The 72089-nt window shown below is 34.9% G+C and overlaps 3 protein-coding genes and 2 non-coding genes across 5 annotated transcripts in view; 2 read left to right on the top strand and 3 right to left on the bottom strand.

The window, feature by feature from the left end:
* Pink1 (PTEN-induced putative kinase 1) overlaps positions 1–1543 on the bottom strand; it is a 4987-nt gene extending 3444 nt beyond the window's left edge. Inside the window, exons 1-4 of the mRNA XM_073972500.1 lie at positions 1336–1543; positions 879–1068; positions 528–797; positions 1–352 (exon numbers count right to left, since the gene is read on the bottom strand). The exon at positions 1–352 is cut by the window's left edge and continues 452 nt beyond it. Coding sequence (XP_073828601.1) covers positions 1–352; positions 528–683 — 508 coding nt within the window. The 5' untranslated portion in view covers positions 684–797; positions 879–1068; positions 1336–1543. The remainder of the gene's footprint in view (positions 353–527; positions 798–878; positions 1069–1335) is intronic.
* Positions 1544–7877: 6334 nt separating this feature from the next.
* On the top strand, positions 7878–9353 carry Vha36-1 (V-type proton ATPase subunit Vha36-1). Its single transcript, XM_073978652.1, has 4 exons — positions 7878–8109; positions 8199–8316; positions 8414–8777; positions 8840–9353. Exons 1-4 carry the CDS (start codon positions 8069–8071, stop codon positions 9055–9057), a joined length of 741 nt encoding a protein of 246 aa, XP_073834753.1. The 5' UTR covers positions 7878–8068; the 3' UTR covers positions 9058–9353.
* A 760-nt stretch (positions 9354–10113) lies between these two features.
* On the top strand, positions 10114–10186 carry TRNAF-GAA (transfer RNA phenylalanine (anticodon GAA)). Its single transcript has one exon. It is a non-coding gene; the product is annotated as a tRNA-Phe (tRNA).
* A 6963-nt stretch (positions 10187–17149) lies between these two features.
* Positions 17150–17222, bottom strand: TRNAF-GAA (transfer RNA phenylalanine (anticodon GAA)). Its single transcript has one exon. It is a non-coding gene; the product is annotated as a tRNA-Phe (tRNA).
* Positions 17223–24209: 6987 nt separating this feature from the next.
* On the bottom strand, positions 24210–68231 carry cyr (cypher). The gene is made up of 6 exons (XM_073973002.1): positions 67576–68231; positions 67145–67508; positions 26472–26648; positions 24951–25092; positions 24411–24654; positions 24210–24319 (listed from the first exon to the last, which is right to left on the bottom strand). The coding sequence occupies exons 1-6, from the start codon at positions 68229–68231 to the stop codon at positions 24232–24234; spliced, it is 1671 nt and encodes a 556-aa protein (XP_073829103.1). The 3' UTR covers positions 24210–24231.
* Between the last annotated feature and the right edge of the window lie 3858 nt (positions 68232–72089).

Genomic DNA, 72089 nt, shown 5'->3' with positions numbered 1-72089 from the left:
AATTCCAGGAAGATTGTAAACGATTTGCTGCTTCACGTATTTCCCAGCAAACACCTTCCAATTCATCTTCTTTTGTCAATACGCCGGCACCTGAAGCGAGACTTACACCAATTAGAGCAAAGAATGGGGCAGAATCCCCGTAAAATAACTTCTTTGTGGCCTGGGTACGTAACTCAGCCGAATAGGTAGTGGTGACACGATTTAAGATGTTATCAATAAACAGTTTGCGTGCCTGTTGCCCGAACCGGAAAATGCCAGCGGAATGGGGTACACTGGCAGCCAACTGGCCGGTGGCTGCCCCCGCCTTTGAGCTACCAGCTACGGCATTTATAGCACCTCTGGCAGCAGATTTCTAAAAGCAAGGAAAATGAAATTAGTATAAACTCGAAACTTAGCAGAATAACTACCGCATAGGCAAAACTGGCTCTTGGACAGATTAGGTTTTCAAAGCTAAAAATATTATGTCACCGTTTCTTAAAAAATCCAAGAGTTTGCCCAAACGAGTTTTTTGACCATCTAGAACTTACCCTAACCACCGATGATGCTACCGGTGGAATACGTTGTTGACGTGTTCGTTGTTGATTTTGTTCCAAAATGTTGGTGTGTATATCTCTTTTCCAATAGCTTTGGAGCAAAAAACGACCATGTTTAAAAAGTCGTGTGGTGAATAAACGTACAGACATGCTGAACTAAAGCACTACTCTACTAGAAGCTCTCCAAAGCAGCTAATAACAAAACTCCTTTAGTAGGAATCCTCTTCCGCTTGCTTGTAGCTCTTCTTTCAAGCAAAAACGGCTCTGAAAATAGAAATTGCGTTGCATTTTAAATATTTTTCAGTTTTGGATTTGTTCACATCATTCAAATTCCTCATTACTTACCTTCCTTACTTTTTCTTTCCCTATCACTGCTTGACGTTATTTTCTGCTTCCTCTGTGTGATTTATCTTGTTTAGTTGTTTGTTTATTTTCCAATAATATTCACACCGATTGACGATGCGTTTTCCACAAGTTCAAACATAACAAGTCTATGTGCAATGTTATGAGTGACGACGACAGACAAGCTGGCCAGCTAAAAATACAAGACAGAAGACAGACAATAAAAAATGTGTGATGTTATTGTTTTGTTTGTTGTTTTCTTTTTTTTTGTATCTTTGTTTTGCTTGTTTTGTTTCTGTTCCTTCCTTTCTACGCTTCTTTTTATGTAATCAAATAAAAAATCACATCGTTTCGTTTCAGTCTAGAAATTTTCACTTTCGTCAGGGTTGAATGATTTTAATTATACATAATTTAATAATTATTCCATTTACGATAAATAATTAAGACAATTAGCACATACCTTCGTGAATTGTTCGTGATTTATCGGCTTAAAAAAGTTTAAAATTTAAAAAAACGACAATTTGTTTAGACTGATGCGAATGCGAGATATACCAAAAAATTTTACGACAAAAGAACAACAGCTGAGAGAAACAATGACAAATGAACGGCAATCCAACAGGCATTGATGGCATAATGTTGGCCAGAGTGAAATGATAACGTCCTACGCTAGAGTAATTTCATGAAAGAAATTTCATTGAAATATGAAAAACATTTGAAAATGAAACAAGTAAAAAACTGGAACAACTTTACTTTACGCCATGGCAGAACTACCAGGTAGTGGTATCACACCAGCTGATCGAATATGAAAAGTCAAATCCCTTTATAAAAAATTATTTTTGTTGTAATTTCAAAATTTTACGATGCCACTACCTGGGTAATTGTGCCATGCTTTACGCTGAAACCTCGGATTTTTTTGAAAAACAATTCATTCGAAAGGTATTGTCTTCCTGATTACGGGAATATATAGTTTTTGGCTGGGTTATTTGATCCGTAAGTTTGAATAATAAACCCACCGTAGAACCGGTTAGTATCTCTAAAGTCCCGGTCCACACTAGAGTGATTTCATTGAAAAAATTGCATGAAATTATGCGTCTCTAGATCGACTTCCATAGTAGAGAAAAATCATAAAATTGCTGTAGTGGGGAATTCGATTTAAGAACGCCCAATTTCATGAAATTTTTTAATGAAATTCACGCTAGTATGGACCGGAACAAAGCTACACGCTGAAACTTTCATACGAAACTTTCCTATTATTTTGGCGTTTACAGATCGAGTTCCATATTCAATGGTCAGACTAGCAAGGTTTCTTGAAACCTATTCCCAGCAAAAAAGGTTGGAAGTAGTGCAATGCAGAGTTATGATTTCAATACATCTTTCGATGCAGTCCACACGGAGTTATGAAAAATGCACTCCGCTCGATACATTTTAGAAGCACTCGCTTATAGATCCCTAGCCAAGCAAGCCAATTTGTTATCCCTACAGTCGCAGTCTTTTTTTCTGAACACAAGAAAGAGTGAGTAAAATTATAAGAATTTGTTAAAAAAGTCCCGGTCCACACTAGAGTAAATTTCATTAAAAAATTTAATGAAATTATGTGTTCTTAGGCCGAATTCCCCATTACAGCAATTTCATGATTTTACTCTACTATGGAACTCGATCTAGAGACGCATAATTTCATGTTACAATTTCAGTGAAATTACTCTAGTGTGGCCCGGGACAAAAAAAAATAAAGAAATACAAACTAAAGATACGAACATTGCTGTAATTCACGAGACGCAAATTATTTTTGAAGTGGATTTAGAGTTTTTTTGGAAATCTGAACTGGAGTTGGAGGAAAAATGAAAAACCATTTGGATGATGAAGCAATATCAGTTGCGATGTCACAAAAAGCAGAGCAGAGGAAGTAAACTCAGTTATGATCAAATTTAATGGAGAGTTTTTATAATTTGTATTAGTGTAATAAAGTTAATATTCTTGTTTTCACGCATAAGCAATGTATTTTATTTATATTGGGATATTTGCAATGGTTTGCATTTTATAGCATCTTTAGACTGCATCTAAATTCAATCCAAAACACTACATCAAAGGCTGTGATTTGGATCGAAAATGGAGTGCATCCTAGCTGTGTGCCGTGGAAGCAAAATGGAGTGCATCCTAGCTGCGCGCTCTCTTGTAAAATTCATAGGTGATTTCATAGGAAAAGATGTACTTAAATCCAATTGTTCTAGTGATTTAACTGCATCCGCGGATGCAAACTTTTTGCTGGGAATATAGATATTTCCTAATAGTTCGTTTACATATAACCGAATTTAAGAAATCCAATGGTTTTCAAATGTCAATTCCATTGCTTATATTTCAAATAAATCGTCATAAAGACGGTTAACCCTGCAAAAGGCTATAACATAAACATGGCCTAATACCCCGATTGCACTTAACCGGATTAAGCCAGTGGGTTTGGGTTTCAAATGTCAATTCCATAGCGTTAACATTCTTTATGAGGATTTATTTGACGTTTAAATAAATCCTCATAAAGAAGGTTAATACGGCAAAAAGCTCTAGTGCAAACGCCATTTTAATTCCATAATCTTATAGCCCATTTATATTATAGCTTTCTGCCGTGTTAATCTTCATTGTAAGGATTTACTTGACATAAACTCAATGGAATTGACATTTAAAACACAGTGTTTTTTAAAACCGGTTATATGTAAATGTACTATTATGCCACACATTGAAAATTTCAAAAAAAAAAAAAAATTAATTTTCTTTTTAACTAACCGGCAAAAACATTCTTGCAAAAGTTTCGATTATTTTTTTACATTTCACATTTGGGAGAGAGCAGAGATAAAAAAGCTCCTTCATCGTGAAGGAATGTAAAAATAGTAGGGTGGCAGCAATGTCAAAAAAGCATGTAGTAATCGTACATTTACGTCTACGAAATCGGGTGGATTTCAACTGTCAATTCCTTTGTATATACGTCAAATGAAATCTCATCTTAAATCCATTGGATTTCATTTGACATTTTACGCTGCGTTTACACATGACAGGTCAGCTGAGTTCATGTATTGATTGTCAAAAACCCAAAACTTGCCTGTGTGACGTAGGCGTCCCGACAACTGCAAAAACAGTTGTTCGATAACTTCGCAAGTAAAAAATATTTGCAATTACTTGCAGCTGATTCTCTTTTATGAACAAGTGTGTTATCGAACAAGATTTTGTAAAAGTTTGTACAAATTTGTACAAACTTTTGTGTTGTCGAACAGACTTATTATTGCTCTGTTCCTTTATGCCTTGTTCAGACTGACGGTAATTCGCTCTCTATTCGTTGTTCGACCCCAAATTACGATATAATTACTTAATTTCCCATACAAAATTTTGAGAACGAACAACGATTTTTGTACTTTGTTCAATTTAAATTACTCTCAGAACGACTATAAAATATGTCCCATCTCTAACAAATGAGAGAAATTATCGAAATAAATTAATTATGACAGAAAAAATATAAAATTTAAAAATTTATTAAAAACCCAAATATTTTTAGAAAAACTGCAAAACGTGAATGAGAAGTTAACGGTTTAACGACTAGTATACATTCAAATCATAGCAAATTTTCTCTTCTCTTTTACTACAGCTGCATTTCTTGTCCATCGTTTTAAATACGCGTACAAATTTAGAAACAAAAATCAAATGCCTGCCAGAAATTCTGTATACCAAAAAGTTATTTTGGCAGGTCTCTCTCTCTCTCTCTCTCTCTCTCTCTCTCGATAATTTTGAAAATAGAAAAATTAAAAAATGTGCTGAAACACCAAAATTGTGAGGAAAAATAGAAAAGATGAATGTTAATAATATTATTTAATATTAAATAGATATCTGAAAGGACAAATATTTTTTCAGTTCATATCAATTAATTTTACTCGCCTTTTGCGCGGAACTTTCTTTAAAATCAGTAAATAAAAAGTATGAAAATATGAATCATGTTGCTATGAATTGTGTACCATGTCGTATGAACGGGTTAATTCGTGTACATAATTATGAGAGCGAACAACGTGATTCAAATGCTGGTATGAACATGGCATTACCTGCCTGAGCTTACCATTTTTAACCTGTAAAGTGTTCCCTTACTTTTAATAGCATAGAGTTTACATGAGAGCAGTTTACCACTTTTACCATTTTCTGCCACTGTTACCATTTTTAAAAGTAAAGGAACAGACCATATAAAGGAAAATCATCGTTTACTCTAAAGCTACACGCTGAAACTTCCATACGAAACTTTCCCATTATTTTGGCGTTTATAGATCGAGTTCCATACTAAAGTGATTTTATGAAATTACTGTATTGGAGAACTCGACCTAAGAACGCCAAAATAATGGGAAAGTTTCGTATGAAAGTTTCAGCGTGTGGCTTTAGAGTAATTTTTGTTTTCCGTTCAAATATTTATTTATATAAAATTTTGTTTTTTCCTTTGACAGCTTTTTCCTTTATAAAAGTTTTCATTTCACATTTTCATAGAAACAGAATTGAGCATGGTATAAGTAAAGAGGTAGATTTAAATGAAAAAAATCTATAGAACCCTTGTTTTTCTTGAATTCCTAAAACTTCAAAATAAAAGCAACAAGTGGGTTTGTTTACAATCCATTTTTTGAGCATTTTATAAAAAACGCGAAAAATGAATGAAGAGTTAAGTTTTCTCCACATAATCGAGTTGTGAATATGATAAACTGATTGTTTCAATGCAAATCTCACCAATTTCTTCCATACAAATGGTCTAAAAACAATTTTAAAAATCATTGAATTCGAATGTTTTTAAAATTTTTTGGCATATTATTCAAACACCACACACACATACACAGTTTGTTTATATTGTTTTGAAGTTTTAGGCATACTCGAATGAAAAAATTTAAATTGACATAAAGCTTTGGCTAACCTTTCTTATTAAACCATGGAATTGAGTCCCTGGGAGACAAACGTTAGTAAATCAGAGTTGTATTTTAAGACAAATTGTCTGGTGTAAACGCCTAGTTAATTTAAAAGAAACACAAAGTTCCTTTTAATTTATCAGAAACTTATTTTTAAAGCAAACTTTTGAAAATAAAAAACCGGTTATTTGTCGGATAGCGACCAAAATTTATCTATCGAAAGCTTGTAATCAAGCCAAATTGAACAAGGTAGTGGTATCGACAAACAATTTGAATATGTCATGTCAAAATGTTCTTTATGTTGTTGGGGTAATTACAACAAAAATAATTTTGTTACAAAGGGATTTGACACTTCATATTCGAACAGCTGGCGTGACACCAATACCTGGTTAATATGCCTTGGTTGTAATAACGGGCCTTCCTCTGATTATATTGCTATTTTCTTTGTTTTTTTTTTTTCGTGCTTATAAGTGGCCTTGTACCTTTCGGCTTCTTGGTCGCGGCGGTATTTCCACAACAATTCGTTAAAAGTTATATTCACCTTGTTGATTCCAATTTATTTTTAAGGTGATTAAAAGTTTTTTTAGGTTATTATTTTAAAGCCCGTGGGCGTAGTATCTTATGCTTAGTTTACATTTGGCGTCGTTTCGTCATTTCGAAGGCGTTTCGTGATTTCGTGCGGAATCAAGCAAAATTTATAATGATTTCGCATACAAAAATGAAATCATCTCATTTCGTGATTTCAGCGAAATCAATATCGAAATCACAGTACACATGATATACAACCTTGCTTTTGCCTAAAAAAGTACTAAAAGTTGCAACACTTTTCACGTATGACAATAAACAAGGTAGATGTGCGAATTGCTGTAACAAAAAATGTTAGTATGTTAATATGTAAACAATAGGTCTGTACGATAACTCAAAAGTTTGTACAAACTTTTACAAAATGCTGTTCGATAACAAACTTGTTCAGTGAAAGAAAACTGGGAGGTGTTGCAAGAACTTGCAAATACTTTTTACTTGCGAAGTTATCGAACAGGCCTAATGTGAAAAAATATTAAATTACTTTGTTACAATGCTATTTTTCATTGTGTTCCCGTACTTTTTTAATGGTAATTTTAGAAAATAGAGCGAATTGTCAAAATTTGCTTCCCCATACAAATTTCCTAAAAAATACGGGAACGGAAAAATGACGGAAATTGCGAAAACTCCAGCAGAAATGTCAAAATCAACGTATCAGTTATAATATTAGATACCAATGAACATATGAACATGCTTGCTGCTGGTTTCTACTAGGCCAAAATTTTATGGCAGAAAACAGGAGAAGAGGGTATTATTCGTCGCTATTTTTGTTTAAAGAGAATTGCAAGTCTTGCTAGATTTCGGTGTACGGGAACGCATTTTTAGCACTAAACGGGAAAACTACTGCAAGTACTAATATTTTGCAGGTTCTGGGCACAACTTTTATCTATCAGAATTTATTATTATGATGTCTCAACGATAAAATAATTATTTTTTTTTTTTATTTTTTGGTACTATACAGAATTAATACGATATATAGATAATTTTACGATAATTTTCGAAATAAAGTTGTAAAGTTCTATATTGTCGTATATTTTTGATGTTTAATTCAATTTACAACAGCTTGTTTTGAAAATTCATGTTCGCTCAGCTGCGCATATGCATCTACCTTGATCATTGCGATATGTTTGAAATCAAGAAAAAATAAGTGTAAACACCGGGGTGTATTTCAGGATTTCGTGAAATCCAGTGGATTTTGGAGCGCAAGTGTAAACTTGGCATTATTTGCGTCTATGCATCTTTTCTCTGAACCTTCCGAAGACGAATGCTAAGTTTACATTTACGAAATCCACTCGATTTCAACTGTCAATTCCATAGCTCAAACGTCAAATCAAATCTCATCTGAAATCCATTGGATTTCATTTGACGTTTAACCTATGGATTTGACAGTTGAAATCAAGTGGATTTCGTAAATGTAAACGTAGTAGAACTGTGTTTCCTTATTTTCATGTATTAGTCTAAAGAACCTTTAATGTTTACAATATTCTCTCTGCTGACTACTTCTGTCATACAACTCTGTGCCACTACCAAATAATGCATGATTGTGGGAGTTTGACAGTTGTCACAAGACCCAATAATCACATATGACTTTATTGTAGATTTTCTTCGTTCGTCCCCATTGAATTTTTGTTACGGAGAAAATTTTTTGGATTTTTTCAGCAATAATCTAATTTTTGGGCAAAAATAAAATAAACAAATATGTCTGGAAAGGAAAGGTTACCAATTTTCCCTTCTCGTGGGTAAGTTTTAAGAGGAAAAAAGCAGTGCAAAGTGTTTGGTGACATGAACAATTTTGATGATTTGCTTCTTTTCATGTTTTTTCTTGCAGTGCCCAAATGTTGATGAAGGCACGTTTGGCTGGTGCACAAAAGGGTCATGGTTTGCTGAAAAAGAAGGCTGATGCCTTGCAAATGCGTTTCCGTATGATTTTGGGTAAAATCATTGAGGTAAGTGGGAGTCTGGTTGGGGTCTTTGTATGTATTTTGCAAATTGTGTTATGTATGTTTGTGTGGTTTTCTTTTTTTTTTTTTTTGCTTCTTGTAGACAAAAACTTTAATGGGGGAAGTTATGAAGGAGGCAGCCTTCTCTTTGGCAGAGGCCAAATTCACAACCGGTGACTTCAACCAAGTGGTCTTGCAAAATGTCACCAAGGCCCAAATTAAGATACGCACAAAGAAAGACAATGTTGCTGGTGTTACATTGCCTGTCTTCGAATCCTATCAAGATGGTTCTGATACCTATGAATTGGCCGGTTTGGCCCGTGGTGGTCAACAGTTGGCCAAATTGAAGAAGAACTATCAAAGTGCCGTCAAGCTATTGGTTGAATTGGCTTCATTGCAGACTTCCTTTGTGACCTTGGATGAAGTTATTAAGATTACCAACAGAAGAGTTAATGCCATTGAACATGGTAAGTTTAGATACCTATTTAAGATTTTGAAATGATAATTTTAACAACGATTTTTGTTGCAGTTATCATTCCCCGTATTGATCGTACCTTGGCTTATATTATCTCCGAATTGGATGAATTGGAACGTGAAGAATTCTACCGTTTGAAAAAAATCCAAGACAAGAAACGTGAAGCCCGTTCCAAACAAGAAGCCCACAAGGCTGAACTCTTGAAGAAGGGCATTGATGTACGTGAGGTGGCCAATATTTTGGATGAGGGTGATGATGATGTTCTTTTCTAAGTCCACCTTCCTCCTTTGTAAATTATTATAGAGGATAATACAAACAACTCTTAGACAACAACAACAACAAAAGAAAGCAAAGAAAAACAATAATAATGATACTAACTACATAAAACGTGATGTTTTATGAAATAAGTCAAATAGAAAATTATTGTTGTTACTAGTTTTATTGCTGTTTTTTTGTATCATTTTATTTCAATGTGTTTAGTTCTGTTTAAATTTTTCTTTTTATTTTTTGGTTGTTCTTTTGGTTTTCATTTTGTCTTCGAAACGAATAAAAGACACTCTATACAGTATTCTTTTGCCAGGCCAATATTGTTTGTCTCTGAAGGCAAAGAATATGTTTCAAATTTAGAAAAAAATACATCAGTTTTAAAAACACTAAATTCCATTTAAAAATTATACATAATCTACTGCTGTATTATATTTAAACAAAAGAAATTCTTCAACTAAATACAAATACTTGTTATAATTTATAAGATCGCCTGTATCATGGTATTCAAATAAAAATATACATAAATGTTAATGAAAATTAAAAAAAAAAAAATCAATAATTTTACTCAAAGGTTTTGGTCATTTCAAATCTCTGCAAGAGGGCCAAGCAAGCAAGTGTTAAGGAAAAGCGTACAAATAGTTTGGTCAAATGATAGAGGTATGTTCTGAGGCACACTTCACGCCTCAAGCATTTTGTTCACCCCGTTTTCGCTTATTTTTCGAGTATATACTAAAAATAAAAATATAAAATATATTTTATGGAAGGACATGGTGTACTCCTCTTTTAAATACCCTAATGAATCTTAGCCCCAATAAAATTCGCAAAAAAAATGGAGTGAATGGGGTGAGCAAAATGCTTGTGGAGTGAGAGGTGAAGTGTGTCTCAGAACATACCCGATAGATATATGTACTGTGTCTATAAAGAGGGTGACCAAATGTTGTTGTTGGTCTATGTAGAGGGGTATATGGTGGCAGAAGGGGTTGTGATTCTTTACTTTGCTTTTTATCCGCTGCATGGTTACCTGTGACATTTGTTAGCTATTTGACACAGAATCATCATGTGCCGAAATAGCTCAGTTGGGAGAGCGTTAGACTGAAGATCTAAAGGTCCCCGGTTCAATCCCGGGTTTCGGCAAAAACTTTTTTCTTATTTTTTATTTAAAATCGTGGGAATTGTTTTAAATTAAATTAAAAAAATGTTCGCAAGATTTTCTATTTTTCAGTAGAGACACAAAACTGTTAATGCATAAGTAGTTACTCTGAAGACATTAAGAGCGAAATAGAGGAATATTTTGATGAGAGTAAAAAAAAAATTATGTGGGATGGAGTTGATAATTATGTATCATTTTTTTTAATAAAAACTGAAAATCTTATAATTTTGACTAACTACTCTATTGTCGAACAGGTGCGATATAAAAAATGTGAAAAATTTAAACTGTTGAGATAGCGTTTAAAGATATAAGAGAAGTTCAATCAGCTGACACCCAATCAGGAGATCACAAGCAGTATGGGTCTTGGTAATTTAAGAAAAACTTTGGAAAATATCCCCAGTTCAGTAAAAGTTTAGAAGACTTTAGGAAGTTTCAATATACTCCAAAGCGAGGTCTAAAAAGCTGAGAGAAGAAAAAATCTATTTTGAGGGATGTTATTTCAAAGAACCCCACAACTTTTTGATGCAATTGACTACTTGTGGAATAAATCTGTCCTAGAAACGTTGGATCAACCGTCGATCACTCGTTTTTTTATCATGAGATAGAAATCGAAGAGGAACATTCAATGAAATGACCCTCGTCAAAAATTAACTAGCAACTCCACATTCCCGTGGTGTGAATCCTTCATAGGTGTAAATCACTCTGTTCATGATCTAGAACGAGAAGTCCAACGTTACAAGCGAGAACCCCTATACCAACAAGTCTATCAAGCAGGTTTAAATAGAATTCACACGGATACAGTCGTAGATGCCATAAAAACTATCGTGTGAATGCGGTCCTCGGAGAACATCCCCGACCCAACGCATCTAAGGAGCTGCCACAACAAACCAGAGTTTGTTTGTTAACTACGCTCGGGGTGGTGCAGCCGTCTGAATTCCTATAGGGCAAGGATCGATGACACCGTGCAAAAATCTGCCTGCCAACATGCGGCAAAGGACCACACAATACACGGCACCTTTTCAACTGCCCTGCAAACCTACTCAAATAATCGCAGCAGCCACATTCGTAGAACTGGAGATAGACTCAGTGCCAGATTAAACAGAGATGCGAACATACAAACATATCAAATACTGTCACAACAACAACGGTTGTTATGTATTGTCTTATAAATGTATCTAATAGTATTATTATGGCAACTCTATACTTTGTTTTGTGTTTTTGACATTCATAATATATGGCAACCATATATGTACAATCTTTTCTACTTTTGAATTAAACTGCCTTTTTAGTCTTAAGTTAACTTCTTGAAAATAAACATTAAACAACTGAATTGAAGTAAAAGCAGTCTCATTCTTTGGATTTAACATTTGGTGTCAGGAGTGGGATAATGCCGTTGGACAACGAGGATTATAAGCAGCTTGCAAAGTTGATTGCTGAAGCTCTGCAACAATCTGTTGGTTCAACACCGACACAGCCAACCAGTGGCGATGGATCAAGAACAGCAAATGCGGCTGTATCCATCTCGCCGTACAAAAGTTCAGAAGGAACATTGGTGAAAGATTATTTCGAAAGATGTGAATGGGCACTGCAGTTGGGGCGTGTGCCAACGAGTGAATACAAGAAGTTTTTGTTAGTTCACATGGGACCAGAACTTAATAACGCTCTCAGGACGTTGGTAAGTCCTAAGTCACCGACTGAAGTCGAATATGATGAAATGAAGCGGAAGCTGTGTGACCATTTTGATGGCAAGAAAAACAAATATGCAGAAAGCATCAAATTTCGAAACATCATACAATCAAAGGAGGAAACAATATCGGCCTACACATTACGTCTACGGCAGGGAGCAGCACATTGTGAGTATGGTGAATTTTTAGACAGGATGTTGACGGAACAATTTCTTTGTGGCCTTGAGGCACGGAATATATGTGATGAAATAATTGCAAAAGAGCCTACCACATTTAATGATGCATATGATATTGCTGTAAGGTTAGAAGCTTCACACAAATCGGCGAATGAAATGAAAGCAAACAACCACCATGATGCCGGAGAAGAAGCAACGCTTAAGGTAGGATTCAGCAACGTCAAGTTCAAGCGGAGCGAAAAGACATCGAGTCCAATGACAGATAAGAAATGCCAGGGTTGTGGTGGACCGCACCAAAGAGAAAATTGTAAATTCCGGAATGCAGTGTGTTTTGCCTGTAGAAAGAAAGGCCATATCTCAAAAGTGTGCAAATCCAAGACATATCAGGTGGATGCTGAAGACAAATCCGACGATTCGGATGCTGTGCAGAGTTTAAATCACATGCTTCATAAGAATGGTAAGGTAAAGAAGCACGTTTTAAATGTACGGATAGAAGATGTGATTATCCCAATGGAGTTGGACACAGGGTCTCCGTGTGGAATTGTGAGCGAAGACACCCTGTCAAAAATAAAGAAGAATGCCAAACTAATCAAGACGGAAAGGCAATTCACAAGTTATAGTGGTCACAAGGTGCAATGTCTTGGCCGTATAGTAGTCAATGCACAAATTGGTTCCAAAGCAAAACAATTGAACTTATATGTCGTCAAAGGCAAATGTGATTCGTTGCTGGGAAGAGAGTGGATCACACATTTTGTTGATGAAATTGACTTCAAAGCGGTATTTGGGTCTACGGATGGTGTCAATTCAATTAAAACGACAAATAAAGAATTAAGTGGAAAAGAGAATGACGCTTTACGGCATGTACTAGGTCAATACGAGGATGTCTTCGGTGATGTTGCAGGAAAGTTAGATATGCCACCTGTTAAAGCACACTTTCTACCTGGAGCCAAGCCAGTATTCACACGTGCCCGTGAAGTACCAATAGCCTTGAGAGATAAATATGCGGCAGAAATAGACAAGAAATTGGAAGCGGGACTTTACAAGAGAGTCGAATTTTCCGAATGGGCGTCGACAACCCATGTAGTAGTTAAAAAGAACGCCAAGATAAGAATCACAGGCAACTATAAACCTACGGTAAACCCAAGAATTATCATAGATGAACATCCAATTCCGAAACCGGAATTCCTATTTAATAAGATGAAAGGGGCCAAATTGTTTTGTCTGTTGGACATTACTGATGCGTACTCGCACATACAAATTGATGACGAACTGGCCCATGCATTAACACTGAACACTCCCACCCACGGGTTAATTCGGCCAATGAGAGCAGTATACGGAGCTGCAAATATCCCTGCAGTTTGGCAACGAGCTATGGAAGCTGTTCTTCACGGCGTTCCCAATGTGTGCAATTTCTTCGACGATATACTCGTATATGCAGAAACGTTTGAAAAACTTATGATTGCGCTCAAAGCGACATTGGAGCGTCTGCGGCAGAAGGGGCTACGTCTTAATCGGTCGAAGTGTGTATTTGCAGCGTCATCAGTCGAATTTCTGGGTCATCGAATTGACGGAGAAGGTATACACAAGTCGGACATGCACATTCAAGCTATTAGGGATGCGCCAAAACCCAAAACATATGATGAGCTGCAACTTTTCCTGGGGAAGGCCACATATTACGGGTCGTTTATTCCAAATTTGTCGTCTAGAGCTAGACCATTAAGAGAAGTGCTCTCTAAGAAACCATTTCATTGGACTGCCGAAGCTGAAATGGCATATAAGGATTTGAAGAGTACCTTGATTTCAGACCAAGTGCTGATACCATATGATCCTCAGTTGCCTCTGGTACTGGCAACCGATGCAAGTAAGACAGGCCTCGGCGCGGTGCTGTCGCATATAATGGAGGATGGAAAAGAGAGGCCGATAGCATATGCTAGTCGGACATTGTCGGCCACTGAACAGAAATACCCGCAGATTGATAAGGAGGCTTTGGCCATTGTGTGGGCGACACAGAAATTTTTCCTGTATTTGTATGCAAGACATTTCACGTTGATAACAGACCATAAACCATTGACCCAGATCTTGCACCCTGAAAAGAGTCTCCCTACGTTATGTATTAGCCGAATGGCGAATTATGCGGACTACTTGTCGAATTTTGATTTTGAGGTCATTTTCAGAGATACTAAGGCGAATGTTAACGCAGATTTCTGTTCAAGGGCAATTGATACAAATATGATTGGCAAAATCGAAGATGAATATGACGATTTTGATGGTTTTGTTATAGGACAAATAGAGCAACTACCGACAACAGCAGAGCGAATTGCAGCGGAAACGCGGAAAGATGACGAGTTGGGTAAGATTGTGAGACTCTTAGAAGCGGGGAAATGTCTAAAATCGCACGGTTACAAATCACCACTTGTAAATTACAAACTGTCCGGTAACTGCTTAGTATTTGAACATCGTGTTGTAATTCCGCAGAAACTCAGACACAAGGTACTTAAGGACCTTCATGCTGCTCACCTGGGCATGGTGAAAATGAAAGGTGTTGCCAGATCTTTTGTATACTGGCCAGGGCTAGACAAGGATATAGAAGATGTGGCGAAGGCTTGTGAGGAATGTGGACAGTTCGCAAACGAACCAGCGAAATTTGGAGGACACCATTGGCAATACCCAAATGGGCCATGGGAGCGTATCCACATTGATTACGCCGGTCCCTTTGTGGGAAGAATGTTGCTGGTTGTTACTGATGCTTACAGTAAATGGATTGAAGTTAAGATTACATCATCAACTTCGTCAGCAGTTACGATTAATGCCTTGGATGAGCTTTTTGCGAGTTATGGAATTCCGATAACAGTTGTATCAGACAATGGTACGGGATTTGCATCTGAAGAATTCAAAGATTATCTGACAAAAATTGGAGTCAAATACCACAAATTCTCTGCCCCCTATCACCCGGCTACGAACGGGCAAGCCGAAAGATCAGTGCAAACCATTAAAGCGGCCATGAAAACATTGGGTGCGAACAAGGAAAACCTACAACTGCGGTTAAATCAGTATTTAAGACATTACAGAATTGCCCCTCATGCGACCACTGGCAAATCTCCCGATTCATTATTTCTTGGAAGAAAACTGAGGACACGACTCGATCTGTTGAAACCCGATGAACTACAATTTAGCATGTCTGAAAAGCAGTATATCAAGTTCACCCCGTCATATCGCGTATTTGAGCCAATGCAAGATGTATACTTTCTATCAAACAACAAGAGGTTGGATAAATGGCTTAAAGGTATAATAATACGGCGAACAGGCGACTTGCATTATGAAATTTTGCATGAAGGGAAGGAAGTCAGACGACATGTTGACCAGATCAGAAACAGAGTCCAGGATAATGCAAACGGAAACCGAGCACCTGCCGAGTCAAGGAATGTCATCCGATGCCCAACATCTCCTCGGTTAGGTTCAACGCCACAACGGTCAAGTTCTAATTCGGATGGCGGGAACATCGCGGTAAATTATGGTCCTCTAGCAGAGAGTGAATCGGAAGAGCCGAACAACAATGACGGATTCCCTACACCGCAGTCCGATTTTCATGGATTCGCATCTGTTGACATGGAACCTACTTCGAATACGTCTGAAGGAGAACCTGTTGCTTTACCACGGAGATCGTTAAGGCCAAGACGACAAAGAATCCTATTCTCTCCATAATAAACATACACAAGGGGGAGGAAATGTTATGTATTGTCTTATAAATGTATCTAATAGTATTATTATGGCAACTCTATACTTTGTTTTGTGTTTTTGACATTCATAATATATGGCAACCATATATGTACAATCTTTTCTACTTTTGAATTAAACTGCCTTTTTAGTCTTAAGTTAACTTCTTGAAAATAAACATTAAACAACTGAATTGAAGTAAAAGCAGTCTCATTCCTTGGATTTAACAACGGTAAACTATTTTAAACTTTCTAATGTATGTACCAGAGTATGTTTTTGATAAAGAAGACCTTCTTTTCAGAATGTAAATTCGGGTTCTTAGAGTCATTGCCTGTTGTAATAGCTCTCTTAGATTTTCCATCACTACACTTTTTTCAGATGTAATTCGAAACATTTTAGTTGTAATTCGTAACGTTTCATTTGTAATTCGAATTATTGCATTTGTAATTCGAATTAATTCATTTGTAATTCGAATTATTCCATTTGTAATTCGAATTATTCCATTTGTAATTCAAATTATTTTATTTGAAATTCGAAACAAACAAATTTCAAAAAAAATTTTGTATTGATTTTATACCTGGTTTTTTTCGAATTACAACTAAAATGATTGGAAATGTCCTTCGGGGATTTATCTGCTCTCCTGGGATAATCCCTCTCAATTATTTGAGGAATTCCCTACTTTGTGTCTCTAAACTATCCTCAATAGTCTTTACGGGACTTGTCTATGTCGTCCTCGCCTATAATTTCCATCCTGTTTGTACCAATCTTGACACTATGGATTGCCCCTACCTCAACAATTCTATCGCTAACATGAAATCTTTGATAATCCGTACATAGATCTCATTAAAAGTCATTGTTAAGAATGTCCTCCTTGAAATTTCATGAGCCCTTTAAGCCATATTTACAATAGAGCTTCTTGTCGCCTTAACCTCCATCATGGGGAGTAAATGCAATGGAATCGACAACGACATTGTTTAATAATTCCAGTGCAATGTAATAGCACGGTTACATTAGAGTTTTTTGCCGGGTTAACCCACTTCATGAGGATTTATTTGACATTTACACTATGGAATTGACATTTGAAACCCAGTGGGTTTATGAAATCCTGTTAAGTGTAACCGGGGTATTATAGTATGTTTATATATAACCGGATTTAACAACCCCACTGGGTTTCAAATGTTAATTCCTTTACGTATACGTCAAATAAATCCTCATTATATATTTTGAAAACAGAAACTGAGTTATTTACGTCATTTTGTACGGCATTCTTTTTTTATGTTAAGTAAACACGCTAAATACAATAACTACTTTTCATTCATACAAATCTAATCATCATACAAATTTAATCAAAAATGAAAAAAAAATAATTCTCTGCCGAAACCCGGGATTGAACCGGGGACCTTTAGATCTTCAGTCTAACGCTCTCCCAACTGAGCTATTTCGGCACATGTGTGGCTTGTGGCTAGTTTGTAATTTTGTTAATTGTTTATTTCACAAATTGGTCAGTGTAATTAGTAAACGCCTAAAAGTATGCCAACGTTTTTGTCATTGTTTACAATGAATATGCTAAAAAACGACCAAACGACGAATATGCTAAAAAACGACCAAGCACGAATTGCTTGCACGAGATGTGCGGCCGGGTACACTCGTGAAGGAAGAATGTTACGAAGGCAACACCAAATGTCCATTTTACAAGCTGCATCGTCGGCGGAAGAGCTCTTGTATGGGACCAGGAATAGATGACTCCTTGTAATTTTACCAAATATACATTTTTTATTCATGTAAACTTAAAACGCGCCTTTCTCGAAATGTCATTTTTGAAGTCGTATATTTTGGTGAGCTTATTAAATACATAAAAGCCTTGTCTTTAAGCGAGACAGTTTTTTAACACTTTTTGGCCCATTTTTGGCAAAAAAAATGTTCCATTTTTTTCGTTAAAATCGAAATTTTGACATTTACAGGTCATTATTTTTGTTAAAATAGATTTTTGAAAATCCTGTCTCGCTTAAAGACAAGATTATTAGGTTCTTAAAACGCGCACCAAAAGCGGCCCATTCGTTTTCGAGCAAGCGTTGGCACCGCAAAACGCTTTTACAAAAAAATCTAAAAATGATGGAATGTTTTTGTTCTTTCAAAGGAAGAAAAAGGGAATTTCTTAAAAGGGATTCGCTATGTTTTTATCTTTGGATTAAATTTTTGGACGTTTAACAAAAAGTATTCTTTAAAAAAGCCAAGCCTATGGCTCCTGAAAGAGTTAAAAGCAATTTTAAGCGAAATCGCGAGAGAGTGAAAACTAATATTGTTTCTTCTTTCTGTTTCTTTCTTAATACATATTATCAAAATATTTTAAATATAAACATCGTCTAAAATCATTAATAATCCAAAGGAATAAATTCAATTAATAAAAAATTGCATAAACGTTCATTTGTTGATGGTTAAAAAAACAAAGAGAAATTGACACCAACTTTAAAGTCGCCTAATTGCCATGACTGGCTTAAACAAACGTTTATTGTTCGAATAAAAGTTTTTTTTTCGTCGGCTGTAGTAAGTTTAATCACGTCATTACTTGCCTCTTCTTAATATAACTTTTCGAAGTGTTTAAAAAAAACACACACAAAATGTTTGTAAAAAAACTTAATTTATTTGTTGAAAAAAATACACACTTTTTGTAAAAAAAAAAAACTTAATATTATAAGCTAATAAATAAATTTTGCGCTTAAAAACTAAAACACCAACACCAATACTTCTTGTTTTGTTTCGCTTATCACTTCTACAGGGGGATTTTTTTGAGCTTTAAGCTCTGTTTTTTTTTTCTTAAGTTAGGTTAAGGTTGAACTTATAAAAAATACTTCTTAAATCATAGAGACCTTAAAGGCTGGTTTTTTGCTCTTAAGAGAGACTTTTGCTCTTAAGTGAGAATATTGTTTCTATAAAATAAGCTATAAATAAGTTTTTTTTTCGTATTCATTGTGGGATGGGAGATCTGAAAGAATATCAAAAATAACATTTCATGCTTTCTTTTTAACGAAATGCTTTTCAAAATTCTTTCAAAGGGTTGAGGTAGGGAGTAGGATAGGGTAGTTTAGAAATGTAGTTAAATATAAAATATAAAAAAATCAGTCTTAAAAACACATAAGTAAAGGAGAGTAGGAAGAAAGGGTTGAGCGGATTGGAGTTTTCTACACAGGGGGACACATAAAGTGATTGATTTTCACGCATAAGTTATCGGCATGCTTGAAAATTCAAAGAACATTCTTTTACATGTGCATTATGTGTCTCAGCATTAGGATTTTGAGTTTGCAGACGCTACACAAGCTCTGTCATGACCAACTATTCTATCAATACGTTATACATTTTGCCTGATGTAAATGTAGCCTTAGTTTAGTTCCAACGTTTTAGAACCAATTTAATCGCATTCGAGTGCAACTGTTATAGCTATATTACATTACGTGTATTTCATGTGTATGTTTTGAATTTTTTGTCCTCGAGTAATTCATTGTGTGTGCGAAAAATGACATTTTACATATGTGGTCTGTTCCTTTACTTTTAAAAATGGTAAAACCGGCAAAAGTAGTAAAAGTTGTAAACTGCTCCCATATGAATTGTATGGTGTCTGAAGTAAAGGAACGCTTTTCGAGTAAAAAGTGGTAAAACTTGAAGATTCTTGCACGTAAAGGAACAGAGCTAAAATTTATAATTTTTGCTATTACACCAGTATATGTTTTTTGTGTGACATAACCTATAAATGTAAACAAATCCTTTATCAAATCGATTTATTTAAGTTTCTTTTAGAAATTATTTCTTTCCGCAAATTTTGCAAATTTCTGCTTTCATCAAAACAAACAAATCAGCTGTTTTCTATTTATTGTACATGCAAAAATAGGAAGGGCTCTAAAACGAAAAAGTTACACATGGGTTCACACATCATTTTGATAGATGAAATTTTTTATATGGATCACACTATGTGTACAACATGTAGATGTAAAAAAATGCAAAACATACACATGAAATACACGTAATGTAATATAAGGTGTGTTCGTTTACTCAACAATTTGTACAAATTTGTAAAAGTTCAGTAACTTCTTGAAATCGGCTAAGGTCTTTTGCATTGTACTGTAGAGTAAACGAACAACATCCAGTAACAATTTGTACAAATTTTGAGTAAACGAACACACATATAGCTATTAAGGCCTCGGCACTAGAGTTGTATAGTTCATGAACCAACTAGTTCAATTGAACGATCCATCGAAAAGAGCGTATGAACTAGATCAGTCAATATAAGCTCTGTTCCAGAACTAAAAAGTTTTTACAATTTTTACCACTTTTACACATTTTGCGTTCCCGTACACAAAATTTATATGAAAATCGTTTACGACTTTTACAACTTTTACGACTTTTACCACTTTATAAAGTACGGGAACAAGCCATAGTTCATTATAGTTCACTGAGCTCCTACCGAAAGATCCACGAAGAACGATCAACGAACGAACGATTCACAATCTATTTCAACATGTCGTTCACAAATTCATAAAGCGACGCTGTCGTCTGTGTTATGTGATGCCCTCGTAATGTGATGTGTTTGTTTATGTTTTGGATCAAGGTAGTGGATCCGAATGATTGAACTGGATATTGAACTATGAGCTAGATTACTGAACTAGTTCAGTTATAAGAGCTGAACTATTGAACTAGATCTTTTAAATGAACTAAATTGTACAACTCTAATAGGCACAATGGCTCCGTTGAGCACAGTGGTACTACAACAACTTGAAAAAAGTGTAAGTGATGCCAAGTTTTCGTTTGAAGTTATCATGTGGTTTAGAGTTGTACAATCTAGTTCATTTGAAAGATCTAGTTCAATAGCTCAGCTCTTTAAACTGAACTAGGTCAGTAATCTAGTTCATAGTTCACTGGCCAGTTCAATCATTCGGATAAAAATCGTTCACCGGCTCTTAATCGGTCGTTTGATGAAAACGCATACATACACCAAATACAAACAAAAGACTATTATAATTTAACTACTCCATAACAAAAATATTAAATTTACATAGTTTTATTGCATTCTTAAAGAAAGATTAATTAATTTTAGAAAAAAACATCCTTCATTTAGGTGGCTGGCAAAAAATCTTATGTTGTGTGTGTAGAAATTGTCATTGCGAAAAAGCTTTGTGCGTGTGTGTTTCTGTTTATGTTTTCCCTTTTTTTCTATCCAAAAAGGCAGATTCATTAGGTAATCGATTCGACATATTGTAATATGTTATGTCCCTATGTTTTTGTAGAAATCTTCATTTTCGGACAGCTATTCCATGTACCTTGATCCAAAACAGAAACAAACTGATCACATTACGAAGGCATCCCTTAACATAGACGACGCCGTCACTTCATGTATTTGTGAACGACATGTTGAACTAGATTGTGAATCGTTCGTTAATCGTACGGTCACCGACTGATTATAGTTCAGTGAACTATTGAACTATAATGAACTATATCGACTGATCTAGTTCATACGCTCTTTTCAATGAATCGTTCAATTGAACTAGTTCGTTCATGAACTATACAACTCTAATGTGGTTGTTGTTTTAAACGCATGACTCGACTCACAACATGAAAAAAAGTAAGTGATGGAAAGTTTTTGGACAGAAACAATCTGGCAGGCGCGTTAAAGTTGAACATAAACGGCGTTTGTATTGGAGTCTTTGGTCGGGTTTTATGAGGATTTATTTCACGTTTGCGGTATGAAATCGACATTTGAGACCCAGTGAATTTATTAAATCCGGTTAAATGCAAACGCACTAATAATTTAACTATTACGTATCAACTCGTGACATGAAATGTCACTCAATGGTGCCATTGTGCCAAGGCTTTATGTCTGATTCAGTTTTGTGACTTAAGCTGGGTACACATTGTCAGTTTTTAATGACGATTTTTTGCAATTATCGATAACTGTCCAACCGTCCAGCAACCATAAAATATTTTGTGGTTGCATGATGAATGACAAAAATGAACGGCCACACTAGCAAGCAACAACAAAGCTGTCATTCAAAACTGACAATGTGTACCCAGCTTTAAGTGGACTACACAGCATCTAACTTAAAGGTCCTCTTTCCACAAATATCCGTCACGTTTCAGTGTGACAGCTTTCACATTTGTCAACCTTAAGGAATATATTTGACAGAAAGCGATAAAAAGAAAACTTTTCATTCAAATTTGACGGCGGGTAGCCCACTTTAACCATCAACTTTAAATATGCTAAAAGCAACTTCTTGACTCCCAATCCGCTGTCCCTTTTTACACAAGAGCATACATATAACTATTACTAGGCCATATAATTATGTTAATAAATATGTATTAGGCATTAGCATTTTCTGGAATAGGCTTGATAAAAATAATAAATACTGAGGCCAAGTTTGCTTAAAACTAAATTTAACAGGGTGGAGGGCCACAATCCATGTCTATATTCTACTTTTAAAGAAATCTTTGCCAACTTTGTTTGAAAGTCTGAAATGAATCGGCAAAGAAATTTTTCCAATTTAATACTATGTTTACATTTACGAAATCCACTCAATTTCAACTGTTAATATACTCTATTTCAACTGTCAATTCCATTGTTTAAACGTCAAATGAAATCCAATGGATTTCATATGAGATTTCATTTGACGTATACGCAAAGGAATTGACAGTAGAAATCCACTCGATTTCGTAAATGTAAAAGTACTACTCGGGTAAATCATTGCCACCTTGAAGCTGAAAATTTTCGCCAATGAGAAAACAGTCAATTTTATAAAATCATATCAAAACACAATGAACTCTTCACTACTAAAGCCACACTCAAAGCGCAGATATGAAATTTCTTTTAAAAAAGGATCTTATCTCATTATTCTCTTAAATCTCAAATTAATAAGCATTGTAAGACAACTTATCACAAACATTATGCAAAAACACAATGATCAATTGCTAGAGTAGATATTCTCAATGAAAAATAATTTTTAAAGGTAATATTCGAAGGCAGACAGTGGCAATGAATATTTTTAGAAATTATTCAAAATCAGGCCAAAAATCAATGAATTATTAGCCACAGATACCAAGCTTCAAGCTAAAACTGAAGTTCACCGTATGATAAATTCCTTCCGTGGCCAAACATGAGTGTCTATGCCGCCCAAAATTTTACTGCATCATTGTAAATGTAGTTAATTTGCGTAAGTAAGTGGGTTATGAGGACGCTGACAAAACCAATCAAATGCCAAAGTAAGTCTAGCTCAAAACGGCATCTGAAGCTGTTGCTTTTCTCATTAAATTTTATCCCTGAAGATGGTTGACGATGTCAACCGAAATATTGGAATAAAAATTTGAAAACAAAAATAAACAACGTTTTTTACTGACCTTAAGCCGAAAAAACATCAAACAAAAAGTAAGGCATTTATCACAAAAATAAAATATGTCTGAACGCCGACAAATTTTTAGCACTCCAATTGCTAAAGTAAATTAGCTTCTCCAAAAATAATATTTGAAACAAACGGAAGGAATATTTTTTGAATTTTTCGAAATCTGTACCAAAACGCAATGAATTTGTAGCCAAAGTACCAAGCTTTAAGGTAAAATGAAGCTTAGTTAATGGCAAACTCACTTCGTGAGCAAAAATGTATCGTCCTTCCACATTTACTTTTCTACTAATGTATAAATGCATTTAATTTACAGTAGTAGGTGGATAATGAGGACGCAGGCAATACCATTCAATTACCAAATTATGCATAAACACAACGAAGTCTTCACAACTTCAATTGCTAAAGCAAAATATCTACTAAAAATTATCTCAAAATAATTAAAAAAAATGTTTTCAAACAAGTTTAGGAATTTTGTAAAATTAGTAGTGCGATTCAGTAACTTATTTTTTGGGTTACCGACAATTGTCGGTAAAATTTAAACGTAAAATTATGAATGAATGGTCTGTTCCAGAACCTGCAAGAAGCTACTATTTTTTACTACGATAACATTTTTTCCTTTATGTTATCGGAAAAAATAGTAGAAATTAGTAGATACTTGCAGTACTGGAACAGACCAGAAAATTTCAAATAAAAGTTGACAATACTCTTGCTATCGGTAGAACTTTACGACTGCTTTTTACCGAAAGGCATCGATAATGACCGAAATTATAAGCATTTTAATTTTACCGATAATTATCGATAACTCAAAAAATGAGTTGGAGAATCGAACTATTGGCGCCAAACACAATGATTTCCTCGCAAAGATACCACGATTCTAGCTTAAAATAAAGCATACGTTTTCGACAAACACTTTTTCTATCTAATAAATTTCGGCCCTCCGCCCTTTTTCACATAGACTACATTATAAATGCAGTTAAACTACATTAGTAGGTGGAATATGAAGACATCTGCCCACTCGTTTAGGAGCTCCATATACCACGTACTTTCTTAACGGCTACGGCTACTATAGTACATATTAATATACTCTGCCATAGGGCAGTGTATTCGGATAATACGGCATAAAGAATTTTGTACCAAATCTTGCAGATTGGGCCGATTCACTGCTGCAAAAATAAATTAAAAGAAAGACAAACGGAAATATTAATGGAAAACGTTATCATAGAGTGAAAAAGAGAGATGTCCCCAAAATCTTACCTTGAACTAAACATTGATGTACAAACTTCAGCACGATGTAGCCGACTGCTATTATTTGATAAGCTGCCACAATTGTGTATGGCCGAAGTTCTTCTGCGTGATCGTATCAATGAGCTAATCGCTACAACAACAGCTATCAGGAATATTAAACCCAAGACACAAAATGACATGGCCAATTTGGAGACAGACAGACACAAGGTGCCATCGTTTATAAGGGGACGTACATAGGGTGGATATTCTTCTGCTAAAAAAGAGAAGAAAATTTAACTTTTACTAGGCGTTTACAAACAGACAGTATTGGCAAAACAATAGCAAAGTTACAAACCATTTTCACCAATCATTCATAATTTTCTCTATACATATTTAAAAGTTTATAAAGGTATTTGTGAAAAAGGTTTGTATTTTTGCTATTGTCTTGCCGTCTGTAAACGCCGGGTTAGGAGTTTTTTGCCATGTCGCTTTCAAAGTGAATTTAGCAGGGCACCTAAAACCACTATTGACATTTCTTTATACCGAAATTATGAATGATTTTCTACGTACCACTCATATTGTGTCGCCGATCGTAACGCAAACGATCCACTTCAATTTGTGGTGCTGTCACTGCCAGGGAATTGAAGACTTCAATGCGTGCCAAATGTTTATCGGGGCTTAGTATCAGCTTTTCGTTGGTACGACAATTTACCTGGAAAGAAATTTGAAAATAAATGAAGGAAATGAATCAGGAAGCAAATGAACGGGGGAATAAGTAATACAATGTAGCTTTGGCTAATACTATGTTTACATTTACGAAATACACTAGATTTCATCTGTCAATTCCTTTGTGTATACGTCAAATGAAAACTCATCTGAAATCGATTGGATTTCATTTGACGTTTGAGCAATGGAATTGACAGTTGAAATCGAGTGGATTTCGTAAATGTAAACATAGTATAAGTTTAGTCTAGGTTTACGCCTCTAAACCTGAATAGGCAATCTTCATGGATCTTGTTGAAATTTTTAACCTGCCTAGTTTTTGTGGTCCTCATATGACAGGACGTATTGGCTTTCTCAAATTAAAGTGCATTGACGTTATAGGGTGAAGCTTGTCTCCAGACTTCTTCACATTTTTTTACAAAAATCACATCTCTTCCCAATGTTGTCCTCAGTCCATTAACTCCACAGCTTAATAAGCAATCATCTTAACTTAATTTCAAAATCCCATTCATGTAATTAACGCTTTAATGATTGCGTTCAAATCGCAAACTTGCATTTTCATTTTTCTTTTCTTTTTATTAGTTACAAAATCGCATTGGAATCCATTTCATGCCATTTTCATTTCTTTGTTATTGGTTGTTGTATAATTTTGTTTTTGGTACATCTTGCAAGCGTTTCGTATAGTTATTAGACCGCGTGATCTGTAACACGCACCAAGTTTGCCGCACCATACATACAATAGGTGTGTACGATAACTTTCCCAGCAATAATTACTCAGTCAGTTCCAGCAACCTCTCTTTCAGTGAATTTTACTCTCTCAGGCAAGAAAAATTACAGAAAACTTGCAAGAAAGTCAGCTGTTTCCGAAAATGTATGAAATTTTAAACCAAACGGAACCAAAACATAAATTTTAAAATTGCAGTTTACTTATTTAATGCTTTAAACCTATCCACAACGCTTTAGAATCTAAAAAAATGTGCAATTGTGAAATTTTCTTTGTCAAAAATGTTAACATTTCGAGTTGTTTACATTCAACAGGTGATTAAAAGTCAGCTGATCAGACTTGCAAATTTTTTTGGGACGAATTTTCCCAGCGAAAATTTGCAAGTTCTCAGTTACAAAACTCTCCAAACTCGCTCTCTTTTGCTGAACCTAACATTTCGAGTTGTTTACATTAAACAGGCGATTAAAAGTCAGCTGATCAGACTTGCAAATTTTTGGGGGACAAATTTGCAAGTTCTCAGTCACAAAACTCTCCAAACTCGCTCTCTTTAGCTGGATAATTTTGTTATCGAACAGCATTCAGTAAAAATTTGTACAAATTTTTGGGTTATCGTACAGACCTAATGTACATATGTATATACTTACATTGGGACAACGTCCTTTACACAGCTGTACACCACAGCTGACATGAAGACGTTCTCTGTCGGGAAATTTAAATGCAGGAAATGTTGCCGTATAGGTTTTCTCTACCAAATCTTCTTCGTCGAGTTTGGACCAGCCTTCTTCGGCGGGCTTGATGGTTGTATGTAGGGCTGGCATGACCTGGAAGAATATTTAATAGAAAAAATTAATAGAAGGTGAGTGGTGAGAAATTAAAACTTTAAAAGATAAGTTGTGGGGAATTCGATGGAAAAGGGATGTTACATAGAAATTTGAAATCATAGAAAAGTAACAAAAAATAAATAATATTATATTTCTAAAGGAACAAGGACAATATAGAATTTCATATCGTTGAATTTCATCTCGAAAATTGCTACTATAACGTGTTCAATAGGTCTATCCACCATAAGTCGAGATCAGTCAAACAATATCATAACTTCTATTCAATAGAAGACCTCTTCGGATGATTTTTATTCCATAGAAGAGGCCTCTGGTTTCATAGAAGACCCATACAGAGGTGTTCTATAAAGTTGGACAATCTAGTTCTTGGAGCGGATCGATCTTTCTAGTTCTTTTTGCCAAAAGGAACTAGTTCCTTATTATAGTTCCAAATAGTTCCGAAAGCGAATGAATCTTTCTCTTTCATCGTTCTTTCTATTTCCTTCGTTCCAAATAGTTCCGAGACCGATATAGTTCAATGAATCTTTCTCTTTCGTCGTTCTTTTTATTTCCTTCGTTTCAAATAGTTCCGAGAGTGATGTAATTTAACGAACGGATCAATTGACATAAAAGTAAATAAATTGCCGCGATGTAACGAGGATGTGATTTACGTTTATTGACGGAAAGTTCGAAGTGCGTGTGCAATTAAATAAAGAAAATGAATTATCCAAATGAATGGAATTATATGCACGGCTGGAACTATATGAAATAAAGGAACTATACAAATGAAAGAGCCGGATATAGTTCCAATAGGTCCTTGTCCGGAATAGCTCCTTACAACTAGTTCGTTCTGGAACTACACAACTCTAGTGTTCTATTTTATAGAAAAATCCTTTGGGGGCCTTATATTGCACAGAAGACCCCTTTGGAAGCCTTCTATTCCATCCAGAGGCCTTCTATCCTATAGGATATCCCTTCTGAGGCCTTTTATTATAACGAAGACATCATCAGAGGCCTCATTTTGTATACTTAAATTGTATAGAAGACCCCTTCGGAGGCCCTACAAAGGTGTTCCATTTTATAGAATAAAGCTTCGGAGGCCGTATATTCCATATACGACCCTTCGTAGGTGCACTATTTTGCAAAAGACTCATTCGGAGGCTTTCTATAATATAGAAGACTCTTACAGAGGTGTTTAGGTTTGTAGAAAACCCCTTCGATGTCCTTATATTCAATAAAATACCCTTCCGGAAGCGTTATATTCTAGAGAATACCCATTCGGAGGCCTTCTATTCAATAGGATACACCTTCATATGGCTTCTATTTTACATAAGGCCCCTTTGGAGTTTTTCTATTCTAAAAAAACTCTCCGGAGTCCTTCTATTCTGTAGAGGTATTCGGAGGCATTCTATTCTAAAGAAAATCCCTTCGGAGGCTTTATAGTTTATAGAATAACCCTTCGGACGCCTTCTATTATATAGAAGACCCGTTCCGATGCCTTATATTTTAAAGAAAACCCGTTCGGAGGCCTTCTGTTTTACTAAAAACTCTACATAGGTCTTCTATTCCAATGAAGAGCCCGCCACCGAAGGGGTCTTCTATAGAACAAAAGGCCCCCGAGGGGTCTTCTATGGAATAAAAGTCCTCCGAGGGGGTCTTCTATAGAAAGGAGGGCCCCCGAAGGGGTCTTCTATCGAATAATAATGCCACCGAAGGGGTCTTTTATAGAATATAATGCCTCCGAACGGGTATTATATAGAATAGAATGCCTTCGAAGGGGTCTTCTATATAATAGAAGGCCTCCGAAGGGGTCTTCTATATAATAGAAGGCCTCCGAAGGGGTCTTCTATATAATAGAAGGCCTCCGAAGGGGTCTTCTATATAGTAGAAGGTGTCTCTTATATAATATAAGGCCTCCGAAGGTGTCTCCGTTTGAATAGAATGCCTCCGAAGGCGTCTTCTGTAGAATAAAATGCTTTCAAAGGGGTCTTCTATAGAATAGAAGGCCTCCGAGGGGGTCTTCTATAGAGTAAAAGGTTTCCGAAGGGGTTCTCTATAAGATGAGAGGGCTCCAAAGTTGTCTCTTATAAAATATAAGGCCTCCGAAGGTGTCTCCGTTTGAATAGAATGCCTCCGAAGGTGTCTTCTGTAGTATAGAATACTTTCAAAGGGTTCTTCTATAGAATATAATGCTCTTTCAAAGGGCACGGTGCTCTTGAAGCAACTTTAAATGGAAGGTGCTTACAGCTGGGAAGTTTTGGCGGATTCTGAAACTACAATGTTCATAGATGAGAAAATCAAAAAAAAAAAAAAAAAAAAAAAAAAAAATCGACGGAGCGCTTTTTAATTAAATCGCGATTCAAGTTGACATTTTTATGGCTTATTAGGTTTTTACGAGTTTGCTTGGAAACCGTAAGTCCTACCGAAATGGGACTAAAGAAAATGTTGTAGCTATGAAAATTCTCTACATGATTGACATTCATGATACTTACGTAGGTTTTACCGTTATTGGGATATAGAAGTTCAAATTGGGACGATGCACTGACTGTATCGCCTCCTTATAAAACAATGTCATGTCTGCAATTTCCCAAATTAAACTTATACATCTCGAAAATGGTACAAACCTAGAAAAAAAAATAGCGAAGCCAATCTTGTAGAGAATTTTCACAGCTAAAAGATTCTATCTAGTCCCATTTCGATAAGACTTACCGTTTTCAAGCAAATCGTTAAAACCTAACAAAAAAGCTTAAAATGTGACCTGAACATTTATATATCTCAAAAATGGTAAAACCTATGAACAAATCATAATGGTCAATCCTCTAGAGAATTTTCACAACTACAACATTTTCTTTAGCACCATTTCGATAGGACATGCGGTTTCCAAGCAAAATCGCGAAAACCTATAATAAACCTAACCTAAAATGAAAAAATAAATTTTGACCGCGATTTATTTAAAAATCCCTCCATCAATTTTTTGAACATGAACATTGTAGTTTCAAAATCCGCAAAAACTTCCCAGGAGTAAGCGGTTTTCACTAAAAGTTAGTTAAGGCGCACCATGTATGACATAGTTTTATAAGGTAGCGATACAGTCAATGCATTGTCCCAATTTGAAATTCTATATCTCAAAAATGGTAAAACCTACGAAAATATCATACAGGTCAATCTTGTAGGGAATTTTCACAGCTATAATATTTTCTCTAATCCCATATCCATAGCACTTGCGGTTTCCAAGCAAAATCGTGAAAACCTAAAAACCCCTAAAAATGTGAACTTGAATCGCGATTTAATTAAAAAGCGCTCCGGCGATTTTTTGTTTTTTGATTTTTTTTCCATCTATGAACATTGTAGTTTCAGAATCCGCAAAAACTTCCCAGCTGTAAGCACCTTCCATTTAAAGTTGCTTCAAGAGCACCGTGAGGGGTCTTCTATAGAATAGAAGGCCTTCGAAAGGTCTTCTAAAGGGTAGAATGCCTCCGAAGGGGTCTTCTGAAGAATAGAAGGCTGCGAAGGGGTCTTATATGGAACAGAATACCTCCTAAGGGGTCTTCTATAGAATAGAAGACATCGGAAGGGGTCTTCTATAGAAGAGAAGATATTTGAAGGGGTCATCTATAGAATGGGCGACATCTGAAGACCTCCGGAGGGGTCTTCTGCAGAATAGAAGGCTTTCAACGGGGTCGACTATAGAATATGAAGCCTCAGAGGGCCTCCCAAGGGGGTGTTCTATAGAAGAGAAGTCATCGTAAGGGTTCTTTTATAGCATGGGATACCTCTGAAGGCCTCGGGGGGGGGGGGGAGGAGTATTAGGCCTCCTCAGGGGTCTTCTATAGAATATAAGGTATCGGAAGGGGTCTTCTATAGAATAGAAGACATCCGAAGGGGTCTTTTAATGAATGGGAGACGTCTGAATGCCTCCGGAAGGGTCTTCTGTAGAATAGAAGATTTCCAAAAGGGTATTTTATAAAACAGAATGCATCTTCTATACAATAGAATGCATTTGAAGAGGTTTTTGATAGAATAGATGGCCTCCGAAGGGTTCTTCTATAGAATAGAAGGCCTCCGAAGGGCTCTTCTATAGAATGGGAGGCCTCCAAAAGTGTCTCCTGTAGATTATAAGGCCTCCAAAGGTGTCTCCTATAGAATATAAGGCCTCCGAAAGTGTCTTCCATAGAATATAAGGCCTCCGAAGGGGTCTTCTATAGAAAAGAAGTCTTCCGAACGGGTCTTCTATAGAATAGACCATCTACTATGCAGTAGATATACATTGGTGCCATCTACTATGCAGTAGATTCCCAATGTAGCTTGGCTTAGGTTTGAGAGTTTCCAGAGCTTTACCAACATCAACATTTTTCGATTTATAAAAATTCCTCTGCATTTGGGTATCAAACTGCATTTTTTGTGAAATAATTTTTATTTAATTTGACCTTGTCTTTTTTTCATTTTTATAACAGTTTTAATTTCGAAAACATTTACATTTACGTTTTTGACTTATACGAAAGTTCAGTTTAACTTTCGCTTTCGGTTTTATTGCATAAATTTTGTTCATACCTTTTTGTTAAATACAAAACGGACATGCACTCACTTTTTGCAAAAGTGTTGCAAAATACTTACATACAAATGTACATAAGTATGTATGCTTGCATGAACATGAAACAAAAATGTTAAATACATTTCTGTCTGGGCAGTATCTTATTTGCCAAAACAATGCAATTTTGTTAATATTTGCCGGGGTAAAATATATACCAAGCGTAAATTGAAATAGTAAACAGAGAAACAACAACAACAAATAGTGTAAACTACTTGAATCTGAAAAAAACCTCAACTGCATAGACGGAACGGAAAAGGGTAAATGAACTTTTAAAGAAGTCTTTCATCGTCGTCGCTCAAAAGTCGCTAGACGTATTACACAAAAGTGTGTAAACACACACTCCGGCTTAAATATTAGATTACATCATTGTTGGTTCGGTCGTTTGGTAGGCCGGCTTGCTTGCCACATTAGCTTTTCAGTCACCCAAAATGTGAGAGGGGTAATGTGAGCCCCCGATGCACATAGAAATAAAATAAAAAGAAATAATACCATTTTTTAATTATTTGATACACTTAATTTTTATGCTCATTCACACTCGCATACGTATGTACATACATACATATATGTATGGGTGTATGTATGTAGAGTTTGGTGTAACTTTAACCGCCTTGTAGTCTTTTTCTTCTTCTTCAAATTCATCACTCATATCTTAACAACGGCAAATGTGTAGCATATGAATGCACTATGAAGCCTTTGGAGGGGCTCTGTCTGCAATGATTCAACAACTCTGGATGTCAAGTTCAATGTTTCTTTCCTATTCTTTGAATTGGCCATGTGAAATTTGTCACAATGGGTGGCAATTTTGTACGCGCACAATGGGCTATGAAGTGGGGGGAATTTAAAATGATATTTTTAATTATATATATTTTAAATATATAATAGTCAGTAGAACCATGTATTATAGAGGTGGCGCCCAATTGCGTCATCTACTCTAAAGTTGGTGGTCAATAGGAATATCTACTATAAGTATATGCCTAATGGAGCCATCTATGGGAAATGCTCTTATGCTGTAGATAGCCAATGGGGGCATCTACTACTATGCTGCTCTATGGGGCTATCTACCATACAGTAGATGGACGAAGTATAAAGGCCTCGACACATAAGAAGCATGGAATTCTTGCTGAACTCATATCTGATAAAAGACTAAAGACCAAGTTCGACCTAATTCAAATGTGATCGTGAAATATTTTTATTAGGTCGAACTGGGTCTTTAGTCTTTTATCAGATATGACTTCAGCAAGAATGCCATGCTACTTATGTGTCGAGGCCTTAAGTCTTCTGGAGGCGTCTTCCATATAATAGAAGAGATATGGAGCCGTCACCTGTGGAATAAAAGATCTCTGGTGTGCTCTTCAATAGAAGAAAAAACCTCTGTAGGGGTCTTCTATAGAACAGAAGTCTTCAGGAGTGATTTTCCATGGAATAAAATACCATTATAGGAATCTTCCTTAGACATTATCGATATATAATACCTTAATTTTTCCACCACCAACCCATTGTGCTCTTTACGGCTCATTGGCGTTAAAACGCTTCATTTGAAGAAAGCGCGTGTTAATTGTTACCACACATACCCTGTTCCACACATTAGGGCCAACTTGTGTGCTTTTATCCACAGCAATTGTCAGCCATGTTTCTGCCTTTTGTTTTCATTCTTTTTTTATTGTATTATTTAATAATAAAGGGGACTACAAAGGGAACAACAAAGTACTTTTGGTTATGGTTGTTTAAAAAAACGTGAGTACAACATGCGTTTTGCTTTTTTTGGCCCAGACCACAGCTACCGCTTGTTTGTCATCATTTAATCAAAAAAGGTTTACCGGGGAGTTTCCCACCGCAATACTTGGGTTATTTATAGTGGAGGTTTTCTAGTTTCTGTTGTTGTTATTGTCTTGTGGGATAAATTCACAGCAATTTGTTTGGCTTTTCATTAATGTTTTTGTTGTTGTTTATTTTTTGCGAAAAGTGATAATCAAAATAAAATATTTCAAGTCAAAATTTTACTTCCGTAAGGTGAGGGTTGAAAACGAGATAAATCAAACGAAAAACGGAAGTAAAACACAAGACATATGAAGTATGAAAATCATAAAGGTTTTCCGAAAAAAAAATTAGAAATCTAATATTATGAGGGGGCGATGACACGGAATTTCATGTGTAACAGAAGACCTTCAGCGGTCTTCTATTCTATAGAAGAGCCCTACAGGGAACTTCTACTTCAAAGAAGAACCCTACAGGGGACTTTTATTCTATAGAAGACTCTCACATAGAAGAGCCCTAAGGGTGACTTCTATTCCATAGAAGACCCCTACAGGGGACTTCCATTCTATAGAACAGCCCAACGGGGGCTTCCACTCCATAGAAGGCACCTACATTGGGCTACTATTTCACAGATGGGCCCTACAGGGGACTTCCATTCTATTCCATAGAAAACCCCTATATGGGACTTCCATTCTATAGAACTGCCCTACAGGGGGCTTCTATAGGAAAGAAGTCCCCTGTGGGGGTCTTCTATAGCATAGAATTCCCCTGTAGGGGTCTTCTATAGCATAGAATTCCCCTGTAGGGGTCTTCTATAGAATAGAATTCCCCTGTAGGGGTCTTCTATAGAATAGAAGTCCCCTGTATGGGTCTTCTATAGAACAGAAGTCCCCTGTAGGGGTTTTCTATAGAATAGAAGTCCCCTGTAGGGGTTTTCTATAGAATAGAAGTCCCCTGTAGGGGTTTTCTATAGAATAGAAGTCCCCTGTAGGGGTCTTCTATAGAATAGAAGTCCCCAGTAGGGGTCTTCTATAGAATAGAAGTCCCCTGTAGGGGTCTTCTATATAATAGAAGTCCCCTGCAGGTGTCTTTTATAGAATAGAAGTCCCCTGTAGGGGTCTTCTATAGAATAGAAGTCCCCTGTAGAGGTCTTCTATAGAATAGAAGTCCCCTGTAGAGGTCTTCTATATAATAGAAGTCCCCTGTAGAGGTCTTCTATAGAATAGAAGTCCCCTGTAGAGGTCTTCTATAGAATAGAAGTCCCCTGTAGGGGTCTTCTATAGAATAGAAGTCCCCTGTAGAGGTCTTCTATAGAATAGAAGTCCACTGTAGGGGTCTTCTGTAGGATAGAAGTCCCCTGTAGAGGTCTTCTATAGAATAGAAGTCCCCTGCAGAGGTCTTCTATAGAATAGATGTCCCCTGTAGAGGTCTTCTATAGAATAGAAGTCCCCTGTAGGGGTCTTCTATAGGATAGAAGTCCCCTGTAGGGGTCTTCTATAGGATAGAAGTCCCCTGTAGGTGTTTTCTATAGAATAGAAGTCCCCTGTAGGTGTTTTCTATAGAATAGAAGTCCCCTGTAGAGGTCTTCTATAGAATAGAAGTCCCCTGTAGAGTAAACACCTGCATGGATACAACTGCATATATCATATCGACATTTTTCAACATTGAGTGAGTATGGATATGTAGAATGTAGTTTCAGTTACAAGTTGATACTGATACTTTTTCAAACAGGTATGATATGAGTTGGTATAGACAGAAAAAAAGGAACATATTTGTTTATATCTGGTTTGTACAAACTGATATAAATGGATATTGGTGTGATACAATAAGTACTTATTGTGTGTAGACCAAACAAAATAGGAATTGAAATAGAAAAATTCCTACAGAGCTGAATTTTGGTGGAGATATAGGATTTGTCATTACAAATGAGGTCCTAAAAATCTCTGTTGATCCCATGCGTACAAAGAAACTTATTCATGGTCATAGGTAATATTTTTGGGTTTTTATATATCTCAAAAACTGTGAGCCTTACCAAAAAGTGACTAAAGCAAAAGACAACGACCGTAAAATTCTCTATAAGTCACATAATAATGATGTGCACATATAAAGCACCTATAACTTATTTGACCCGAAAGTCAGGATACAAAATCTGGTTAGACATGGTGCTACTGGACCGAGTACTACAAACCAAATCAAAAATGTGAATTTCGAATTTCTTCAGAATCATTCCATGGACCAATAACAAATTCTGCATTATGAAAACCATTAGGAGTAACAGAATCGTTTAATTTGTTATGGGGGTTATATTATGTTTGTCATTCTGTTTGTAACTTCTCGAAATAATAATTTAAGATCATCTTCTTCTTTATTTGCCAATCCGTGTTCGGATGTTAGCGATCATACAATTATAATGCAGTGTTACATAAATTAGCTTAACTAATTGTTAATATTATAGTACAATTAAATATGTTCTATTCAATTATCGAAAGGCTTCGGTTTCTGGCGGCATTTAAAAGAATTCGTTCGTTTTGCACACCCGTCCATTCTTTAATGTTACTTATCCATATTGTTTCTTGTCTTCCTCTGGGTCTTTTTCCTTCGATATTGGTCCGTATAATGGCTTGGAGCAGCTTATATTTTTCATTCCTCATTAAATGGCCCAAATAGGCAGTTTTTCTGGTTTTTATCATACGTGTAATTTGAAGTTCGGTATTCATGCGTCTAAGCACTTCTTCATTTGAGATACGTTCAGTCCAACGAATTTTTAAAATACGGTGATATATCCACATTTCAAACGAATTTAATCTTTTCTGATCTGTTACTTTTACCGTCCAGGTTTCGGCTGAATATAATAGTACTGGCCATATGTAACATTTAACAAAGCGCATTTTTGTTGTTAGGCTTATGTCATGACTTGTAAGCGTTTTTTTATATTTAAAAAATTAATCTGGACTCCCAGGTATTTAAACGTTTTAACTCTTTCTATTTCTATATTACTTATTAACATAGGTGCAGTTGTTTCCACAGACTTTCTGCTCACAATCATATATTTGGTCTTTTTTTATGTTAATACGTAATCCATATATTTCGCTTGTTTTCACAAGTACATCTACAGTGCCCGAAATAAACATAGGTTCACATGTAAATTTGTAATTTTTTCATAATTCAGATGACTTTTATAGGATTTTATAATTTTGTATTTTGGAGTTGGGCATTCCCCATGATGTCAATATATGAGTTATTTGATTTTGCGACAAAATAAAAAATTAAAAATTTTTTTCCTTATTTTAGGTGCGAAATAATGATAGGTTCAGGGCAATTTTTGCGGATTTACACGTATAAATTTGAGGAAAACTTTTTACAAATCGTTGTTTTTTTAGATCGCCGATGTCCAACGAGTAATTTAGTTTAGAAATTGTCTCCGAATTATTTTCAAAATGCTGATTTAAAGCAGTTTTCAAGAAACAAATTTTTAACGTGGGAGAGGAGGCGAATCTGTAGTTGTCAGAGGCAAGGATCATTTCAAATTGCATGAAAAGAGTAACAAACAAACAACTAAATCCAATTTTTTAAAAAGTTTCATAAATTGGGCGCAAAATTTGAACGTCAAAAAAGTCTGGAGGGTTGTCCAACACCACTTTGACGGCAAGAATCGCTTATTTTTCCCATTTATTGGAGTTAAAATAATTTTGAATCTCAAAACAACAGTCAACGTGATCTTCCGGTATCGAAAATGTGATGTAAACAAACGTTAGTAAGCTCGAATCGACCTAGGAAGAATACAAAAATTGCTAAGGAAAACAGCAATCGAGCCTGAAAAAGAACAGACGTAGGTTCAGGTAAAAATGCTTATGAAAAATGGATGGTAAATTGTTTGAGTAATAGAAAAAATCCATCCTAGCCATTTTGCATGAGAGTTCACAGAATTTTTAGTCGAAATCTGGCGGTTTTCTTTTTTGGGCTCGGTTGCAGTTTTACTTGGCAATTTTTGTATTCTTCCTTGGTGGATTCGAGCTTCCTAACGTTTGTTTACATCGCATTTTCGATACCGGAAGATCACGTTGACTGTTGTTTTGAGATTCAAAATTATTTTAACTCCAATAAATGGGAAAAATAAGCGATTCTTGCCGTCAAAGTGGTGTTGGAGAACCCTCCAGACTTTTTTGACGTTCAAATTTTGCGCCCAATTTATGAAACTTTTTAAAAAATTGGATTTAGTTGTTTGTTTGTTACTCTTTTCATGCAATTTGAAATGATCCTTGCCTCTGACAACTACAGATTCGCCTCTTCTCCCACGTTAAAAATTTGTTTCTTAAAAACTGCTTTAAAGTGTTGAACAAATCTGAATTTTGAAAATAATTCGCCGACAACATCTAAACTAAATTACTCGTTGGACATCGGCGATCTAAAAAAACAACGATTTGTAAAAAGTTTTCCTTAAATTTATACCTGTAAATCCCCAATAATTACCCTGAACCTATCATTATTTCGCACCAAAAATAAGGGAAAAAATCTTAAAATTTTACAAATTTTTATTTTGTCGCAAGATCAAATAATTGTTATATTGATATCATAAGGAGTGTCCAACTCCATAATACAAAATTATAAAATCCTATAAAAGTCATCGGAATTACGAAAAAAAAAATAGAAATTTACATGTGAACCTATGTTTATTTCGGGCACTGTAATAATCTTTGTAGCCCCGCAAAACTGCTTGCTAGTAACGTAGTATCGGCGGCGTAACGGATGTTATTAATTAGCGTATTGTTTATAGCAATACCAATGTTCTTTCTAGCAATGGATTCTACGAATATTTGTACTGAATATATGTTGAATAGAAGGGGAGACAAAACACATCCTTGTCTTACACCCTTTGAAATTTGAACATTGTCTGTTAATTCACCATCTACATTAATATTTGCTACTTGATTCCAGTATACATTTTTAATGCATCTTATATCCCATTTGTCTATCCCAATAGAAGTCAAGATATTCATCAGTTTATCATGTTTCACCGTATCAAATGCTTTCTCATAATCCACGAAGCAAATATATACGTCTTTTTGAACTTCTCGACATTTTTGTATTAATACGTTAAGTCCAAGTAGTGCTTCTCGCGTTCCCATACCTTCATTGAATCCAAATTGCGTCTGCCCCATGTGTGCCTCACATAGTGGGTATATTCTTCTGTGTATTATTTTTAGAAATATTTTCAGGGCATGGCTCATTAAACTAATTAACCTGAAGTCACCACACGTATTCGCATTATTTTTCTTGGGTATAGGTATAAATGTTGATTGGAGCCAATCTTGCGGATATTCCCCGGTAATATAAATTTGGTTAAACAACCCCAATAATAGTTATTTATTGTTTCCTTCTATTAATTTGAGTACTTCGACAGGTATATCATCTGGCCCCGGTGCCTTTTTGTCTTTCATAGATTTTATTGCCGATTCCAATTCTTCCTCATTGATTAGTCTTCCTGGAATACCGATTTGGTGTGTATTGGTTAGGAACTGGGTTCGACTCTCGTCAGTAAATAAATTTCTGATATATCTCTCCCATAGTTTACTCTTATCCTCACGTTCGTAGTGAGTTACATTATTATCGTCGCAAATAAACGCGGACGTTCTTTTTGCATATATACCGGATGCCTCTTTCATTTTTTTGTGGAGATTGAAATCGTCATGGAGAAGTTGTAATCTTTCAATTTCCTGGCATTCTCTGTTTATTTGTGCATTTTTCGCGGCACGAATTGCGGTTTTAATTTCTTGATTCAATTCCCAATATTTTTCATAGTTATTATTTCTGTATTTGCTCCGTATGTATGTATTTGCACGTATTTCTTCTGTTATCCAGTTGTTCTTCTTCCGTCTAGTTGTAGTTGTACCTAATACATCTTTCGACACTTTGTTGATGGATTCTTTTAAACTGTTCCATTGCTGTTCATTGTTGTCCCCAACGAAGGATAGTTTGGCGTTTATTTGATCTTTCATTGTTTGTTTCATAAAGGTGTCGCTAAGCTTTACCTGTAACATCAGTTGTTTCTTCCTTTCCAACTTTCGCATTAAAATCCCCCTGTATAATTGTGATATCATGGGGTTTCGACATTATCAACACTTTTTCCACATCACTGTAAAATTGTTCTACCTCTAGATTGTCGCCATAACATGTGGGTGCATACACTTGTATTACGTTCAAGTTAACCGGTTTTCCGGATATTTTGATCATCATCACCCTATCCGAAATTGGGAAGCATCCTGTCACACTGGGTGCAATGTTACTTTTAACTAAGATAGCAACGCCCTTTCTGTGGATTCCGTCAACATTGCCTGAGTGATAAACCTTTGTATTTTCAGAGAAGAACTCTGAGCTTTCGGTCCACCATGTCTCACTTATACCCAATATATCTATTTGCAGCCGCTTCATCTCGCTTATGGTGTTATCCAATTTTCCAAGCTCATAAAGACTTCGAACATTCCATGTTCCGATGTTAAGTTTTGTTTTACCTCCGGGGATTCTTAGCACCCTCGTTTGGCCGGAGACTGAGGGCCGATTGTTATTTTGTGTTTTCATTTTCATTGTATGATTTTCATGGGATATTACTTTAGTGGTTTCCCGTTGCCTTTAAGATCATATAAAGTTTATATGTTCTTTATCATCCTGCGTCTACACCGATATAGCCCAATGACTGTACTTCTGTGGAAATGACTTTAATGTTCGAAGTAAGTAGGTGGATAATACTTCGGTAAATGTACTGTAGGTCTATTCACCTTGGAACAACCCCTACCTTACAAAGTGACGCGTCGTTTTAAGGGCTTTTGAAGGTATTATTCTCTTAAGGTCAATCCCCGACCAGAACAACAACATTTTCGGCGGTGGTGGCCTGAGTATTTCAGCCATGAAAACTTATTTACAAGTTGTGTCGTAAGATACTCCGTTCAGGCTCGGACTTGATATGGAAGAAGTATTCCTTTTCCCTTCCATGAAAACTTATTTACAAGTTGTGTCGTAAGATAATCCGTTCGGACTCGGCGATAAAAGTAGGTCCCATATCATTGGGCCAATATGAATCGCTGTGCACTCATTGATATGGAAGAAGTATGCCTTCTCCCTTCCGGGATCTTGTAGGAACATATAATATGTAAGTATTTGTTTAAACTATCCATAGGAAAGCAAATATGTTACTCTCTCTATCTCCCTCTCTTTATAATCAGTACCACACCAATTTAAAAATGTAACAAGCTAACACTTGCCTGCGGGAAATAAATTGGTTTGAAGGTATTTTAAACCTAGTTTTGAAATAACCACAAAAAACGCCTCAATATAACAAAACTATTTGCAATAAATATTTGGAATATAATAAAACTATTTTTGATAAATATTCGCGTTTTCATTATTAGGTCGGAAACTTTTTTAGTAGCCCTCGTACATTCCACTCACTGAACCTAGACATTCGAATTGATGCGTTCAGTTATAACAGTTCATGTCTTCAATATTTATTTATCCCCTAAATAATAAAAATGTTCAAAAATGTTATTTTTATGAAATTTTCCTTAGAAGTTATTCACACAAGCCTATAGTATCTGTTGGTATCTGTAGTATTTGAAAAATATCTGTTATACAACAGATACTTGAGAACGAAAAAACAAATAAAGTTCTCACTCGTTCATATACAACACAGAACTGTTTCTAACAGTTATGTTATTGTGAGTATACACAACCCAAACAATATCATAACTGTTACACTCATTTCCACATTTATATCATACTAGCGGACCCGGCGAACTTCGTCTCGCTATTAAGGAATAAAATTTCATACAAAAACTCAATTTTCGATTTTTGCAATTTTCCGACTTTTCCAGAGAGATTTTCCAAAATTTTCTTCCGTAAAGACCTTCTCCTCGAAAATACGAATAACTGACAAAAAATTTTACAGAAATCGGCCTAGCCGTTCTCATTTTATGAATTACTATACATTTTTTACACCATTTTTATATATATTGATTATATCTGTTATGTATATGATATATCTGTTTTGTTGATATAAACAGTTATACTATTGCACGTGTTTACTGTAGAGGTCTTCTATAGAATAGAAGTCCCCTGTAGGGGTCTTCTACAGAATAGAAGTCCCCTGTAGGGGTCTTCTATAGAATAGAAGTCCCCTGTAGAGGTCTTCTATAGAATAGAAGTCCCCTGTAGAGGTCTTCTATAGAATAGAAGTCCCCTGTAGGGGTCTTCTACAGAATAGAAGTCCCCTGTAGGGGTCTTCTATAGAATAGAAGTCCCCTGTAGAGGTCTTCTATAGAATAGAAGTCCCCTGTAGAGGTCTTCTATAGAATAGAAGTCCCCTGTAGGGGTCTTCTACAGAATAGAAGTCCCCTGTAGGGGTCTTCTATAGAATAGAAGTCCCCTGTAGAGGTCTTCTATAGAATAGAAGTCCCCTGTAGAGGTCTTCTATAGAATAGAAGTCCCCTGTAGGGGTCTTCTATAGAATAGAAGTCCCCTGTAGAGGTCTTCTATAGAATAGAAGTCCCCTGTAGGGGTCTTCTATAGAATAGAAGTCCCCTGTAGAGGTCTTCTATAGAATAGAAGTCCCCTGTAGAGGTCTTCTATAGAATAGAAGTCCCCTGTAGGGGTCTTCTACAGAATAGAAGTCCCCTGTAGAGGTCTTCTATAGAATAGAAGTCCCCTGTAGGGATCTTCTATAGAATAGAAGTCCCCTGTAGTGGTCTTCTATAGAATAGAAGTCCCCTGTAGGGGTCTTCTATATAATAGAAGTCCCCTGTAGAGGTCTTCTATAGAATAGAAGTCCCCTGTAGGGGTCTTCTATAGAATAGAAGTCCCCTGTAGAGGTCTTCTATAGAATAGAAGTCCCCTGTAGGGGTCTTCTATAGAATAGAAGTCCCCTGCAGGTGTCTTCTATAAATAGAAGTCCCCTGTAGAGGTCTTCTGTAGAATAGAAGTCCCCTGTAGGGGTCTTCTATAGAATAGAAGTCCCCTGTAGGGGTCTTCTATAGAATAGAAGTCCCCTGTAGGGGTCTTCTATAGAATAGAAGTCCCCTGTAGGGGTCTTTTATAGAATAGAAGTCCCCTGTAGGGGTCTTTTATAGAATAGAAATGCCCTGTAGGGGTCTTCTATAGAATAGAAGTCCCCTTTAGAATAGAAGTCCCCTTTAGGGGTCTTCTATAGAATAGAAGTCCCCTTTAGGGGTCTTCTATAGAATAGAAGTCCCCTTTAGGGGTCTTCTATAGAATAGAATGCCCTGTAGAAGTCTTCTATAGAAAAGAAGTCACCTGTAGGGGTCTTCAATAGAATAAAATTCCCCTGTAGGGGTCTTCTATAGAATAGAAGTCCCCTGTAGGGGTCTTCTATAGAATAGAAGTCCCCTGTAGGGGTCTTCTATAGAATAGAAGTCCCCTGTAGGGGTCTTCTATAGAATAGAAGTCCCCTGTAGGGGTCTTCTATAGAATAGAAGTCCCCTGTAGGGGTCTTCTATAGAATAGAAATGCCCTGTATGGGTATTCTATATAATAGAAGTCCCCTTTAGAATAGAAGTCCCCTGTAGGGGTCTTCTATAGAATAGAAGTCCCCTGTAGGGGTCTTCTATAGAATAGAAGTCCCCTGTAGGGGTCTTCTATAGAATAGAAGTCCCCTGTAGGGGTCTTCTATAGAATAGAAGTCCCCTGTAGGAGTCTTCTATAGAATAGAAGTCCCCTGTAGGGGTCTTCTATAGAATAGAAGTCCCCTGTAGGGGTCTTCTATAGAATAGAAGTCCCCTGTAGGGGTCTTCCTCCTTCGGAGGCTTTCTGTCCATAATACGCCCTCGGAGGCCTTCTATTATAAAGAATACTCTTCCAGAGGTCTTTTATTCTATAGAAGATCCTTTCCTCGGAGGTCTTCTATTATAAAGAAGCCCCTTTCAGAGTTATTCTATTGTATAGAATACTCCTCTAGAAGTGTTATATTCTATAAAATACTCTGCACACAGTTTCATATTCCAGGGGAAGTTTCTGACCTATCCAGAGACATTTAAATCTACAGGAGAATATTCCAAAGGCATTCAAATCGATAGAAGACAAGAGGTCATCTATTTCGTAGAAAACATTTCCCCCAGAAGATTTCTTTTTTGTAGAATAAATGTACCTCCAGGCTACTTCTGTTCTATGGCCCCTCCAGAAGCCTTCTTCTCACAAAACGTGGATTTTTTTTAAAAAGTATTTTTTCAGGTGCCATTTTACCAGAACACCTGAATTATTAAAGGAATATTTATTGCAAAAAGTGGATTTTTAAAGGAACAAAAAGTGGATTTTTAAAGATTTTTTCCCAATCCAAATAATTCTCCAGAGAGTAAGAGAGAGTATTTGTTTTATTTTGTAGTTCAAAGAGAGTGAAAGTGACCTCATTTTCCCATAAACCCCTAAATGTATTGAATTATGGAAATAATTGTCCATATTTAGAAAATAATCTCTTCATAATAGAACAAAGCTTTCATTTCATAATGCCTATTCATTTCGTTTATTCTTTTTTAACCTCATTTTATTGGAAGTTGTTTTCTTCCAGTGGGCTAATGAAAAGACCCCTTTGTTCTTCAGGCCTTTACAGAAATTATGATTCTATTTATGTTAACGAAATTTCATGCTTAGTTTGAGATTAATTTAATAACTCACTTTCACAAAATACGCATATTAATCAAAATTCTTAAGAAGACCTTAATGAAAGGGAAATTGAGTCATTCGCTAGAGAACCCCTCACTAAAACTACGCTTCATTTTAACGGATGTTTAAAATATAATTTAATTTAATTTATGCGTGTGTCGGTCGGTTATTTTGTATGAATTTGACGAGGTGTGAAGTTGCTTTTGATTTGTTTGTTCTTTGGGGGAGCTATTAAACAAATTATAAGTTATGCGAAATACATACACTGAGAGATGAGCGGGAATGTTTAAAAAAATATTTTTTTAAATATTTGCAAAATGTGATAGAAAAAACAAATTTTGTTCCTTGTAAAATTTTTCTATGTTTTGCTTGGAGTTCTAAAATTGTTGATGTTGTTTTTTTATTTTGCATTTCCTCTCTCTTTCATCTTTTAATTAAAATGCAAATAAATTGTAACCTCCCTTGGCTGAGAAAAAAGATCCCAAGACCTTCATTCTTTCAATTGTTTTCCAATCTGCTGTTTGAGTGACTTAACACAGTGAAGTGAATAGCAAACAATTGTTAAATGAAACAACTGAAACAACAACAAAAACAAATAGTTACTGGCCTATATTCCATAGACCACATACCAGCAGCAGCACCATTTGCCTAACTACCATGGCTACCATGGACAACCACAAAAACGACCAAGCTACAGCCTCGTCGTTAATAAGCCAGAATGAAGGGGAAAAGTCTATGACTTCAATGGGTGTGTGTGAGTCTATTTCAAGAAGCCCAAGGAAAACTATGTCAAAATGCAAATAAGATCAAAATGAGGCAGCAGACGGACAGACAGCAATGCTAACAAGTGGCAAGCCTTTGTAGTCTTCACAAACAATTCTTGAATGGAGGAAATAGTGCCTCTAGGCATTGTGTGGCGGTGGTGGTGTGGTGATGGTTTCTATGCTAGGCATGGATGGTTGGTTGGCTGCTAGCTTGCTAACTTGCTTGTATGGTGCAAAAGTGACTAACAGCCTAGCCTGGCTGACTGTTTGCTTAGCCGTCACTCTTGGCTAATTGTTGTGACCTCATAATCTAGTCAACTATGCAGAAAAAAGTCTCTAGATCTTCATCATCATAATAATGAACAACACAATCTCCGGCAGTCCGGGGGGTTCCATTTCTTTTAAAACTCGGCCACAGAGATAATCACAACTTAATTGTTTTTCTTAAATTTTTTTTGTTTTCATTTTTTCTACAACCAAAAAAAAAAAAGAAATGGAACTAAATTGTTCTGTTTCAAAAGCATTTAGCATGGCATACACCTCCCACCCTCCACCTGTTTAGAAACAAAAGAAAAAGTCACACAAACATTTTAGAAATTCCCCGCCTTAAGCTATCATCTCTTAAGAAAAATTGCCGAAAAATAACAACGACAAAAAATGACGATCTTTTAAGTGGAGTTTTTGTTCAAAACCAACAACAACATAATCATCATCAACACATTTAAGTAAACTGAGGCTCTGAACAACAAGTGGCAAGTTTAGTATTTGGCCACACAAGTACCATTCACACTCCTCCCAAAAATGAAGTACCCTAACATAGGTTACAGTGGTATGAAAGGTATTGTTTAAAGAAAAAATTTTCAAGGGCCATCTGACCTCTAAACATGGATTTTTAAAGAATATTTTTTTCAAGGCCATCCGATCACAAAACGTGGATTTTTAAAGAATATTTTTTCAAGGGCCATCCGACCAATAAACGTGGATTTTTAAAGAATATTTTTTCAAGGGCTATCCGACCACAAAACGTGGATTTTTAAAGAATATTTTTTCAAGGGCCTTCCGACCATTAATGGTGCACTTTTAAATAATATTTTTTCAAGGGCCTTCCGACCACAAAACGTGGATTTTTAAGGAATATTTTTTCAAGGGCTATCCGACCACCAAACGAGGATTTTTAAATAATATTTTTTCAAGGGCCATCCGACTACAAAACGAGGATTTTTAAATAATATTTTTTCAAGGGCCATCCGACCACAAAACCTGGATTTTTAAAGAATATTTTTTCAAGGGCCTTCCGACCACAAAACGTGGATTTTTAAAGAATATTTTTTCAAGGGCCTTCCGACCACAGCCCGTGAATTTTTAAAGAATTTTTTTCAAGGGCCATCCGACCACAAAACGTGGATTTTTAAGGAATATTTTTCAAGGACCATCCGACCACAAAACGTAGATTTTTAAAGAATATTTTTTCAAGGGCCATCCGACAACAAAACGTGGATTTTTAAAGAATATTTTTTCAAGGGCCATCCAACCACAAAACGTGGAGTTTTAAAGAATAATTTTTCAAGGGCCATCCGATCACAAAACGTGGATTTTTAAAGAATTTTTTTTCAAGGGCCATCCGACCACAAAACTTGGATTTTTAAAGAATATTTTTTCAAGGGCCATCCAACCACAAAACGTGGATTTTTAAAGAATAATTTTTCAAGGGCCATCCGACCACAAAACTTGGATTTTTAAAGAATATTTTTTAAGGGCCATCCGACCACAAAACTTGGATTTTTAAAGAATATTTGTTCAAGGGCCATCCGACCACAAAACGTGGATTTTTAAAGAATATTTTTTCAAGGGCCATCCGACCACAAGTGACCCTCTGAAGACTTGTATTCCATTAAAGAATACACCATAAGCCTTCACTTGTAGAGAGGCGCTTGCAGAGGATTCATATTCCATAGAAGTCCCCCTAGAGCTCCTGCATTCTACAGAGAACCTGTCCAGGGAACTTTTGTTCTATAGAAAGAATATTTTTTTAAGGGCCATCCGACCACAAAAAGGTGGATTTTTTATAGAATTTTTAAAAAAAGATTTAAAAACTCTAAATTTTTTTAAAAATTAAATTTTTTAAATTTGTTTTTTTTTTTAATTGACCCTCTGAAGACTTGTATTCTATTAAAGAATACACCAAAAGCCGTAAATTCTAGAGAGTCCCTTGCAGAGGATTCATAGAAGTCCCCTAGAGCTCTGCCCAGGGAACTTTTATTCTATAGAAAAACTGCTTCAGGAACTTTTATTCTATAGAAGGCCACAACAGAGGACTTTTATCCTATTAAAGACCTATTTCAAGACATTCCATGCTATAGAAGACCCGTCCAGAAGACTTCTATTCTGTATAAGACTCCTTTAGGGGACTTCTAATCTATAGAAGATCCCCTAAGGAACCTGTAATCTCAAGAAGACTCTTCTAGGGAACTTCAAACCTATAGAAGACCCCTCCAGAGGGGTTTTATTCTATAATAAATCCCTCCCGAGGTCTTCTATTCCACTGATTCTAATAAAAACAGCAGCAGGGGGCTTCAATTCTTCAGAAGACCCCTCCAGGGGACTTCAATTGAAAAGAAAACCCCTCCAGGGGACTTCTTTTCTTTCGAAGACCACATCAGGGGACTTCTATTCTATCGAAGACACCTCCAGAGAATTTCTATTCTAAAGAATATTCCTCCAGTGGAGTTCTATTGCATAGAAGATTTCAGGGACTTCTATTTTATAGAAGAAACAACCAAAAGAAGACACCTCCAGGTAAGTTCTATTCTATGAAGATCCCTCACCGGAAATTCTATTCCCTAAATGACCCCTCTAGGGGACTTCTATTCAATAGAAGAAGGGACTTCTATCCCATAAAAGACAAAAAGAGGTTTTCTATTCCATAGAAGACCCCTCAGGTGAGCAATACTCTACAGATGACCCTATAGAATATCCTTCCAGACGTCTTCTATTCTGTATAAGGTGTGATGACTCCTCCAAGGTTTTTCTATTCTATAAATGAACCTTCCCGATATTGTCTATTCTACAGACGACCCCTCGACCACCCTCTTGAGGTCTTCTTCGCCGTAAAGGACACCTTAAAAGGTATTTTATTCTACCGACGGCATCTGCAGAATATTTTCAAAGCCACAAAATATGAATTTTTAACGAATATTGTTTTAAAGGAAAGATCCGGTAGGGGTCTTTATGACGACAAAAGGCTCTTGTATGGGTCTTCTATAGTATAAATAGGAGGGGTCTTCTATGCAATAGAATATCACAAGGGGTCTTTATAGAATAAAATACCTATGGAAGGGGTTTTCATAGGATGAACCTGGAGTGGTCGTCTAAAAAAAATTCTTTTTTAAAGACATTTTTAAATATATGTACATAAATTTTTTTAATTTAAATATTTTCTCTATGTGGCATTCGGCCCTCGGAAACGACCAGAGAGGTACAGCGCTGGCTGAGCAGATTGACAGCTTTACGTTTTGCACGGTAAATGAGGACGCCCCTACCAGAATTAGAGGAGAGTGTCACAGCTCGCCAGACATAACCATCGTGTCACCTGGTCTGACAAATGACGTTACCTGGCAAACCCGTCATTTCCCTTGGATCAGACCATCTCCCCATAGTTGTCTCCATTACCAGACTACCCGATTTTATTACCTCTGAACGCCGAACATTCGTCAATCATAAGAAAGCTGATTGGCCGGGTATCAGAGAGTTCACCAATCACCGTTTCAGAGAACTGCCCAATCCTTCTGATGTTCGGGTAGCGGAAAGGACGTTCGGAGACATCATCACTGCTGCTGCCGCTCGCCATATCCCTGCTGGTCGAATACCCGAAGTAAGACCAAACTTCCGAGTAGAGGCGACGGGATTAACAAATGAGCGTGATGAGCTTCGTCGCACCAACCCCAATGACCCCAGAGTCAGGGAACTGACACTGGAAGTTAACAGGCTGGTCGGCGAGCCTAAGCGGAACAAGTGGTTAAATCATCTGAAGAGTTGCAACATTGGAGCTGGTATAGGTGAATTGTGGGCAACGGTTAAGTCACTCTCGAACCCTGGAAGAAGGGAAGCTAGGACCTCAGTCACGTTTGGCGACATTGCGTTGACTGACCCGAAAAGGTGCGCAAGTTATTTCAATCGACAGTTTGTCAAGCACCCCGAGAGTGACAGGGCGAAGAGAAGAGTATTACGTCGCATCAGATCTCTTCCTGCCGAGGAGGAACCACCAGAGTTTACAATGGATGATGTTGCCAATGCCATCAGGAACGCTAAATCATCCGTTGAGCCCTGATGGAATCTCCATGGTAATGCTGCAGCAGCTGGATAAGCCGGAAGTGGAGTATCTCACTAAAGTTCTTAACTTGTTACCCTCATTGTTCCCGAAGTCTGAAAAATGGTCAAGGTGGTTCCACTACGGAAACCAGGCAAGATTGCCAGCAAAAGTGAATCGTACAGGCCGATTTCGCTTTTGCCGCCCGTAGCAAAGACCCTTGAGGCCTTAGTCCTCCCCAGCATTAGAAATAGCTATCAAGTTGCCGATCATCATCATGGATTCCGTAAGCAGCATAGCACGACAACAGCGCTGCACGCCATTACCACATATATTTGTCAAGGACTCAACCAGAGACCGCCGTGTGATAGAACAGTGATGGTGGCGCTTGACCTATCAAAAGCTTTTGATACAGTCAGGCACTTCACGCTGTTTAAGGACATTGAGCAGACAACCCTCCGGCCAAGCTTGAAACGTTGGATAGTCAATTATATGTGTGGACGCCAGTCGTACGTGGAATTCAGGAACAAGAAGTCCAAACCCCGTAGAGTGAAACAGGGAGTTCCCCAAGGTGGGGTGATATCTCCGGAACTCCTCCATACGGCATCGAGATCGTAACGTATGCGGATGATTGCACGACCCTGACGTCAGGTACCTATCCTGATGACATCTGTGAGAGACTGAACAACTATTTAATCGATCTTACCACCTTTTTCCATTCAAGGAATATGCAGATTTCTGCCACAAAATCAACAGCCACTCTGTTCACCACATGGACAGAGCAGTTTGGAAGAGAATTGAATGTCATGGTCGACGGTAGCAGAATTCCGACCATACAAACTGCCCCAAAATTTTAGGGGTCACATTCGACACTACTTTCACGTCGTGCGCGCACGCCAAAGCTATCTACGACATACTGAAGAGTAGGAACAAGGTCCTCAAGTCCCTAGCCGGCAGCACTTGGGGTGCAGATAAAGAAACCTTGTTGACCACATATAACGCGATAGGTCGGTCTGTGGTAAGCTATGCGGGGCCAGTCTGGTCCCCGAGATTATGTGATACGAATTGGAAAAAGATTCAAACTTGCCAGAATGCCGCCCTGAGAACAGCAACAGGGCGCCTCCTCAAATCTTCAGTGGACCATCTACATGAGGAGGCAAAGATTGTTTCATTAAAGCAAAATAATGAGATGCTTTCGTTGCAGTACTTGCTTGGGTATTACCGTGCGAGCCATCCCAATTACCATCTGCTGGCTAGGCCCAACACATACGGGCATATCAGGAAGGATATTCATGCTCTAGAAAGGGAGGTCCAACAATATAGGAGACGACCCCTAGATCAACAGGCATATCAAGCAGGTTTAAATAGTATTCACACGGATGCAGTTGCTAAGGCCATAAGCAGTTATAGTGTGAATAAAGTCCTCGAAAGACATCCCCCATCTATTGCAGCTGAGGAGCGTCCGCTGCCACGACAAACCAGAGTAGTTTTGGCTCAACTACGCTCGGGATATTGCTGACGCCTAAATTTTTACTTACTTACTTAGCTGGCCCATTACAGAACATTTGTTCTATAGGCCGAACTAAGAAAAGATCTCCAATTCTCTCTATTTGTTGCTTCGCTTTCTGGAATACCGCGCTTTTTCATCTCATCATCCACTTGTTTGCGCCATCTATTACTTGGCCTGCCAATTCTGCGTGCACCGCCAAGCGGTACGTATTTATACGCCTTTTTAGCGGGTTCATCATCGCTCATTCTTATGATATGGCCTAGCCAACGCAATCGCTGCATCTCGATACGTTTAACAATATTGACGTCGTTGTATAGCAGATACAGCTCGTGGTTCATGCGACGTCGATATTCACCGTCAACGCAGGTTGGTCCGTAGATCTTTCGAAGAATTTTTCTCTCAAACACACCAAGCACTGCCATGTCTGCTTGCGCAAGTACCCAGGCTTCGGAGCCACACAACAGCACGGGTAGTATCAGTGTTTTGTAGAGCGTTATTTTTATTTGACGAGATGTGGCTTTGTTTTTAAACTGCTTACTTAAACCAAAGTAGCATCTGTTGGCCAATACAATTCTTTGTTTTATTTCACAACTGATGTCGTTTGTTGTGTTTACGGAGGTGCCGAGGTAGACGAAGTCTTTTAATACCTCAAAATTATAGGGACCAACTTCCATAGTCGGTCCCAGATCAATGGACGCATTGCGCGTCGACACCATCAAGTTGGTCTTCTCACCGTTTACCGCCAGACCCACTTTAGCAGATTCTCCTTCGACCTTCATAAAAGCATCGGTTACTTATTTTACTGATCGTCCCATGATGTCTATATCATCAGCATAAGCAAGTAACATGTGGCTATTGGTGTAGATTGTGCCACTTCTTTTGACATTTGCCTCTCGTATAACCTTTTCCAGCAGGATGTTGAAGAGATCACACGATAGGCTGTCTCCTTGTCTGAAACCTCTTTTGGTACCAAACTCTTCGGAGAGGTTCTTTCCTATTTTAACTGAAGATCTTGTGTCAGTTAGAGTCATTTTACAAAGCCGAATGAGCTTTGCGGGGATACCAAATTCAGACATTGCTTGGAATGCCTTTGAACATAGCGGGCAGTCGAAGGCTGCTTTATAATCGACAAAAAGGTGGTAGGTGTCGATCTGCATCTCTTGGGTCTTCTCCAGTATTTGCCGCAGGGTAAATATCTGGTCAATAGTGGACTTGCCAGGTCTAAAGCCGCATTGGTATGGTCCAATTATCTCGTTGACCATAGGCTTTAGTCGTTCGCACAATATCCCTGACACGATCTTGTAGGCAATAGGGAGTAGACTTATGCCCCTATAGTTAGAGCATACAGTCTTGTCTCATTTCTTATGGACGGGGCACAGGATACTCAGGTTCCAATCGTCGGGTGCTCCGGTTTTGAACAGCTCGGCTGGTAAGCCATCTGCTCCTGCTACCTTATTATTCTTCAGCCGGTTTACTGCTGTCTTTACGTCATCTTGGTTGGGCGGTATACATTCAATACCATCTTCAAGGATTGGATCTGTGGTATCTTCGTCGTCTTCGCTGGATACTAACAGGATTGAAAAATGCTATTTCCATATCCTGAGCACACTATCTGTATCAGTTACCAAATTACCTTGCTGGTCTCTACAGGAGGATGTGCCTGTACCAAAGCCATCAGTTTGATGCTTTACTCTTTGGTAGAATTTACGGACTTCATTCTGGCTCCTGTACATCTCGATTTTTTCACACTCCCGCTTTTCCATCTCTCTCTCTCTTTTTCTCTGCGGAAAAGACGTTTCTCCTCTCTCCTTTTCTCCCTGTATCTCTCTCGTGCACTACGCGTTGCTACGGATTGTAAAGTATCCCTATATGCCGCATTTATCTCTTCGGTAGCAGCACGACACTCCTGATCATACCATGAATTCCTTGGTGGAGGTCTCTGGTATCCAAGTATGGATTTTGCGGCTGTTTGCATGGAGTGGGCAATGATTTGCCATTGCGCTGATATGTTATCGGGATGAGGAGTGCTTTGATAAAGCAATTGGGCTAGTTGAGTGGAATATGCTGTGGCTATCTGTTGTGATTGCAGCTTACCGTGTCTAACTTTCGTGTTGTGTCTGTTCGTACTTTGTTTGCTACGTTTAAGCGGGTGCGTACCTTTGCTGCAACTAGGTGGTGGTCCGCGTCTATGTTTGCTCCTCGGAACGATCGTACATCCAACACGCTCGATGAATGTCTTCCATCTATCACAACATGATCAATTTGATTTCTTGTTTTCTGATCTGGAGACAGCCAGGTGCCCTTATGAATATCGAGATGATTAAATCTGGTACTGCTAACTACCATGTTTTTTGCAGCTGCAAAGTCTATCAGCCTCATACCATTGTCAGATGTTTCACTGTGGAGACTGAATTTCCCGATTGTTGGGCCAAAGATATTCTCCTTTCCAATTTTGGCATTAAAATCGCCTAGAATGATTTTAATGTCATGGGCAGGGCAACGGTCATATGTTTCTTCTAAGCGCTCGTAAAATATATCTTTGGTCTGTTCGTCCTTTTCTTCAGTGGGAGCATGAGCGCAAATAAAGCTGATGTTGAAGAATTTAGCTTTTATTCGAATTGCAGCAAGTCTTTCATTCACTGGGGTGAAGCTTGATACCAGATGTTTTAGCCTCCGACTAACTACGAATCCGCAACCAAACTCATGCTTTACGTCATGACAGCTATAATACAGTGCGTCACCTTTAGGTGTTGTTGTGACGCCTTTCCCATTCCATCGTATTTCCTGTATGGCAATAATGTCGGTCTGTACTTTTCAAGTACATCTGCCAATGCGTAAACTGCACCTTCTCTATAAAGAATGCGAACATTCCAGGTACAGATTCGCAGATCACAGTCCTTAAAACGTTTACGGGGCTTCGTCAACTTTTTTAATTTTTCCACAAACGTGGATTTTTTAAAAATAATTTTTCCAAAAACGAGGATTTTTAAAAATTATGTTCCCACAAAACGTGGATTTTTTAAAATTATGTTCCCACAAAACGTGGATTTTTAAATTATTTTTCAAAGAACGTTGATTTTTAAAAACTATATATCCACAAAACGTGGATTTTTTTAAAATAATTTTTCACAAAACGTGGTTTTTTAAAAACCATTTTTCCAAAAAACGTGGATTTTTTTAAATTATTTTTTCACTAAACGAGGATTTTTAAAAATTATTTTTCCACAAAACGTGGATTTTAAAAAATATTTTCCACCTCCCCACAAAACGTGGATTTTTTAAAAAAATATTTTCCACTTCCCCACAAAACGTGGATTTTTTAAAAAAATATTTTTCCACCCCCCACTTAACGTGGATTTTTTTAAAAAATATTTTCCACCTCCCCACAAAACGTGGATTTTTTAAAAAAAAATAATTTTCCAACTTCCCACAAAACGTGGATTTTTTTAAAAAAATATTTTTCCACATCCCCACAAGACGTGGATTTTTTAAAAAAATATTTTTACATCTCCCCACAAAACGTGGATTTTTTAAAAAATATTTTTCCACATCCCCACAATATAAATTAAATTTTATTATATAATAATTGATTTTTTAAAATATGTTTTAGTCAATTTTGTATAAAAATATTTTAAAAAAATTATTTCTTAAGATATTTTTTTTAAATTTCCTAAATAATCCATTTTATAGATTTGAAGACTGTATAAAGGTTTTTGTCTTAAGTCTTTTGTATCGTTATTTCTCAGTTAGGAATATTTTATTGAGAACATGAGAAAAAATAGTAGTAAAATACCTTTCAGAGAGTTGAGTTTCTAATGAATCTCTTTTGAAGAGTTTGTGTCTTAAGTCTTTTTGTGAAATGTTTATGCTATTTAAATTTGTCATTAAAAATTGCGGGGATGAATTTAATGAGAATTATGTGCCTTAAGTCTTTCGTTTTTTTAACATATTTTTAATAACGAAGAGAAAGAGATAGCCAGTGGGACATATGTTGAATGAGAAAACTTGAGAGATTATCCATCAGAATGTTTCTTTCTTAAGTCTTTTGTTATATTAGGAGACATAATCGTTGGTTTGGTGAGATCTGTTATATTTCAACAAATTTGTTATAGCACTAACGGGAGAGGCATTGCGAAAATTATGATTCGTATATTTAGGCCCATATTTTAAAGAGTAAAGGAATTGGAAGCCTTTAAAATTATGAAATAATTTTAACAAAAAAATGAGCTAAATAATAAAGTAGATGTTCATCTGCCTTTCCAAACCACTGTGCATTCATGCAAGATCCCACAAACCTAAAGCATTTCAGCTCGTGTTTAACCTGCTGCTAAACAAAACTATTCGAAATAGAAATTACAAAAAAAAAAAATAATAACGACAACGGGAAAATTGTAATTCTTTGTTACGGTTGGGGGGGTATTTTGTTCTTTTGCTAAGCACCATTCATTGAAGTTAAGTGAAAAAAGTGAACATAAATTTAAATTGATTATAATTTACAATGGACCCCCTACTCCACTGACTACTTAAACGTTTCTCTTGTGTGGTATATCAGTTACAATGTTTTGTTTGAAACACACACAAAAAATAACAACAAAATGACCCCAGGGAAGTGCAGAATTAAATAGAAATGTTTCTTTTCTCTAAGATTCTTTGTCATAATTTGTGTGTGTGTGTTTTAAAGAAAAGATGATGTTCTGATAAAAAATGAAAGTTATTCCATTTGTTTGGGGTGATGAAGCACAAAAAAAGAAGTTGCCGCTGTTTTGTTGTTGAGGAATCCCCAAAAAAAAAAACCATTTACATGGTTTATGGGGTTTGTGAAACACACCGTTAATGGAAATTGGGTTAAATTCTTGTTTAACTCATGGCCGTAGGGGGAGCCGTCTTTGCAAATATTGCTGATTGTTTAAATGTCAGTTAAGGTAGCTGAAACAGTTCTTCGCTTTGTTGTTTCTGAGCTGACCTCTTGGGTCTTTGGTAAATTAGTCAATTTTGATTAATTTTGGGTCTTAACACTTTAACAGCGCATCAGCGGAAGATTTACTTTTGTTTTTTCTCTATTTTGTTCCGTTTTTTATTGAGTAGAAAGCTATTAAGATAATGCTTAACATGGTTAGCATAAGGTAGCCAACGTCAATCAAAATCCATTGAAAAAAGAAGCAGCACAGAAATTCTTCAAAATTATTGAAACTAAAACAAATCCCCAGGCGTTCTTGTTAAAAGTCAAACATTAACGCCATACATCTTCCAGTGAACCAAATATCCGTCCAAAAGCTATGATCTTCAGCTTAAAAGTTTATTAATAAGCAACACAATTTGAAAAAAAGTTCATCTCATCCATTTGGCAACGGATGTTAGCCATATAATTTGTTCATTAGCAGTTTTTTGCAAGAACATAAACAATATTCGAACAGCAGAGAGTCTTGATATGTTTGTGTGTCAGTTGCTTTACAACTTATAATCTGGATGATCTATGATGATAAGTGCCAAAAATTAACGGGGATAATTTAAACACAGGTGTTGAGATTTAATGTTAAAAGCAAATATTAGAGGCAAGCAAAAAAAGGAAGAGAAAGTGGAACAATTTTTTGCGGGGGGATTAGTAATAAGGAAATATTATTAAATATTTTCGCTACTAATAAAAAATTATGTGAAATTTAATGGTACGCCCAATATTAAAATAATTTAAAATCGCGGCAAAGAAAATTAGGTCACATATTATTGAAAATTTCCTGGAATATTTTAGGAACACAAATATTGGATTTCTTCAAACGCCACCTAACCAAACACGTGGAATTTTAAAAATTGTTTCATTCTAAATTTTTATTTTTTTTTTCACAAAACATGGATTAAAAAAAAAATATTTTCTATCTCACCACAAAACGTGGCTTCAGAAAAATTATTTTCCATTTTTTAAAAATATATTTTACCAATTCACCAAAATATGTGGATTTGAATAATTGTCGAATTTCAACTAAACATGAATTTTTTAAAAATATTTTTCCAACTCACCACAAAACGTGGATTTTTAAAAAAATATTTCCAAATCACCACATACGTGGATTTTTTAAAAATATTTTTCCAAACTCACCACAAGACAGGGATTTTTTAAAAATATTTTTCCAAACTCACCACAAAACAGGGATTTTTTAAAACTTATTTTTTCAAAGAAAAATTAAAAATTAAAATCCACCAAACGTGGATTTTTTAAAAATTATTTTTTCCACAAAACGTGGGTTTTTTAAAAATTATTTTTCCACCAAACGTGGATTTTTTAAAAATTATTTTTCCACCAAAGTTGGAGTTTTTACAAACTATTTTTCCACCAAACGTCGATTTTTTAAAAATTAATTTTCCACAAAACTTGGATTTTTTAAAAATTATTTTTTTAACAAAACTTGGATTTTTTAAAAATTATTTTTCCAACAAAATGTGGATTTTTTAAAAATTATTTTTCCCACAAGACGTGGATTTTTTAAAAATTATTTTTCCCACAAAACGTGGATTTTTTAAAAATTATTTTTCCCACAAAACGTGGATTTTTTAAAAATTATTTTTCCCACAAAACGTGGATTTTTTAAAAATTATTTTTCCCACAAAACGTGGATTTTTTAAAAATTATTTTTCCCACAAAACGTGGATTTTTTAAAAATTATTTTTCCCACAAAACGTGGATTTTTTAAAAATTATTTTTCCCACAAAACGTGGGTTTTTTTAAAAATTATTTTTCCCACAAAACGTGGATTTTTAAAAACATATTTTTTCCACAAAACGTGTATTTTTTAAAAATTATTTTTCCCACAAAAAGTGGATTTTTTAAAAAAATATTTTTCCATCTCCCCACAAAACGTGGATTTTTAAAAAATATTTTTCCACTTCCTCACAAAAAGTGGATTGTTTAAAAAAAAAATTTTTCCATCTCCCCACCAAACGTGGATTTAAAAAAAAAATATTTTTCCACCTCCCCACAAAACGTGGATTTTTTAAAAAACATATTTTTCCACCTCCCCACAAAACGTGGATTTTCTAAAAAAATATTTTTCCACCTCCCCACAAAACGTGGATTTTTTAAAAATTATTTTTCCACCTCCCCACAAAACGTGGATTTTTTAAAAAAAAAAATATTTTTCCACCACCCCACAAATCGTGGATTTTTAAAAAATATTTTTCCACTTCTTCACAAAAAGTGGATTGTTTTAAAAAAAAATTTTCCATACACCACCAAACGTGGATTTTTAAAAAAAAAAAATTCCACCTCCCCACAAAACGTGGATTTTTTAAAAAAAAATATTTTTCCACCTGCCCAAAAAAGGTGGGTTTTTTAAAAATTATTTTTCCACCAACCGTGGATTTTTTAAAAATTATTTTTCCACAAAACTTGGATTTTTTAAAAATTATTTTTTTAACAAAACTTGGATTTTTTAAAAATTATTTTTCCCACAAGACGTGGATTTTTTAAAAATTATTTTTCCCACAAAACGTGGATTTTTTTAAAAATTATTTTTCCCACAAAACGTGGATTTTTTAAAAATTATTTTTCCCACAAAACGTGGATTTTTTAAAAATTATTTTTCCCACAAAACGTGGATTTTTTTAAAAATTATTTTTCCACTAACGTGGATTTTTGAAAATTATGTTTCCACAAAACGTGGATTTTTTAAAAAATTATTTTTCCCACAAAACGTGGATTTTTTAAAAATTATTTTTCCCACAAAACGTGGATTTTTTAAAAATTATTTTTCCCACAAAACGTGGATTTTTTAAAAATTATTTTTCCCACAAAACGTGGATTTTTTTAAAAATTATTTTTCCCACAAAACGTGGATTTTCTAAAAATTATTTTTCCCACAAAACGTGGATTTTTTAAAAATTATTTTTCCCATAAAACGTGGATTTTTAAAAATTATTTTTCCACCAAACGTGGATTTTTTAAAAATTATTTTTCCACAAAAGGTGGATTTTTTAAAAATTATTTTTCCACAAAACGTGGATTTTTTAAAAATTATTTTTCCACCAAACGTGGATTTTTTAAAAATTATTTTTCCACCAAACGTGGATTTTTTAAAAATTATCTTTCCACCAAACGTGGATTTTTTAAAAATTATTTTTCCACCAAACGTGGATTTTTTAAAAATTGTTTTTCCACCAAACGTGGATTTTTTAAAAATTATATTTCCCACTAAACGTGGATTTTTTAAAAATTATATTTCCCACTAAACGTGGATTTTTTAAAAATTATTTTTCCCACAAAACGTGGATTTTTTAAAAATTATTTTTCCCACAAAACGTGGATTTTTAAAAATTATTTTTCCCACAAAACGTGGATTTTCTAAAAATTATTTTTCCCACAAAACCTGGATTTTTTAAAAATTATTTTTCCCACAAAACGTGGATTTTTTAAAAATTATTTTTCCCACAAAACGTGGATTTTTAAAAATTATTTTTCCCACAAAACGTGGATTTTCTAAAAATTATTTTTCCCACAAAACGTGGATTTTTTAAAAATTATTTTTCCCACAAAACGTGGATTTTTAAAAATTATTTTTCCCACAAAACGTAGATTTTTTAAAAATTATTTTTCCCACAAAACGTGGATTTTTTAAAAATTATTTTTCCCACAAAACGTGGATTTTTTAAAAATTATTTTTCCCACAAAACGTGGATTTTTTTAAAAATTATTTTTCCCACAAAACGTGGATTTTCTAAAAATTATTTTTCCCACAAAACGTGGATTTTTTAAAAATTATTTTTCCCATAAAACGTGGATTTTTAAAAATTATTTTTCCCACAAAACGTAGATTTTTTAAAAATTATTTTTCCCACAAAACGTGGATTTTTTAAAAATTATTTTTCCCATAAAACGTGGATTTTTAAAAATTATTTTTCCCACAAAACGTGGATTTTCTAAAAATTATTTTTCCCACAAAACGTGGATTTTTTAAAAATTATTTTTCCCACAAAACGTGGATTTTTTAAAAATTATTTTTCCCACAAAACGTGGATTTTTAAAAATTATTTTTCCCACAAAACGTGGATTTTCTAAAAATTATTTTTCCCACAAAACGTGGATTTTTTAAAAATTATTTTTCCCACAAAACGTGGATTTTTAAAAATTATTTTTCCCACAAAACGTAGATTTTTTAAAAATTATTTTTCCCACAAAACGTGGATTTTTTAAAAATTATTTTTCCCACAAAACGTGGATTTTTTAAAAATTATTTTTCCCACAAAACGTGGATTTTTTTAAAAATTATTTTTCCCACAAAACGTGGATTTTCTAAAAATTATTTTTCCCACAAAACGTGGATTTTTTAAAAATTATTTTTCCCATAAAACGTGGATTTTTAAAAATTATTTTTCCCACAAAACGTAGATTTTTTAAAAATTATTTTTCCCACAAAACGTGGATTTTTTAAAAATTATTTTTCCCACAAAACGTGGATTTTCTAAAAATTATTTTTCCCACAAAACGTGGATTTTCTAAAAATTATTTTTCCCACAAAACCTGGATTTTTTAAAAATTATTTTTCCCACAAAACGTGGATTTTTTAAAAATTATTTTTCCCACAAAACGTGGATTTTTAAAAATTATTTTTCCCACAAAACGTGGATTTTCTAAAAATTATTTTTCCCACAAAACGTGGATTTTCTAAAAATTATTTTTCCCACAAAGCCTGGATTTTTTAAAAATTATTTTTCCCACAAAACGTGGATTTTTTAAAAATTATTTTTCCCACAAAACGTGGATTTTTAAAAATTATTTTTCCCACAAAACGTGGATTTTCTAAAAATTATTTTTCCCACAAAACGTGGATTTTTTAAAAATTATTTTTCCCACAAAACGTGGATTTTTAAAAATTATTTTTCCCACAAAACGTAGATTTTTTAAAAATTATTTTTCCCACAAAACGTGGATTTTTTAAAAATTATTTTTCCCACAAAACGTGGATTTTTAAAAATTATTTTTCCCACAAAACGTGGATTTTCTAAAAATTATTTTTCCCACAAAACGTGGATTTTCTAAAAATTATTTTTCCCACAAAACCTGGATTTTTTAAAAATTATTTTTCCCACAAAACGTGGATTTTTTAAAAAATTATTTTTCCCACAAAACGTGGATTTTTTAAAAATTATTTTTCCCACAAATCGTGGATTTTTTAAAAATTATTTTTCCCACAAAACGTGGATTTTTTAAAAATTATTTTTCCCACAAAACATTGTTTTTTTAAAAATTATTTTTCCCACAAAACGTGGATTTTTTAAAAATTATTTTTCCACAAACGTGGATTGTTTAAAAATTATTTTTCCCACAAAACGTGGATTTTTTAAAAATTATTTTTCCACAAACGTGGATTGTTTAAAAATTATTTTTCCACAAAACGTGGATTTTTTAAAAATTATTTTTCCACAGAACGTGGATTTTCTAAAAATTATTTTTTTAAAAATTAATTTTCCACCAAACGTGGATTTTTTAAAAATTAATTTTCCACCAAACGTGGATTTTTTTAAAATTAATTTTCCACCAAACGTGGATTTTTTTAAAAATTATTTTTCCACTAACGTGGATTTTTGAAAATTATGTTTCCACAAAACGTGGATTTTTTAAAAAATTATTTTTCCCACAAAACGTGGATTTTTTAAAAATTATTTTTCCCACAAAACGTGGATTTTTTAAAAATTATTTTTCCACCAAACGTGGATTTTTTTAAAATTAATTTTCCACCAAACGTGGATTTTTTTAAAAATTATTTTTCCACTAACGTGGATTTTTGAAAATTATGTTTCCACAAAACGTGGATTTTTTAAAAAATTATTTTTCCCACAAAACGTGGATTTTTTAAAAATTATTTTTCCCACAAAACGTGGATTTTTTAAAAATTATTTTTCCTACAAAACGTGGATTTTTTAAAAATTATTTTTCCCACAAAACGTAGATTTTTTAAAAATTATTTTTCCCACAAAACGTGGATTTTTTAAAAATTATTTTTCCCACAAAACGTGGATTTTTAAAAATTATTTTTCCCACAAAACGTGGATTTTCTAAAAATTATTTTTCCCACAAAACGTGGATTTTCTAAAAATTATTTTTCCCACAAAACCTGGATTTTTTAAAAATTATTTTTCCCACAAAACGTGGATTTTTTAAAAAATTATTTTTCCCACAAAACGTGGATTTTTTAAAAATTATTTTTCCCACAAATCGTGGATTTTTTAAAAATTATTTTTCCCACAAAACGTGGATTTTTTAAAAATTATTTTTCCCACAAAACATTGTTTTTTTAAAAATTATTTTTCCCACAAAACGTGGATTTTTTAAAAATTATTTTTCCACAAACGTGGATTGTTTAAAAATTATTTTTCCCACAAAACGTGGATTTTTTAAAAATTATTTTTCCACAAACGTGGATTGTTTAAAAATTATTTTTCCACAAAACGTGGATTTTTTAAAAATTATTTTTCCACAGAACGTGGATTTTCTAAAAATTATTTTTTTAAAAATTAATTTTCCACCAAACGTGGATTTTTTAAAAATTAATTTTCCACCAAACGTGGATTTTTTTTAAAATTAATTTTCCACCAAACGTGGATTTTTTTAAAAATTATTTTTCCACTAACGTGGATTTTTGAAAATTATGTTTCCACAAAACGTGGATTTTTTAAAAAATTATTTTTCCCACAAAACGTGGATTTTTTAAAAATTATTTTTCCCACAAAACGTGGATTTTTTAAAAATTATTTTTCCTACAAAACGTGGATTTTTTAAAAATTATTTTTCCCACAAAACGTGGATTTTTTTAAAAATTATTTTTCCCACAAAACGTGGATTTTCTAAAAATTATTTTTCCCACAAAACGTGGATTTTTTAAAAATTATTTTTCCCATAAAACGTGGATTTTTAAAAATTATTTTTCCCACAAAACGTAGATTTTTTAAAAATTATTTTTCCCACAAAACGTGGATTTTTTAAAAATTATTTTTCCCACAAAACGTGGGTTTTCTAAAAATTATTTTTCCCACAAAACGTGGATTTTCTAAAAATTATTTTTCCCACAAAACGTGGATTTTTTAAAAATTATTTTTCCCACAAAACGTGGATTTTTTAAAAAAGTATTTTTCCCACAAAACGTGGATTTTTAAAAAATTATTTTTCCCACAAATCGTGGATTTTTTAAAAATTATTTTTCCCACAAATCGTGGATTTTTTAAAAATTATTTTTCCCACAAAACGTGGATTTTTTAAAAATTATTTTTCCCACAAAACGTGGATTTTTTTAAAAATTATTTTTCCCACAAAACGTGGATTTTTAAAAATTATTTTTCCCACAAAACGTGGATTTTCTAAAAATTATTTTTCCCACAAAACCTGGATTTTTTAAAAATTATTTTTCCCACAAAACGTGGATTTTTTAAAAAAGTATTTTTCCCACAAAACGTGGATTTTTAAAAATTATTTTTCCCACAAAACGTGGATTTTTTAAAAATTATTTTTCCCACAAAACGTGGATTTTTTTAAAAATTATTTTTCCCACAAAACGTGGATTTTCTAAAAATTATTTTTCCCACAAAACGTGGATTTTTTAAAAATTATTTTTCCCACAAAACGTGGATTTTTTAAAAAAGTATTTTTCCCACAAAACGTGGATTTTTAAAAAATTATTTTTCCCACAAATCGTGGATTTTTTAAAAATTATTTTTCCCACAAATCGTGGATTTTTTAAAAATTATTTTTCCCACAAAACGTGGATTTTTTAAAAATTATTTTTCCCACAAAACGTGGATTTTTTTAAAAATTATTTTTCCCACAAAACTTGGTTTTTAAAAAATTATTTTTCCACAAATAAAGGGCCTTTTAAAAACTATTTTTCCACAAATAAAGGGCCTTTTAAAAACTATTTTTCCACAAATCGTGGTTTTTTTTAGAATTATTTTTCCACTTAACGCGGATTTTTAAAAATTATTTTTCCCGAAAAATTTTTTTTCAAAAAATATTTTTCCACCTCCCCCCAAAACGTAAATTTTAAAAAAATATTTTTCCACTTCCCCTCCAAAACGTGGATTTTTAAAAAAATATTTTTCCACCTCCCCACAAAGCGTGGATTTTTTAAAAAAATATTTTTCCACCTCCCCACAAAACGTGGATTTTTAAAAAATATTTTTCCACCTCCCCACAAAACGTGGATTTTTAAAAAAAAATATTTTTCCACATCCCCACATAACGTGGATTTTTAAAAAAATATTTTTCCACCTCCCCACAAAACGTGGATTTTTTAAAAAAATATTTTTCCACCTCCCCACAAAACGTGGATTTTTAAAAAATATTTTTCCACCTTCCCACAAAACGTGGATTTTTTAAAAAAAATATTTTTCCACCTCCCCACAAAACGTGGATTTTTAAAAAAATATATTTCCACCTTCCCACAATACGTGGATTTTTTAAAAAAATATTTTTCCACCTCCCCACAAAACGTGGATTTTTAAAAAAATATTTTTCCACATCCTCAAAAAACGTGAGTTTTTTTAAAAAAAATTTCCACCTGTGGACAAACTAATTATGCACGTTTCTGAAAAAACTAACTATCCATGTTTGTGGATAAACTAATTATCCGCGATTCTGGAAAAACTAAATATCCATGCTTGTGGATAAACTATTTATCCACGTTTCTGGCTAAACTAAATATTATTCGCGCTTGAGGATAAAATTATTGTCCACGTTTATGGATAAAATTATTATCCACGTTTATGGATAAAATTATTATCCACGTGTATGGATAAAATTAGCCAGCTAAAATTCTAACCCACGTCTGTGGATAAGGTTATTATCCACGTCTGTGGATAAGGTTATTATCCACGTCTGTGGATAAGGTTATTATCCACGTTTGTGGATAAGGTTATTATCCACGTCTGTGGATAAGGTTATTATCCACCTCTGTGGATAAGGTTATTATCCACGTCTGTGGATAAGGTTATTATCCACGTTTCTGGATAAGATTATTATCCACGTTTCTGGATAAGATTATTATCCACGTTTCTGGATAAGATTATTATCCACGTTTCTGGATAAGATTATTATCCACGTTTCTGGATAAGATTATTATCCACGTTTCTGGATAAGATTATTATCCACGTTTATGGAAAACATTTTTATCCACGTTTGTCGATAAAATTATTGTCCACGTTTGTGGATAAAGTTATAATACACGTCTGTGGATATAATTATTATCCACGTTTGTGTATAAAATTATTATCCAAGTTTGTGGATAAACTAATTATCCACGTTTGTAGATAAACTAGTTATCCACTTTTGTGGCTAAATTAATTATCCACATTTGTGGATAATATAATTATCCATGTTTGTGGATACACAAATTATGCACGTTTGTGGATAAACTAATTATCCACGTTTGTGGATAAACTAATTATCCACGTTTGTAGATAAAATAATTATACACGTTTGTGGATAAAATAATTATCCACGTTTGTGGATAAAATAATTATACACGTTTGTGGATAAAGTTAATATCCGCAATTATGGATAAAATAATTATCCACGTTTGTGGATACAATTTTTATCCACGTTTGTGGATAAAATAATTATCCACGTTTATGGATAAAATAATTATCCACGTTTGTGGATAAAAGTATTATCCACGTTTGTGGATAAAAATATTATCCACGTTTGTGGATAAAATAAGTATCTACGTTTGTGGATAAAAATATTATCCATGATTGTGTATAAAATAATTATCCACATTTGTGGATAAAATAAGTATCTACGTTTGTGGATAAACTAATTATCCACGTTTGTGGATAAAATAATTATACACATTTGTGGATAAACTAATTATCCACATTTGTGGATAAAATAAGTATCTGCGTTTGTGGATAAACTAATTATTCACATTTGTGGATAAAATAAGTATCTACGTTTGTGGATAAACTAATTATCCACGTTTGTGGATAAAATAAGTATCCACGTTTGTGGATAAACTAAGTATCTACGTTTGTAGATAAAATAATTATTTACGTTTGTGGATAAACTAATTATCCATGTTTGTGGATAAGAATTATTATCCACGTTTGTGGATAAAATAATTATCCACGTTTGTGGATAAAATAAGTATCTACGTTTATGGATAAACTAATTATCCACGTTTGTGGATAAAATTAATAGCCGCGATTATGGATAAAATACTTATCCACGTTTGTGGATAAAATAATTATACACATTTGTGGATAAACTAATTATCCACGTTTGTGTATAAAATAAGTATCCACGTTTGTAGATAAACTAATTATCCACGTTTGTAGATAAAATAACTATCCACGTTTGTGGATAAACTAAGTATCTACGTTTGTGGATAAAATAAGTATCTACGTTTGTGGATAAACTAATTATCCACGTTTGTGGATAAAAATATTATCCACGATTGTGGATAAAATAATTATCCACGTTTGTGGATAAAATAAATATCTACGTTTGTGGATAAACTAATTATCCACGATTGTGGATAAACAATTTATCCACATTTGTGGATAATATAATTATCCACATTTGTGAATAATATAATTATCCACGTTTGTGGATAATATAATTATCCACGTTTGTGGATAATATAATTATCAACGTTTGTGGATAATATAATTATCCACATTAGTGGATAATATAATTATCCACGTTTGTGGATAATATAATTATCCACGTTTGTGGATAAAATAATTATCCATGATTGTGGACAAAAGAATTATTCCCGTTTGTGGATAAAATTTATTATCCACTTTTGCAGATAAGATTATTATCCACGATTGGGGATAAAATTATTATCCATGTTTGTGGGTAAGATTTTCATATACGGTTTATGGATAAAATTATTATCCACGTTTTATAGATAAAATTATTATCCCCATTTATGGATAAAACTATTATCCACCTCTGTGGATAAACTAATTATCCAGGTCTGTGGATAAAATATTTATCCACGTCTGAGAATAAAATAATTATCCACGTTTGCGGATAAAATAAGTATCCACGTTTGTGGATAAAATAATTATCCACATTTGTGGATAAATATATTATCCACATTTGTGTATAAAAATATTATCCATATTTGTGGATAACAATATTACCCTCAATTGTGGATAAAATTATTATGCAAGTTTGTGGATAAAATTATTGTCCACGTTTGTGTATAAAATAATTATCCACATTTGTGGATAAGATTATTATCCACGTTAGTGTGTAAAATAATTATCCACCTTTATGGATAAAATTAATATTCACGTTTGTGGATAAAATTATTATCCACCTTTGTGGGCAAAATTATTCATATTCTACGATAAAATTATGCACTTTTACGTATAAAATAATCTAATTTTCAAGATAAAATTATCCACAATTTTGGATAAAATTATACAACTTTGTGAATAAAATTATCCTCATTTGTTATCCAAAATATTAAAATTAAATCCATTTGTAAATAAAATTATATAAATTTATTCACATTTGTTGATAAAATATTCACATTGGCGGATAAAACTATCCACATTTGTGGTTAAAACTATCTACATTCGATAATAAAATAATCCACAATTGTGGATACAAATATCCACATTTGTGGATAAAATTACCCCCATCTTTGGAAAAAATTATCAACATCTTTGAATAAAATTATCCTCATTTTTGGGTAAAATTATCCACAATTGTAAAGAAAAAGTTATCCACTTTTGGCGGATAGAATTATCCAATTATGTGAATAAAATAAAATTATCCGGTTATTATCCACTATCCACAACATTCTTGGAAAAATAAGTTATTGGAGATTAATTGTAATTTATGTATACCTTTTTTCCCATGTTCTCCGGCTACTATTACCTTTTTTCTATTATATGAAAAATCTTCCTGAATTAACTCACCTGTTCATCAATGGGACAACCTCGTTCATCCAACAGCTGCTGCGTTGATTCACCCAAACCATCCAGAGCAGCACAATCGACAATTTTCAAACCCATAGTACCGGGGACGACAGCACGGACTGTCAATGTTGTTGCTTGACCAACAACAACTGAACCAGAACCATCAGGGCCACCCAATTCAAGCCAAATGCGGACACGGGGTGTTGACGATGACGAAGAAGACGTTTGACGGTTGTTATGACGTTGTGACGATAAAGAGGGTGGTTCAACAGTTTCACTATCAGTTTCACTAAAGCTGGCCACATTGAGGTGATGTTTTACCAATGAAGATTTGTTGAAGTGTTGGGATTGCATGCGTCCATGTCTGGCGAGAGGGAAAGAAAATATTTGTTGTGGTATTTTTAGGGAGGAGAATTTTTCTTATAACTTACCTATTGTTACTCTTCAATTTCCTCTCCTCCTCCATGGACAAACTCATGCCCATGGCATTTTGTGGCAGCTTACATTTGATGGTCCTCAAAATATCCGAACTTTGCCTTAGCTTCTCCTCCATTTGCATCATAATACGCACCGATAATTCCATAGAACCATCTGAACGTGGTTCCACTCTCACACCACACCCCGATGTGGGTAGCCTCAATGTGATATTCGTTTCTGATGTACCTCGGGCCCTACATTCCTGGGGAAAGTCTTTGGCATACAGGATGCCATGAAATGGTAAATTCATTTCAATGTGCATTTCAAACGAACTGCGTGAACAATTTGTGGAAATTTTTGAGATTTTGTAACGATTTTTTGTCAAACGATTTGTTTGTCTGTTGGTTTCGTTTGTTTGGCTTTTGGAAGATTTTTTGGAAACACTTGGAGGCAATTCATGATCCTCGGGGAAAAAATCTAATGACGTGGGTAGATGATGGACTAATGGTACAGGGGGTGTTAGTAAGGTGGCTTCTGAGGCCGACACAGCCACTGCCAGCTGAGGTGGCATGTCTGTGTTGCCTTCTGTTGCTATTCTTCTTTCATCATCACCATAACACCAACATAACTGGCCATGAATAATTAAAATTAAACACCACAATTCACGCATTTTTGCAGAATTTTTTGTTTTATAGTTCTCTTTGCTTTGCTCTAATTCTGGCTTATGCGGCTTAATTGCTCAATTACTTAATAAAGTATCTATTGTTGTTGTTTTTTGGGGTTTATGAAGCCTATTTCTATTTTTGTGTTCTATACCGTTCTACCCTTGTGCAATTTTCTTTTAGCCGCTAGTTGTTAACAAAAATGCCGTTGTCATTTAACGGAGGTTTTCGTTTGTTATAGCTTCTTTGCTTAACTTAGTTTAGCTTCTTGGTAGTTTTAGATTAGAAGACAAATGTTGCTTCCTAAGTACTTCTTTTTCTTCGTTAATGTGTTTGGTCTATAATGGAACTACTTGTCATTGTGACGACACTTGTTTATTTCTTGCTTGATTGCATTCTTTATACGCTTGGCTGACAATTTCTGTTTTTTTTTTGCTGGTATTTCTTAACCTCACACACTCATAAATGTGGTTACTTCTTCTTCACACTGAAGCGTGTCTTCTTGGCAGCCGGTATTTTGTGGTCAATAAGTCTGCAAAAAAAAAAAAAATACAAAAATATCACATAAAATCAATGATTAATGTTAATGCATAATAAGTTTAAGATAATTTTTGTGAAATCCTATTGATTAGTTAACCAGCAGGTTTTTCAAATATTTTTTTTCAACATAAATGTCTAAGTAAATTTTTCTTGAAATTGTAATAAATTATTAAAAATGCCTTTGTAAATAAAAATTACATTAATTATTTTCGAACATTAGCACAAATTCTTCCGCCCAAAATTTCACACGTCTTACAAAATATATTTTTGATTATTAATGCTATTAATTAATCAACATAAACCATAATTTATCTTATTTACATCAACATTTTCTTGTAACTAATTTTTAAAGTGGTAATTATGTTTGATATTTGCCCTTAAAGTCTTCAATTTGCGTTAAGAAAACACATTTAAGGTTTGTTTCTTAAGTCTTTTCCTTCTAACGCAACTTAAAACTTTCGCTCAGTACCTTCTCTCTCTCACTTCACCCCATTAAGAGTTATTTTTTATCAAAACAAAAAACCCCGTTGTTGTGAAGAGAATTCACATAAAGGTTTGTGTCTTAAGTCGTTCCGTAATAAACTAAAACTCTAAGGAAAAAACTCACCAAACAAAGCGAAATTTATTTTTATTTCTTCTCACCACACAAACGTGGATTTTTAAAAAATATTTTTCCAATTCACCACAATACGTAATTTAAAAAAAAATTGTTTTCCAATTCACCACAATACGTGGATTTTTTAAAAAATATTTTTCCAATTCACCACAATACGTGGATTTTTTAAAAAATATTTTTCCAATTCACCACAATACGTGGATTTTTTAAAAAAATATTTTTTCAATTCACCACAATACCTGGATTTTTTTTAATATTTTTCCAATTCACCACAATACGTGGATTTTTAAAAAATATTTTTCCGATTCACCACAATACGTGGATTTTTTTAAAAAATATTTTTCCAATTCACCACAATACCTGGATTTTTTTAAATAGTTTTCCAATTCACCACAATGCGTGGATTTTTTTAAAAAATATTTTTCCAATTCACCACAATGCGTTGATTTTAAAAAAAAAATCTTTTTTCCAATTCACCACTATACGTGGATTTTTAAAAAATATTTTTCCAATTCACCACAATACGTGGATTTTTTAAAAAATATTTTTCCAGTTCACCACAATATGTGGATTTTTAAAAAATATTTTTCCAATTCACAATAGGTGGATTTTTTAAAAAATATTTTTCCAATTCACAATACGTGTACGCTCAGAAGCACAACCTTTAATCTATTCTTGAACCTAGGATAAAGGATGATAAAACCTTGGACGTCACGTTGACTGTAAATGGCTTCTAAATAATAAAATACCTTTGAAGAAGGAAGGCATTCTTCTAAAGACAAAAGACCTTTCCAAAGTCCTAATATGGACAGAAGATGTTTTCTAACCGCTGAATAGCAAACCCCACAGTTGACGTGGAACGATGTTAAGTTATTCTCGAGGTCTGAGGATATCAGGAGATTAAAAAACTATATCGTCCCACTATTGTTGAAATCAATGAAACCAGAGGGTGACATAGGGGATGAAAGATACCAAGGAACTGTTCTGACCGGCTTTAACAAGGCAAAGTCCAGGATTTATCTTGGTCCCTCTTTCATCTCAAGTGGACACTGACCTCCCCGTGGTGTCACCTGGGGTAGCTGCCATTGACACCCGTTAAAGTTAGTGAGCTAAAATGTGCTGCGCGTTCACCCATAAGAACGTTAAAAACTTGGGTTTGGGCGGAGGGTTAGAAACCCTCCCCTAGAAAAAGCAGCCTACTATGAAAAAAACAAAAGAAAAGAAAAACAAACCTCTCTAAAGTTGACGAACCCCGCAAACGTTTTAAGGACCATGATCTGCAAATCTGCACCTGGAATGTTGGCACTCTTTATAGAGAAGGTGCAGTTTACGCATTGGCAGACGTACTTGAAAAGTACAAAGCCGACATAACTGCCATACAGGAAATACGATGTAATGGGAAAGGCGTCACAACAACACCTAAAGGTGACGCACTATATTATAGCTGCCATGACACAAAGCATGAGTTTGGTTGCGGATTTGTAGTTGGTCTGAGGTTAACACCTGGTCTTCCGCTTCACACCAGTGAATGAAAGACTTGCTGCAATTCGATTAAAAACAAAATTCTTCAACATTAGCTTTATTTGCGCTCATGCTCCCACTGAAGACAAGGACGAACAGGCCAAAGATATATTTTATGAGCGCTTAGAAGAAACATATGACCGTTGCCCTGCCCATGCCATTAAAATTATACTAGGCGATTTTAACGCCAAAATTGGAAAGAAAATATCTTTGGCCCAACAGTCGGAAAATTCAGTCTCCACTGTGAAACATCTGACTATGGTATGAGGCTGATAGACTTTGCAACGGCAAAAAACATGGTAGTTAGCAGTACCAGATTTAAGCATCTCGATATTCATAAGGGCACCTGACTGTCGCCAGATCAAACAACAAGAAATCAAATTGATCACGTTGTGATAGATGGAAGACATTCACCGGGCGTGTTGGATGTGCGTTCGTTCCGAGGAGCAAACATAGACTCGGACCACTACCTTGTTGCAGCAAAGGTGCGTACCCGTCTAAACGTTGCAAATAAAGCACGAACAGACACAACACGAAAGTTAGAAATCGGTAAGCTGCAATCACAACAGATAACCATAACATATTCCACTCAACTAGCCCACTTGCTTAATCAAAGCACTGCTCATCCCGATAACATATCAGCGCAAAGGCAAAGTATTGCCCACTCCATGCAAACAGCCGCAAAATCCATACTTGGATAACAGAGACCTCCACCAAGGAATCCATGGTATGATCAGGAGTGTCGTGCTGCTACCGAAGAGAAAAATGCGGCATATAGGGCTACTTTACAATCAGTAGCAACGCGTAGCGCACGAGAGTGATATCGGGAGAAAAGGGAAGAGGAGAAACGTCTTTTCCGCAGGAAAAAGAGGGAGATGGAAAAGCGGTAGTGTAAAAAATCGAGATGTACAGGAACTAGAATGAAGTCCGATAATTCAACCAAAGAGCCAAGCATCAAACTGATGGCTTTGGTACAGACACATCCTCCTGTAGAGACCAGCAAGGTAATTTGGTAACAGATACAGATAATGTGCTCAGGATATGGAAAGAACATTTTTCAAAACTGTTGGTATCCAATAGCAACGAAGACGACAACGATACCACAGATCCAATCCCAGACGATGGTATTGAATGTATACCACCCGGCCAAGATGAGGTAAAGACAGCAATAAACCGGCTGAAGAATAAT

This window comes from Musca autumnalis, unplaced genomic scaffold, assembly GCF_047663935.1.
Source record: "Musca autumnalis isolate F117 unplaced genomic scaffold, ASM4766393v1 scaffold_3, whole genome shotgun sequence".
Lineage (NCBI taxonomy): Eukaryota > Metazoa > Arthropoda > Insecta > Diptera > Muscidae > Musca > Musca autumnalis.
The sequence above is the reverse complement of the archived record's forward strand: the minus strand, read 5'-3'. Positions and strand labels throughout refer to the sequence as shown.

Coding starts and splice junctions, on each gene's coding strand:
- Vha36-1 (XM_073978652.1), top strand. CDS start 8,069: ATGTCTGGAAAGGAAAGGTTACCAATTTTCCCTTCTCGTGG. Junction 8,110..8,198: donor CCAATTTTCCCTTCTCGTGG/GTAAGTTTTAAG, acceptor TTTTTCTTGCAG/TGCCCAAATGTTGATGAAGG. Junction 8,778..8,839: donor AGTTAATGCCATTGAACATG/GTAAGTTTAGAT, acceptor TTTTTGTTGCAG/TTATCATTCCCCGTATTGAT.
- cyr (XM_073973002.1), bottom strand. CDS start 68,231: ATGCGTGAATTGTGGTGTTTAATTTTAATTATTCATGGCCAGTTATGT. Junction 67,509..67,575: donor AAATTGAAGAGTAACAATAG/GTAAGTTATAAG, acceptor CCCTCTCGCCAG/ACATGGACGCATGCAATCCC. Junction 26,649..67,144: donor GTTGTCCCATTGATGAACAG/GTGAGTTAATTC, acceptor ATATTCTTCCAG/GTCATGCCAGCCCTACATAC.